The sequence below is a fragment of the Falco cherrug genome, chromosome 3 (assembly GCF_023634085.1).
Source record: "Falco cherrug isolate bFalChe1 chromosome 3, bFalChe1.pri, whole genome shotgun sequence".
Lineage (NCBI taxonomy): Eukaryota > Metazoa > Chordata > Aves > Falconiformes > Falconidae > Falco > Falco cherrug.
This window is the reverse complement of record NC_073699.1, coordinates 109826197-109896187: the sequence shown is the minus strand read 5'-3', so window position 1 is coordinate 109896187 and position 69991 is coordinate 109826197. Positions and strand designations below refer to the sequence as shown.

At 54.5% G+C, this 69991-nt stretch overlaps 1 protein-coding gene across 1 annotated transcript; it reads left to right on the top strand.

Moving 5' to 3' along the window:
• The first annotated feature begins 16188 nt into the window (after nucleotides 1-16188).
• On the top strand, nucleotides 16189-67716 carry EPHA8 (EPH receptor A8). The gene is made up of 17 exons (XM_014278828.3): nucleotides 16189-16355; nucleotides 29211-29275; nucleotides 37868-38531; nucleotides 51697-51852; nucleotides 52700-53035; nucleotides 55743-55867; nucleotides 56046-56208; nucleotides 56686-56782; nucleotides 57428-57495; nucleotides 58027-58152; nucleotides 58999-59184; nucleotides 59808-59869; nucleotides 60254-60463; nucleotides 62837-62986; nucleotides 64203-64393; nucleotides 64790-64945; nucleotides 66331-67716. Exons 1-17 carry the CDS (start codon nucleotides 16271-16273, stop codon nucleotides 66443-66445), a joined length of 2955 nt encoding a protein of 984 aa, XP_014134303.2. The 5' UTR covers nucleotides 16189-16270; the 3' UTR covers nucleotides 66446-67716.
• Nucleotides 67717-69991: the final 2275 nt, after the last annotated feature.

Here is a 69991-nt window from a genome sequence, read left to right as displayed (position 1 = left end):
ACGTGCCCAGAAATGCATGGGAAACCGCTGCGTCCTGGTGTCTCATCACAAAGGATACAGCAGAAAGTGAAATCATGAAAATGATAATGGGTGGAGAACGATTTCCACATGAGAAGAGAGAAGAAAGGATCTATTTAGTTTGAGAGGGGATGAATGAGAGGGAACACGGTGAGATGGAGCTAATAATGAATGGAACAGGGAAGACGCATCTACCAGTCACCCTCGACAAAGCAAGAGGTGCTTGGGGAACTGAAAGGGCTCTTCTTGCAAAAGGATGGAGGAAAGTGCTTTCTTGCAGAGTTCAAGTGATCTGTCCATGGGATCCAGGGCAGCAGGAAGCCGACAGCAAAGTACCAGCTCATTTCTGCTGGAGCCACCTGCATCTGTCTCTATCTCCCTCCACCCTCCCACCAGCGTTGACCAAGATAGGATCTCTGATCTGCTCTGTTTGCGCCCTGAAAGGGCAGGGTTCCCTAGCAGCTCACTGGTGTGGTGCTTCCCTCTGTTCTTGCAGCAAGCAGGTTGTGGCTGTGGGTGCTCATGGGCACAAAGGCCATGGTGATGGCCACGGGGCTCTGACATGTTGCAGATGAGCCGGCCAGGTATGAAATGCCTGGATTCCCTTTGGCAACAGCTCACAGACAGTGTGGGGCATCAAATGCCTTCTGAAATGACTGCGTGCCCAAGACAGTGTGCACACAGCCATGGGGACTGGCATGCCCGCACCCCAGCTGCACAATCCCACCTCACCTATGTCACACCTCAAGGCAGTAAATGCAAGCTGGGGTGGTCCTCTGCTGAATCCTGGCCGCTCAGTGCATGTGTGGCTGGGCGAGGGGCTCTGGAATTGAGAAAATCCTGCCTGAGACACTGTTGGATACTCCAAATTAAAGGTAGCGGGTGATGGGGAGCCTGCTGTGGGGGAGCTGCATTGCAGAGAGGCTCAGAGGAGGGTGCGATGTGGGTCCCCGCAGGATTTAGCAGGAGTCAGAAGGGAGTTAGTTACCCCCCCCAGAGCGAAGGGGGAAGGAAAGCAGTGTTAATACCATCTTTTTGCACATCCCTCCTGCCACCTTTCCCCAGTGTCAGAAAGTAACGTGGCTCCTGGGGCTTCACTGTGGGATGGGGGAATCTCTCTGTCCTGTCCCTGCAGAGAGGGGAGCTGCCAGGTCTCTGTACCCTCTCTCTGGGGTGCTCCTCTGCTGGGCACACTGGTCACACTGGAAGCCAGTATCAGGCTGCTGGAGGAACCAGTGCACAGCCCCGTACCCCTGAGCCTGCGCAGTGACAGTGACAGCAGCAGTGGATGGTGATGCTGTGGATGGTGCTGTGGTGCGTGTGCGATGTGTGCTGCTCTCGCAGAGCTTCATGAGGATCCTTTTGAATTTTCTTTCCTGGGGCTGCTGGCGTGACACTCCAAAAGGCTCTGCAGCCATGGGGAGGTGCTTTGCACAGCATTTCCATCCCCACCGGTGTCCCCTGCTGGGGACCGCCTGCGTCCCAGCCTTGCTGTCCCCTTTTGGGCCAGACAGAGCAGGTGGGGATGGAAAAGACCTGAGGGCTGCTCCTCCTTGCTGCATCCCCACAGCATCCCCTAAGGTTTTCCTAGCCACGCTCCGCTAAACAGCACTGCCTTCTTGTCTCACCTCGCTGCAAAGCATCTTCTCTGCCCGGGCACGGGCAGCAGGGCTGTCGGCAGCGGATGGTGGCAGGGACAGACAGGTCCCTGCCAGCAGCCCAGCAGCACCAAGGAGTGATGCTTGCACAGAGCTCGGAGTGAGCTGTGGGGAAGCCTCACCGGCCGCTGCCTTCAAAGCTGTGTCTCCCCAGGATGAGGTGGGTGAATCAGTGTTCAGCTTTTCCGCCAAGTCTTAAATCAACACCTGGGACCAATCCAGAATAATACGTGTGGGGTTTTTTTTTTTCTTCCCCCCAGCATTTTCCACAAATCAAAAAGTCAGAAAGAAGATGGTTTTGGGGTGAAGCGAGTGATTTTGGGGCTTCAGGATCATTTAAGGCTCAGGGACCACAGGAAAAATGATACACAAGCAGAGAGCTGGGGTTGAATCTTAAAGACCGTGGACTTTGCAGATGCCTTGCCAGGGGGAAGGAGAGCACACACCCAGACACTTTCACGCAGCAGGAGATGTAAGCAGATGTATTTGCTTGCCAGCCACCGCCTGCTGTACATCATCTCATTAACCAAGGAGATCTGCGCTGGTTCTCCTTCTGGTGACTCCCAAGTTCTCTTCTGGACCCACCAGCAGTCTGGGGCTTGGCCAGCACGTGGCTTTGGGGGAGTCTTGCTGGCCTCTCACATGTGTTGATCCGGAGGGCAGGACTCCGCAGTCCGGCGCATCCCTGTACTTTCCAGCCAGGAGTGCCTCCACGTCCCGACACTGACGGGGTAATTGCAATATTGTCATGACATGTAGAAGATCAAAGGCTGGGTGCAGGGGAGGTGGCAGTGGTGGTAAGAATGACATGCAGTTTGCATTTAGAAAGCACTTAAGAAGCAATTATCCAGTGCTGGGAGCCCTGGCCAGAGAGTGTGGCTCATGTATTTTAATGTATATTTCAAAGAGATGAAGATTGGTGCCCAGCGGGAGGCCTGGCAGCCGTGGAGCAGCTGTGTGCAGCTTGCTCCGGGCCAGGCTGCACTGCAGTGGCCTCACGCGAAGCTGCAGGCTGCCTGCACACGGGTGGGCAGCCTGCCCTCGCCCCCTGCCCCTTGCTGCAGCCAGCTGTCTCTCCTTGCATCGAAGTCCTGCCAGGAGAAGGAAGTCTTGGCGTTATCCCGAGCATCACCTCTCCAGGGTAGCTCCTTGTTCCTGAAGAGGGAGGGAGGTGCTGTTTTGGATGGGATGCAGGGCTCTGCTCTGGTTGCAGCAGCCAGCTGCAGCAATGCCAGCTTTGCTGCTCTCTCACGGGGGCTCAGGACCTCCCTGGCATGCTTGCACCAGCTGCAGACCACGTCAGGGCCGGGCCAAGCCAGTCTCGGTCTCTCCTGTTTGCAAATCCCAAAGCAGCTGTGCATCCCCCTGCAATGAAATCTGGTACCTCCCGTGCACCTCTCCGAGGCTGCGCCATCCTGCTGGTGGCTTCCCTGAATCAGCCAGACCCCCCTGCCCCTCCCCCCACCCCATCGCTGGGCTGCGGGAGGGCAGTGGTCCTGCCAGCTCCATTTCTGCTTAGCAGTGGGCATTGCTAATGGAAAAGACTCTTTAGGAAAAGAGACCACCTAGGAGAGGTGGCCTGGTCCTTGTTTCCTAATTAGGAGCAGGCTTATACAGACTAAATGCATTAACCAATAATGAATAAATATGGTTTGTAATTATCTTCTTCGTTACTGGCTGGAGCAGCGACGAGCGTAAGGGATAACCCCCTCACCTGAGCTGGAGACCTCTCCTCTTTGAAGGATCACCCCACGAAGACCTCCCAGCTCCTGGGCTACCCCGGCAACACCCTGGGGCAAATCCATCGGTGGGCTGATGCTGAGCCGTACCTTCAGCATCCACGTGCAAGGAGGGAAGGACAGCAAGAGGGCAGGTGGGTGCAGTTGGAATCGCACCACAGATGGGCTTGGGAGCATCCCTGGTGCCTGAGCACCCCTGGGCAAGGCACCTCGTCCCCTCTGCCAGACCAGATGGAGCTTGTCTTCCAGTGAGTGCAGGAGAGTCAGGATGGGGCTGCCTGCATCACCCCAAGCCCGTGCTACAGCTTGATGGGCTGCTGACAGCCCTGGGCAGGCTTTCCCCAGCCATGGGGCTGCCGAGGGCAGGCTTGCAGCCCCAGCACGCTGCTGGTGCACACCCCGGGAGGGCTGCCCCCCGCATCCACACCAGTGCCTGTCCATCAGGCCAGCCCCGGGAGGCTTCACTGCCCTGACCTGCCGCCGGTGCTGGCCGCCTTTGACAAGTCTCCCCAGTGGAGGTCTGACAGCCCGTTTCAGGGGAAGGGGGCATGGAGGGGGGGCACGGCATCTCACTGTGGTGCTTGAAACACTTGTCCATATCCCATTTGGGCCCCCAACCCCCTGCCTTGCTGAGTCCATGGGGATGCTGTGAGCTGAGCTCAGCACCCACAGCACGACTTGGCGGACCCCGAGCAATCCCTCAGCGAGGCCAGCCCACCTAGTGTGCTGCTTTCTCCTCCCGGCATCACCTTCTCTGCTCACCAGGGACCTCAGGTTTCTGAAACACTTTGCTCTGAGCAGTGGGGGTGCCGCTGTGCTTTCCTGCCAGCTCAGAAAACCTGCGGGATGCCTCCAAAGAGCCCCCCAGCAGCCAATGTCCTTGATCCCCTCCGCCTGTCGGAGCAGGGAATGCCTTTGTGGGAAGGTCAACGGATTTGCACCAAAGTGGGACAAGCTGAAGATAATCCCAGCACTACAGGGATATTCGTACTGATTCCAAATCACCGTTCTGACTCCAATCTAAAGCTGCTTGCTTTCTGTTGCTGTTCCCATGCACAGTGACACCCACGGCAGTGCCCTCGTGCTGCCCTGGGATCATATCGGGGTGGGGGGGGGGATGGGGATGCTGGCACCAGCTCTACTAGAGGGAAGCAGGTGTGATCAGTGGATCCATTAAGCCCATGCAGATCGTTCCTGGCCCAGTCCTTGACCTCAACCATTGATTCCTGAGCCTTTCCCTCGGTGGTGGCTGTGCCTTATCCACATGCACTAAAGGATTTAGAGGAGAAATGTTCCTGCTTAGATTCAGGACCTACCTCCTCAAGTGCGGTCGTTCAGGAGGTTGTCCCCTGAGTGGGAGACCCTGGTGCAAGTCCCCCTGTGCCAGGCTGCAGCCCAGGCTTTAGGACATCTGCCACCTGTGGACACAGGTTGTCCTCAGCTCCTCATTTCTGCTGCATGTAAAGTGCATGCAAAATCTTTGGGAGAGAGATTTTCGAACCCCGTGGGTCAGACCCCACCTGAAAGGTAGGACAAGGGCATTTCATTTAACGGGAATGTGGGACAATTTGAGAGATGGTGGCCCAGCCAGGACATCTGCTTGCCTGGCCTTTAAGGCAAGGTAAGATTTGGGGTAGAAACCTGCAAGCAAAGGAGAGAACAGGGAGCAGGTCTCCATCTGCTGTTCAAAGGCAGTCCTATCCTCTCTGTCCTGTTCCCTCCTCTTCGATGCACTTAGATCTTCAATCACTTTATTTAATAGCTTCTGAAGCAGCAGCATTTTCTTCTGGGTAGAGAAGAAAAATGGTCTGGAAATCCTCAGCCTTGGTCATGTTACAGATGCTCTGCTGTGAAAGACTGAGCTTCCCAAATAAGCAGGGAGATATAATTTTTTACTTGGCTGGTTAGAGCCTATTACAGTTCACTTCAAAGCACCTCAGCCATGTAGGCATCATCTTTAGTGGGATTTTGGCACAACAAAACCAGCCTGGCCTGGTTGGTACAATCCACCTTCCCAGTCCAAGATGCCTGAGATGATGCTGAGACAGACTGGAATCTTCTGGAGCTTGGGAAAGCTGAGAAGCCAAATGTTCCACTCCTCTCTAAGGCTGGGGTGCACCTCTCAGGTATGATCCCAACTCCAGAGCCATCTTCTGAGTCTGGTCTCTGTGCCTGAGCTCTCAGGGACCTCACCAGGATGAAATCTGTCTCTCCAAGCCCTGCAGAAGGCTGATCTGCTGCAAGAGGCTCTGTGTGCAGGGCCCACATCTATGCCTGCCAGCACTGACCGAGGGGTGCCCAGCTGTGCACCCTGGGAGAAACATCTCCTGCCAAAGGTTGGGGCACAATCTGGAGAGGCAAAAAGTGGGCTTTTAACCCCCTTGGGCAGAGGGAGGTGTGGTGCTTCTGTCCCATGCCACGGGTGAGTCTGCTGGTCGTTTGTGCTGCTGTAGAACAGGAGTGTTTCTCCTCTAGCCCTGCTCCTCCAGCTGCGTGGGTGCAGGCTGGTCCGTGGGAGGATGCTAGAGCTCCTCTGGAGCTGGCCGGCCCTGGCACGGTTAAGGAGCTTCAAGCAACTTTTCTTACAGCACTGTAAGCAATAGGTTGCAGTAAAAAGGAAGGTGTCAAGGCAGTAGCCTTATTTTTGACACCGGCTGGTTTTGAAGCATTTGATTTCTCTGGTAGCTTTCAGTTGACTGAGGCTAAGGAAGCTAATTATGGAAGTGCAGCATAGAAATCCGAGGCATGCGGGAACACCATGGAAAAAAAACGGAACATATAAAAGACATGGTTTAATCAGAGAGGACTGAAAGAAAGAGAAATCTCAGAAGAGGTAGTGACTGATCTGTGGCTGGAGAACAGGCAACTGAGAAAGGGACAGAGACCGTGAGAGAGGTCTGGTTGCAGAGCTAACTCCAGGCAGTGCAATTAGAATTTGCCAGGCAGCAAAAGTTACCCTGTCCAGAGTGACAACTTTGAAGGGTGAGTAGCGCGTAGCCTTCATAGACACGGTTGAAAACACTTGACACCACCCGAGTGACCCACGGCAGAGATGAGAGCAGATCTGAAATCAGGAGTGAAGCCAGCACAGCACCTGGATGCTGCGTGTGCTGTGATAAGCGGCGAAAGCAAAGCGCCCTGCGTACGGGGGAGAGGCAGCAAACGCGAGAGTCTGCAAACCCCAGCAGATGCACGGGAAGGATAAAGAAGAAAGTGACCATGCTATTAGCTCAGAGGATTTCTTCAAAGGAGCGAAGGATGCTGCAGCAGAAGGCAAACGGACTCTAAATCTCCAGGTCCAGGCAACTTGCTTTACTTTGAATACGTATATTTGAGAGCAAGCCAGAAAGTACCTCTACAGAAGCAGCCGCCTCTAACAGTGGTGAAGAGACTTCTTCCTGCTACAGGTGGCCATCACCTGCATGTGCCACTGACCAGATAAGAACCGATTTCTGCTAACATCATCACCCAGTCAAGTGTCCCAAGACTGGAGTGCTATAACTGGAGGACCAAAGGAGTGGAAGATACTAGGGCATGTCCTCCTGTGGGGCTGGAGGAGAGGAACAAGGGGCACGGAGTCTCCCACAAAACTTTCAGTGGCTCGATTGGGATGAGAGACCCTCGGGGCATGGCATGGTCAGGATGAGTGCAACTGGAAGCAGAGCAGCCTTGCAAGGGAACCCATTGCCTAAATACTCCCTTAGGGCACCTCAGGACCCTGGGAACATTGATATGAAGGAGGCTGACTAGCTTGTTGAGCAGTATTTCTGAAGATAGCTTGGGAAGAAGATACAGTTCTAGGGGTGGTGCCTTGGTGGGCTGAAATGCCCAAGCAGGAGACAGTGTCTTGCCTTGCAAGCAGACCAAAGTTTTGGATGGTCTCTGCCTGGTGCCCCATGGGACCTCAGCCAACACAACTGGGCTTGTGCAGGGGCTGCTAGCAAGGGGTGAGGAGCTTTGCTGCAGTGTCCTCAGGATGGGGTGCTGGAGAGGAGAACAACCCATGAGGAAGCTGGAGTGATGAAATCAGCTCCGTTTGGGGCTCTTTTTACTTTGCCTTGTGGAGAGACTGCTTCCAAAGACAGAATAGGGAAGACTATGTGTATTTAAAAATTAGGCAGCTTGCTGTCTATCAGAACGAGAGGAAGATGACTGTGGAGTGTCCGTCCTGCCGGCTCCTGGGCACTCGTCTCAGGCCCTGTAATAGCTGGGGTTTGATGAAGCTCCCTTCTGAAGCCGCTTGACTTCAATTTAACCCAAATTCCCCAAACCAGAGGACAAATAGACTTCAGATCTTCAGATGAGCTGGCAGCAGCGTTAACACGTTTTGGTCAAGCCCTTGAAGACTATCTAGGGGCAAAGCCGAGATCCAAACCCAGAGCTGTGAGATGACACAGCAGCATCGTGGCTGGTTTGGCTGTAAGGAGGCTGTGGGTTGGCAGCTGGAGCCGTCCGGCGATGCTGGATGCTGCCAGCCTTGGCTTCTCTAAAGCACAGCAACTGCCAGAGACAGCTCCTTGCTGCTCTGTCTTGCCTTCGCTGACCTTTGGGAGCAGCAAACAGCCTCCTGCTGACCCTGAGTAAGCAAGGCTCTGGAAGACAGATGTGGCTTCTCCTCTGCCTCTGGCCTCAGCATGGTCCTTCCTGCAGTGATGCCTCAGCTGCGCTTCATCTGCATCTGATTCCCACATCTGAGTCCTTCATGTGAAATACATAACATGTTCTCCCTGACCCTTCGCCACCTACCCTTGGAACACAGATATATTCTTGACAATTTCCAAGTGAATCTGTTAATTAGTTCCTGAGACAGTATTAATTAAGTACACGCTCTTTACAAAATTTCAATTTGTTTGTTCATCTTCTGCTGACCCTTGAACTAATGAAGAGCTTTTCACTGACCCCTCACACCCCACAGGGAATTAAATCTCAGCGAAATAAGGTAGAGAGGTGGGTGTTTGAAGAAATTAGGCTGCAATCCTACAAGGTTACCCAAGGTAACCAAGTTATTTATAACTTTGTACAATAGCCAGGGCTGGGTGGGTAGCTCCAGTTTTTCCTAAATAGTCGTGTATTCAGCATCCCCCATGAAGGACTGCGGCTCCTGGGCAGGAGGCAGACTCCAAACGGCGTACACAGAGACTTATGCTGGGTAATAAATAGTCCCAGCTGGTGGCATGGTCCCTGATACAGCTGGACTTCATCATCAGAAAGAGCAAATATTAAACCTGAAATGGCAGCTGGGTATCCTGGGACGTGCAACCGGAGCTGGAAGAGGAGATCTCAGCGTGGCGCTTGTCCTTTGCCATTTGCCAGCCTCACCTTTGCACACTTGGTGGCCTGTTCCCAAATTTCCTAAGGTGAGAAGTGACACAGGCAGAGCCCAGTTCTGTGCAAGCACAGCCCAGGGAAGCTGGACCTGGGTACACTTGTGCCTGACCGGTGTCCCTCTCCGCAAAGGGGACACCCTGGCTGAGCTCTGAAGTGGCTGCAGGTGTTCCCATTTTTTTCCCCTATTCTTTCCCCATCGCTCACCCCACTTTAAATGGAGCTTTGTTTGGTTATTTTTGCAGCGTCAAAATTAATTTTGGAAAGCATCTCATTATAAGCTTTCAAAAGGATTACGTCTGTGTCTGCACAGCTCTATAATTAAGTCTCTCTGAGATTTCCACTTCCAGCAGAAACAATGCGCTTGAAATAAAGCCGACAGTTTAGGCAGCTATCGGTGTGTCTTGTTAGTAGTGCAAAGGAGGGCTGAGATGGGGCTGGAGGTATTTTTTGCCCAATTTGTGCCTATGCCATTAGCACCAGTGGTTTGGGGCCAAGCAGTGATCTTTGCTTGGGATGGAAGGGGCTGGGGATGCCCGAGGGGGTTAACACGTGCTGTAATGTCCTTCCAAGGAAGGCTGCAGGGCTCTGGAGGTGGCTGAAGTGGATTATTCCACTTTACTTTCTATCTCATTGCCAGTGTCCAGAGGCAGGCTTCACGTCTGGTCCAGGAACCTCAAGCAGAAGCAACTATGGAAGTTCCCCCTTTGATCCTATGGAGGATTTGTATCCCATAGTCCAGCTAACGGGGTTTTTTGGTGCCTTGTACAGCACTTGGCTCATCACTGCTGGAGAGACCTGGTGGTACAGGCAGGGTAAAGATGAAGCTGGTATCAGGGAGCAAAGTGGTGACCGGCTGCGCAAACAGAGCAGGCGGTGGTGGGTGGCAGGGAAGGGGGACTGAGGTGCCACCGCCATCTGTCAGACATAAAGCAGTTCATCTGTCCACGTGGGATAAAGCCCCGGAGACGGGAGAGAACAAGCCATGCACAAGAAAGGAAAGAGCAAGGACAGAGGGGAGCGAAGAAAAGGGTGTGGAATAAATTGGGAGGAAAAAAGCACAAGCTGGGTTCAAGAAATGCAAGGGGAGCCCCAGCGCAGGATGGTGCTGGGGTCCCATGCGGTGGAGGGACAGTGAACTGGGCTGCAGGCTCAGCTGTCCTGCAGGGACCCTGTGTTTTCCCAAAGTCTAAGCGTTTCAAACCACCTGCTTAGCCCACAGAGCCATTCCCTCTGGCAGCAGCAGAGCTGCTGTGCTCCGGAGACGGGGGTTAAACACACACAGTGCTGCCTGGGCTGGTGGCAGCCCCTGTTTTATCAGCTCCAGCTGATTTCTGTTTGTTCATGCCAGCCTTTCCCGAGAGAGCATCGGGGCTGTCCCCGTGTCCCTTTCTCTTCCAAATGCATGTGCCCCATGCAACCCCAAAGTGGATGGGGGTTGACTCCTTCCTCCACAGTTGCTGACTCTCACAATACCATGGGCAGCCTTGCCTTATTTTTGGATGCTTTCAAGATCCTGGAGGCACATGGCTATAACAGCAAAGCTTTTGGCCTCTGTGACCGTGCAGAACGGAGGCACAAGCGTGCCAAGGGTAGGAACTGGAAGGCAGAGGAGAGATAGTAAGAGCAGCGAGGTCTATCTGTGGCTCTTGTGCCATTTCAGCGCCTGGTTCATGTGGTTTGTTTCCTGGTGCGTCTTTGAAGTGCCTGGGCTCGGCTGCGTTACATCTCTGCTTCTTCAGCCAGCAAAGCATCGGTGCTGGGGCTGCCTGTGGAGAAACCCAGAGGCTGGCACAGCCTTGTCTGGGTGTCAGAGCTGTGAGTGTGGGCTGGAGCTCCTGCCAGTGTTCAGCTGGCCACACCAGCACTGCTGCCAGTCTCAAGACCCTCTGCAGAGCACCCCAAAGCCCCTGCCCTGGCCCTTGTGTGGCCCCAGCCCTGCTGTTGCTCATGCTGTGGCACGGTATGCTATGATGGCTTTCCTCCAATGCTCCCTATAGCAATGTCCCCATTTGGGAAGCCGAGGGGTAGTCTCTGGGGTCATTACAGCACTGGATGCAGATGGGGACAGAGATGTTCCCCAGAACTCCCTTCAGACAGGGCACAGAAGCATTTTTGTCCATGCCCGGAGATGCCTGGGGATCACCAGGACTTCCTACCATATGGAAGGGGCAGCCCATCCCTCACCATCCCTTGGGATAAGGGCTGCACTATTGCCAGGCCTGCAGGTGATGCTTCCAGCCTGGGCCTGGGGCTATTGAGGTGATTTCACTTGGGCCAAACTTCTTCTGACTGCTCATCCCTGCTTCTTCTCAGGACCAGACTGGCCTGTCAAGGCATGAGCTTATATCTCCTTTGGGGCAGCATGGATGTGGTGGGGCTTGGAGATGCTGGTACCAAAAAAATGGTCTCTGGGAGAATTTTGCTTTGCATTTCTATACAGCCCTGGTCCCTAACAGTTTCATAGCAACTCTGCGCCCACCTCGGGGACCAGAGACTTAGTTCCACTTCAGCAAGACAGAAAATAGGCAAGAAGGCAAGCACAACCCCGGCGCTCTTGGATAAAAGAACATTAATGCCCTTAATATCCAGCAATCAGAATTTCTTAGAGAGAACAGTGCTGCATCCCCTTCCCTCCTGCTCATCCCCTGCTTGTTTAATGAAAATCAGAGACAGCCATTAAAGAGCTGCTTAGCATTTCAATACATTTAATATCCTCACTGATAAGGGAACGATGGATATTACCAAAAGGCCTTTCTTAAACTCTCCCCTTCTGCAGCCGGTGCTCCTGGCTTGTGTTTGTCTCAATTCCTATTCCAAACCATCTCCTTAAATGAGGAAAAATTATGATAAGATTATTTTTTTTTAATATAAAGGATATTAATACACAGCATTACTGATAATGACAAGGAGGAAAGGCATGCCAGGCCTCCCCAGCCCCGACCTGAATTAATCGGGTGCTGATTGCTCAGCTGGCCAAGGGCCTCCCACAGTGGTACCTTGTCACGACTGATGCCAGGGGCTGACCCTCTCCACTGGCGTTAATGGGAGGAGCTGGGCACCTGCCTGTGCTGATGAGGAGGGAAGCAGCATCCTCCGTCTGGCCATGGTGAAAGGCTGGGCAAGACATTCAGCATCTTGTGGCATCTTGTGAAAGATGCTGGCTTGATGGCTGCTTTGCTGGGGAAGAGGGCAGGTGGTGATGGGGATACTGGTGACCCCTGGGGAGTGTTGGGGCAAGCAGGGAAGGCACCACTCCACCTGCTCCTCAGGCTGGGCACCTTGCCGAAAAAGGGAACTGACATTATGGAAAAGAAAAATCCCAGGGCGCTGGAGAGGGAAAAGAGCCCCGTGCAGCCTGCCCAGAAGGCAAGGAGAAGGTGAGATGCTGTCCCTGTGATGCTGAACCTTGCTGCTGAGTGATCTGTCCCAGCCCTGACACAGCTGAGGAATTACAGTGATCCTGATGTAGCACCCGCATTGCTTCAGATGAATTGTTATATCAATGTCGATAACTTGTCAGCGTGTTTATATATTAGATGCCAGTTTGAAGGACTGTCCACATGCGTTTACACTGAAGTTCACTGGGAATTGCTGCTAACAGCCCAGGCTGGGGCACTAAATGAAAGTTTTGCTGGTGGATGCCACAGCCACATGAAAATGCAGAGGGGAGATGTACTACTTGCGTGGGTCCAGCACCCCCATCCTATCTTGCTACCCCAGGGCTTTGCTGGGGGTAGGGGGCAGGGCAGAGGGCTCAGGGCAGGAGGGGGAAGGCTACAATAGCCTGATTTATTCAATTGCAGTTTTACAAGGTCCTTGGATTCAGGGCTGTTGCCTGTGCAAGAGACGGAGGGGGCATTGTGCATGGCTGTTTGTGTGGGGAAAGCCTCCCCAGGACTCTGTCCCCAGACCCACAGGGGAGCACTGCTTTGCCAGGAGGACCCTGGACCTCTGTGCGGTATTGCCTGTACTCAGGGACCCCCTCAGCTCATCCTCCTCCTCCTCCCACCAACACCTTGAGTGGGGCAGGGGTGCACGCTGGGCTTGGGAGAGGGCACCCAGGCTCCATCATCTCTCAGCACTCCTGGGAAAGGGATGTACAGCAGGGGACAGACAGGTGGACAGGCATGGAGGGGAGGGGGGCACAGAGACCTGCAGCGCGGCTCTGCTACCTGCCCTGAGCATCCCTTTCTCTGCAGGGGTCGGAGGGGGTGGCCTGGGTCTGCTGGTGGCCCGACCTGGAGTTGCAAGGGTTCTGGAGATGCAGTCATTCCCTTAAAGACTGTCACCCATGCTGCCTACACCAACCCCGACCCTGAGGCACTTGGCTCTGCAAATGCTACCAGAGAGCAGAAGTGCCTGGTGCTTTCCTGACCGAGGAGGAGCAGGGACACGGGAGGCAGGCAGTGCTGCCCTCCCCGTCATCCCAGGCACGGATTCGCTCTGGCAGGGCTGTGATGGGCAATCCCTGGGTGCAAAGCCGGGTGAAAAAGGCAACAGCCGCTTAGGTGTGATGTGCTGAGTAAGCAAGGAGGCTGCAGTCTCCCTAGTAAATGCACAATGACCTGGGTCGTGCTAAAAGGGGGTATAGCCAGGCTTGGCTCCCCTCCTTCGCTGGTCCTCCCTGTCTGAGCTGTGCTTTCCTCTCTCCGCAGCATCTATAAATATCCTCCCCATCTCCGTGACAGCCAGGTGCGGGACCACGTCTGAGGGACGTGGCGACGGCGAGAGGCTCGCCGAGGAGCGGAGGCAGCAGCACGCAGTGAGGTGGGGGAGGCAGCTGGTGGGCGCGCGTTGTGCCCCATCCAGCTCAGGCCAGGGAGAGACGACTGGGAGCCTGGGGAGGCACACAGGCGGAGAGAAGGGCTGGGGATCCGGCTGTGATGCCCCTCATGTGTCTGCTTCCTTGGATGCCTTGAGGCTGTGCCCACAGCTTCATGTGGATCCTGGTATGGAAAGGGTCAGCATTTCCAGACAGGAGCATCCCAGGCTCTTTCTCAAGTGCTTGCATCCTATACCAGCTCCCACACTCCCACCAGTGCCCAGCATCCAGGCACATGCGCTAATTATGCACACGAGGCACATCCTGACTGCAAAACCAAGTGTCCAGTGAATCCAGGGTGCCTGCCCCTACCCCCACACCCCTTCGGAGCTCAGCATGCACGTGCTGTGTTATGTTACACAGTTTACACGGAGCCAGCACAGTGCTCCACCAAGGCTCAGCACCCTGCTGCATCCACCACTGCATGCAGGCACCCCAGCGCACGTCATCCTCTCTCCCCAAAGCTGACAGTGTATCCGAGGGGACTCCCATTCCCTGTGAGAGATTTGGGGCACGCTAGTCCGGAGTCACTGTGTCCTGGCTCCTGCAAAGCTGCTTTACACTCTGTAACAGAGCCCAACCACTGCAGCTTCTCTGGGATCCTGGGATATGGCAAAGCCAAAAGCTGTGGGAAGCGCAATATCTGGTAGTCCTGGGCACTTCTGCCGGACCTGGAGGACCCACATTTCTGTGACATGTGGGGCTGGGATGGGACCAGGGGACTGGAGAGCCCAGGTGGGTGACTGGGTTGTGTTGGAGTTCTGCAGGGTTAACCCACTGCGTTAGAGCATCACGATGGGAGCAGGCATCACTCAGTAGTGTGCGGCCAAAGCTGGCTTCTGCTCCTCAGAGGTTCATTTTCAGAGCCTGGAACTGAGATGGTGGCAGCGTGGATGGTGTCCCTCTGGCATGCCTGGCCCTGTTTGGGCACTGGGTGACAAAGAGTTGAGGGATCCAGCACTGAGCTGTTACAAGCCCTTTCAGCACAAGGAGATTGCTGGGATGGAGCAGTAATGTCATAGCTGGCAGAAAATCAGCTCTCCCACCAGCTGTGGGGGCTTCCTGGGGTTTGGTGCTATTCGGGAAACCATCAGCCCTGGCGCCTTTGCTCCAAAGTCCGCTGCAAAAACAACTGCTTAGCTGCAAGCCCGGCCTGACAGCACCTCTGCCAGCTGCCTTGGGAACTGCTGGAGTCCTCCCGAGCCACGGCTGAGCCTCTCGGCAGGCCCATCCCATGATACCACTGATGACAGGATCTCTCCAGTGCTGTCTCCAGATGGATTGCTTCCCAGGCAGGCAGAGCAAAAAACCTGGAGGGACCTGATGCCCTGGGCCGTTCCCAGGTCCTGGTGATGAGGGGTGCAGGCACATCCCTGCAGACACAATCCTCATCTGTTCTGAATGGGGAACCATTGCCACCACGTGCTGTGAGACGGGCAGGGAGCTCCTCTCCCCCCAGCATGCAGGACGCTGCTGGCGGTGCCGTGGGGTCCCCCAGCATGGGCTCCAGCATCTCCAAGGGTCACACTGGGATCCAGGGTGGGGTGGAGGGTGTGTGACACTCCCCACCCTGAGACCACTGAGCAAGTCTGGGGTGGCCCGACAGTCAACAGAAAGATTCCAGTCCTCCCTCAGATGCCTTTTCCTGGGGTGAGTTGCTGGGGGCAGCGATCACACATTGGTCCCCTGGTCACCAGCGCATAGAAGAGCGAATAACTCCACCGCACGTGACATAGGTGGGAGTCAGCACCTGTGGTTACCGTGGGCAGGTACAAACGATTGTTCAGCATTTAGATGGGGAAACAGTCGTGGCTGCTGTAGGGGGTCTGTTGACAGATGCCGAGTGTTTAATGCTGAGCAAGGTACTCAGCTGGCTTGGCAATTCTGGAAGCTCCAAGTAAGAGGGGTGCAAAGCCTTCCTCAGGAGGAGAGGATGCTCTGTGCTCCCAAGGCAGCTCAGACCCCTGTCGCACGGCACCCTTGCCCAGTGCCTGCCCTCGCCCACCCTGGGAACACTGCTGCGTCCTCCCAAACCCTGCTTTTGAAATGGCTGGTCCTCTCTCAGGTAGCCAACACGGCTATAAGCAGGCTGGGTGCTGCCAGCCCTGGCCGTGTTGCCCCCTGCTCCCGCTGTCCCAGCTCAAGGGCGAGCGGAGACCTTCTATCCCAGACCGATGAAAAGCGTCGAGACGGGGGGAATTCTGCCCATCTTCCCTGGTCCCAGACACGCAAGGGAGCACGTCCAAGGGGTTTGCCCCTCTGTGCACACCGAGGCTGAAGGGCAACCCCTTCCCCTTCACGCCTGACCCCAGCTGCAAGTTTGGCTTGCGCAGCAGCCGGGCGAGAGCAGCGAAGAGGGATGGGGAACGCGAGGAGCAGCGGGGGCTGCTGGAGCATCACCAGGGAGGGGGGCTGGCTGGCAGCGGGGAGCAGGGGCCCGCCGTCCGGATGCTGGGGCTGGGTACAGCGTGGCGTGTGGTGCGGGAAGGGGGGCTCGCTGCAGAGCCCACCCAGCCCATTGGCTTGCGAGCGGTGACAGACAGGCTGCTCCCTCCCTGCCGAGCCGCTCGCCTGTGTGGATGCGAGCAATGTGCGCAAAGTGCCTTTGCATTAGCCGGCGTGTGCCATAGCTCCGGGCACTCGCTCGCAGAGGTGCTGGGACAACCGAGGTGGCCCTGTCCCGTGCCTGGTGGCCCTGCCGGACCATGGCATGGGCACAGGGGGACCTGACATCCTCACTCTCTATCGTCATCGCTTTGGCTGCCTGCCTCTCTGCCACCACCAGTGAAGGTAGGAACCGGGGTGGCCCTGGAGCGACAGGGCAGGACTGGGGGGGCCCGCAGGATCGCTGCGGCGGTTTGGATGTGTCCGCATGGGCTTGCTCACTCCGATGGGCTCAGCTTCTTCGTGCTCCCAGGGGAGCACAGCTCCTGGTTCCTGCCTGCCTGAGTTTGCTTATCCTGGAGCTTTGCACCAGAGGCTAAACTTCGGAGCTGGGCAGGAGGACTTGATGTCTGCAGCAATGCCTGCCAGCTCTGCCTGGCCTCCCCTGCAAGGGCTCTGCTGCAGCGTGCAGGGGTGGCTGCAGAGGGGACAGGGACACGGGCACCAGCTCAGCCATGGCGATCACCGGAGCTGGCGGCAGCACGGGGCCGTGCTTGCTGGCCAGGTGGTGTGGGCTGCGGTGGAGCGAGTGGGTGGTCACGGGAAGGCGTGCAGAGGGTGTGAGGGGCTGGAAGGGCACTCAGGTGGGAAACTTGTCACCAGGGAAAGGGCTGGAAACTTCTGAAGTGAAAAGCAGGGATGCAGCCAGGGACTCTCTCCTGACATCTCGGTGTAAGCCAGGTCAGGCCTGCTCCCTCTGCCAGGCCACTCTGCCCCGCTGCTGGCTGTGCTCATCCCCGGCCCTTGCTGGCAGCACAGCCCCGCGCCGGCATCTCGGGCTCCCCTCGGGTTCAGCAGCGCTGCTCCCGCTGCCTGCCACCCACCCACTCGCCTGCCTTCCGCACTGGCAGCGGCGTCACGGCTGCTTCCCAGGTCTGCTGATCTTCATCACCCAGAGATCTGCCGTTCCCACTCCTGAGCGTGTCCTTGGCACTGGCAGCAGCATCCTTCCTCCCTTCTGCTATGCCTGGGAGCTGTGGCCAGCACGGAGCAGCCCTCTGCAGCGAGCCTCAGTGCTGGTGTCCCTATCCAGCAGCGGCAGTGGCATCCCTCCCTTCTCCTGCCCCTGCAAGCCTGCCATCCTTCTGGCATGCCGAGGCCCACAGGCTGGCACCACGATGCCTCATGCACTTTGCAGCACCCTGCTGGGCCAGGTCCTTGTGCCTGCTACCGTCTTCCGACACCCACCTGCACCTCCCCTCCCACCAGCCTGTCTTGCCTCACCTGTATTACCCAGTTCCAGCTGTCTGTGGGTCCTAACCCCGTTTTCTGCCAGCTGGCTGCTTCCTAGCACTCCTCCTGCTCCTTTCCCCACTGGCTTTCCTGCCCTTGGGTTCTCACTGCTGGGGATGGGCTGTGTGGGTGCACGATGGGACCCCAAGCACTCCAATGCCCCCATCCCTTGCTTGCCCTCCGCACCACGGTGCGGCAGCTGCCCCATACCCCGTACCCTGGGCAGAGTGCAGTGCAGGATGCTGCCCGCGCTGCCCTGGGCTCTCAGGGCTGCAGCCCTACCTGAACTCAGCTAACGCTGCGCACGGACATGCAAGGCTGGAGCTTCTTTGCTTTCCGCTGTTCAGGAGACTGCTGGCTGCTGGGGTGGGTTTCATGGCATCTGTATGAACAGCCAGGCCCTGGGCTACTGTCTGTCTTCTGCTGGGAAAGACCTGGGTTTCCCACAAGACTTTCTGGGAAGGAAAGCTAGTCCCAGTAACAGCTGTGGTCAGGGGGATGTGTGGGGCTGAGGATGAGCCCGGCTCAGGGGAAGACCAAGCGTGTTGGATCTGGGTTAGACTGGGCAGAAAGTGCTGGGCGTCATGAGGACACAGTGTGGGACCCTGCAGAAAGCTGGTGGGGCTCCGTCCGCTGCCTGCAAGGATGCTCGTGCCTCCGTGGGTAGTGGGGCACTGCTCTGCAGTAGCACGGGGCAGCTCAGTGCCAGCCAGGCCCCGTGGTACGGGCAGTGGAGCTGGGGACGTGGCAGCAGGCTCCTGCCAACACCTGGCATCTCAGGGTGCTGGGACGAGCTGGAGCATCCATGCAGGGGTGGCTGCGGTGCTGGTCTGAGTGCCCTGGTATGGGGATGGGACTAGAAACACAGAGAGATGCTGCCAAGTGTAACATAGCTGTGGTGTCTCCCGCACTCCACTCTTGCCGGCCTTTGCTACCCCGTTTCTACACCGCATGGCACACGCGGGCACGGTGCGAGGGTGTTGTCGTGGTGCACAAAGGTGCCTGGCTGCTGCTGACCGTGACCTCTGCTGGCTGCCACGGTCTACTCCGTGCCGTGCATCTCTGGCCATGCCACCCAGCAAACCCCACGCTTGTTGGAGAGATGCAGGGTAGAAGATTACAGCTGCAAAACAAATTTAAGGCGGGTGCGTTGCTGCACTCTGCATGTGCGTATGGGGAGGCAATCACTATATAAAGATGTGTATTAACCTGATGAAACGGCTTCACTCTGATTTTCTTCCCCTTCCAAGGGTTCCCAGTACCTTTCTCTTCCCTGCAAGATTTGTTCCAAGAAGTTTATTCTTTTCAGTCTTGCATGCAGTGGGTGCTCTGGAAATGGGAGGAAAAAGGAATCGCCGTTTCATGGGAAATCCCATTTCAGTGTGGCAGCCATTGCAAAACACATTGAAAGCCAAAGCTCAGATTTTTTCCTAAATGAGTAAAAATTTGCAGGATGTGGAAGATTTTTGTTTGGAGCACTGATGAAATTTTGTCTTAAATTGCTTTAGAGCAGGGAGGTAGGAAAGTTATTTTCAGTAACATAGATAGACTAAAATATTTACACTATTACACACTGAGTTGCATAGGCAAGAATTACATTAAAGCGGGTATCTTATGTGACGCCGTGGACTGAAGTTAAATAATAAAATATGAAATATCCTTGTTTGATTGAAAGCAAATCAGATGAGCAGAAATTACCGCATTTGGGGCTTGGGCAGGGGGTGACAAAAATGTATTTTCTGCCAGAAAATGACACTTCAAATGCTACTACTGGGATCTGCGCCCTCCCAGGTGATGCCTCTGGCTCAGCTCTGCCCTCCGTCTGTGAGGTGGAGGACCTTCCTCCCCATCACGGCACAGACCCATGAACTTGGGTGGTACCTTGGTGGGGAACATGGTGCCAGAGAGAACGGGGACCTGGAGATGTCTCCCCCAGCATTTCAGGGCACATAGGGACAGCTGAGGCAAACAGCAGGTGACAGGGATAGGGTGATGTAGAGGGACCGTACTGGGGAGGATGCAGAGCCGCTGACACAAGGACGCTCACCTTTTCCCCGTATCACAGGGTTGGTGATGGAGACATTTTTTTTTCCTCCCTGCGACAGGGCTGGGGTGCGGGAGAGCACCGGGGTCCTTGGGAAAACCCAGCAGCTTGCTGCGCTGCCGAAACGGGGCCAGGGAAGGGTCTGTGGCAATCTCCCCCGCTAATCTCTTGATTGTAATCTCATTAATTGCCCTTCTGCTCAAACAGAAAAAGAGGTAAAAACTCATCCGCACATTTTTTTCAGTGCTACTTTTCTAGCCCTTCCGCAACAATGCCGAAGTCGGGGCTGTGGGAGAAGCAAAGCTCTGAAAGGGAGAGGAAACAGCTTTTTCAGTTGTAAAAAGGCTGTGAGGATGCCGTGGTCCTCTGTAAGAATAGGAAACAAGAGGGTTTAGGTACACAGACTTTTGGTTATGGGGGGATGGGGAAGCATTAGTTTAAAAGAGGGAGTGGATTTGGGCTATGTTTGAAAAAAAAAATTACAAGAAAATAATTTTGGGGGTGTGTAATTTTTTGATTGCTCCCAAAATGCTGATATAAAGCGAATCCTTGCATGATTTTAGATGGGCTCATGGGGTTATGTTTTCTGGTCTCACCTTCATTTCTATCCTTCTTGTATTAATAGCTTATAAAACTTCTGGAAAATCAACCCCCTGAATTTGTAGAAAAATAATACAACAGTGCACAAAACCCACCAACTCTGCAAGATTTTTTTTCATTCTCCTTGAATTCTTGTTTCCTGAAATCACGAGGGGTTTATTTACAGTGGAAATAAATGGGCACCCATTTTGGTGACAGTGGAAATAGATCTGATGAGTCTAAATTTGAGTACAGCTGAAAACCCGATGAATAACTACAGGGATGAAGGAATTCCCTTTTTTGATTGTTGAGAAATGATCAGAAATATATTTTACCTAGAAGAAGAAAACAAACAAACAAACAAACAAAAACCAAAACAAACACCAAACGAAAAATAAATGAACTCCAGCTCCCAAAGATGCTCAGCCCAGGGAGGGACGGAGAGCGGCTCGTCCCACGCTTCCCGCTGGGGTGGGTGCACGTGGGTCCCGATGGGCAAGGCTCCGGGATGCGCCGGTTTCATCAAGCCATCCTGACACCTCCGCTCTTTGTTTCGGTCGGGTCCTGTGTTTTGTACGTCCCTGCTCGCCTCGCTGGCAGCCTTCAGTGCTGCCTTTATCTCCAGGGGCAAATCCATTCATATGATAACTCTATTCATACCCTGACAGTTTTTGATAGTTCATTCTCCTAACCCCAGCCGTGTTTGCATGACCAACACTCAAAATTATTCCTCTGTCACAGAGAAACAATTAACCCCTTCGGCCCTGGTAGTTGAAAAGTGAGCGGCGGGATCATGCAGTCGTTATTTCCTTCAAAAAGAAACAAAACAAAAAAACCCCAAACATGTCTCGCCCATGTAGATGTGTGCTACTTGGGGTCATAAATAACCACATAAAGGATGTAACTCCTTCATGGGTCAGGTCCAGCCACACCAATAAAGCTTAATGAGCTGAGTTTGGCCCAGGGATACCGTCCAGAAAGGTATTCAACATTTATCTAAAGACATTGGTGAAGGCAGATCCATCCCTGCCCTTAATAATTTTTTCCAATGCTCATCAGCCTCAGCCTTGAAAAATTGGACCCCTCTTTTTCCGTAATACAAATTTGCCTGGTTTCACCTTCCAGCCATTTGTTCTTGTTAGGCTTTTCTTGCTAGATTAAAGACACCATATTTTTCTGCCGTGAAAGTACGCTGAGTGCAACCGGGTGCCTCGCACCCCTCATGGGCACAAGCAGATTGGGCTCTGCAGGTTCCCCTCACTCATGGTTTTTTTTCTTCCATCCCTGGTATTATGGTGGTGCCTGCGGTATCTTCTGCTCTATCTCCGTTTTCTCGTATTTAAAATGCTTTTACCATGTAAGTGAGCGGCAGCAGCGCTGGCTGCAGCTGGAGAGACCAGCTCCATCCCAGTATCAAGGGCACACACCAGTCACTGCATCCTTCCTTTTGTGCTAGGTACCTCCCATCCAATTTTAAAGGACTCTTGCGATATTTCATTACTGGTGGCATGAGATATTCAGCCTGTCCCCTCAAATGTTTTTAGTATTGGTATTTTTGTCTGGAAAGATGTTCTGTTTCAGAAAGCTATTTTTAAGAGGGCAAAGTAAGGCAAAAGCCTTTATAAGAAATTAACTTGCTTTAAAAATGTCACTGGGGTACAAACTGCTAAGCATGGTTTAGGGTGGCCAACTGGTGTGAGAGGAAAAGCCATCCTCGGAGAAATTAGGGAAAAGGCATCCAACAGCCTGAAAAACTGCATTCCAAAGCCCCTTCCGATAATCCAGATAAGCGAGCACATTTGCAAAGATCCACATTTCCCTAGTGAATCTTCCAGAGAGGATAAAGCTCAATTTTTTTGCCAGGACTACTGGGCTGCAGGGGTCAGTGGGAACGGCAGGGTGTCTTTTTTTGGGGCACTGCAGGGCTCGTCCGGCCGACGGACTCGCAGACTCTGCCACGGGCACAGCTCTCCAGCACCAAACCCACCAGAGTTGCTGTGGGTCGCACGGGGACCAGCTGGGAGCGACAGCGGGGAGTCAGGAGTTTGGGTAGGAAATCTGCAAAAATCCCAAACTGGCAGGAGATAACCGAGCAGGCAGGTGGGTTTAGGTGGGAAGTTGCATGCTCTGGGATAAGGACCTGAGATGGAGTTAGGGACTTCCCTGGTGTAAGCTTTGACTCCCCAAAAATGCAGCAGAAGTCAGAAACCTGGGCAGCTAAAGCTGAAAAAGCATTTGTGTCTATTCACGTTGTGTCCACTTTTGCTATAACCCAACACCCGTGAGAAGAGGAGTCAGGACTGGTGTGAGGACCCCGGCACAAACCCCTCTGGCGAGGGCTCCCATTTCTCTGATCTGTGTTCCGCAGGTTTTTCTTATCACAAGCAGAAAAGGCGTGTTCCGTGTTAGCAAAATCTCCTCTATAATTTTTAAAGACTGTCATGGTCGTGTGTTACTGGTAGCATGAAATATTCAGCCTGTCCCTGAAGCTGGGACTGCAGCTTGGTGGAAAATGGGACGTGTAGGTCCGAGTGCAGGTCCGTTAGGTGTTCTTCAGGCTTCTGGGTTTGGGGACACCGGTCAGGGCTGCAAGAAGTTGTCCTTCGGTGACGTGTGGCCTGAACAGATTAGTTCTCGCAGGGCTTTAGCCAAATGAGATGCCGAGAGGTTGGTGTGTGAGGCACGGGCTCCTCTCTGCTGATGGATGGGTCCATGTCGCCTTCCCATCCCTTAGGCTGGGGACGTTGTGATGGAAAGGACTTGTGTGACCCCCAGATGGCCAGACCTGGGGCCACCAGGTCTGCAAAGCCTTTCTCCAGGGCTGCAGGGACCCTTCAGCTCCCCTCGGTGCGCCCTGGTGCCTGTCCCCTCCCCAGCCTCGCCGCGGTCCTGCTCCTTCTCCTGCTCACACCGGGTATTTCCATGGAATATCTCGCCTCCCTGACCTTTCTCATCCTCCCGTCCCCAGAGCCTTCCCACCTCCTCCTCTGGCTTCTGCCCTGAATTACAACAAGCCCAACCACCCCTCGGGGCCCAAAATAACTCTTTCCCCACTGGCACGAGCCCCTGGACGAGGGGCAGTGGAAATGTGCTCCCCCCTCAGGGCTGGACCCATACAACCTGTCCTCAAGCCCTGGGACATCCCGTGGATTTTTAACATTTCCAGCCGGTTACTTATCTTCTTTTATTTATCGTTTTACTTATCGTTTGCACGGTGCAGGGATGCACCCCGGTACCAGAACACCCTGCCCGGGTGGGTACCGTGTGTGCTTTAATTTGGGTCACCTAAACCTGCAGATTCACTTTGCCCTGGCTGTCCCACCACACACGAGCATCAGGAGTCTCAAACCGAGCAGGAAGCACGAGCATTTTACATCTCTATTTTCTCACCTATATTTCCGAGAGAAAACACTTTTTTTTTGGTTGTTTGGCTCTTGATGTGTGGGTTTTTTGTTTTTGTTTGGTTTTTTTTTTTCCTAGGAAAAAAAAATGCTGCCCTGTAATTTCAAGGGTTTTAGCCTTGGAAATACTTTATTCAGGGTGTTTTGTTTTGTTTTGTTTCATTTTTTACATTATTTCACGACACCTCGGTCTTACCACAGGTTATGCTCTTGCACTGCACATTATCTTACATGATATCATGCAGGGTCTGGAAGGATCAGGTTGATCATTTTATTTTTAAAACCTGAACTGCGGCTTTTTGTTAGCACTGATTGAACAAACAAGCTTTCTTCCTACATCAAAGTATCTTCTGCTCGTGGTACCCTGAAAAGGGGTGACCCTCTGGGCAGTCCTTATGGGCATTGCCGCTCCTGATGCATTACAAAACGATATAAAATTAAATACAGAAAGTTCACAGCGACAATCCAGAGGTCTGAGAAGAAATCCTGAAATGGGAATTAGGGCACATCCAAAAAGCAGCACTGCTTTTCATGGCAATTGTTTGAAAACGGTTCATTTTTTAAATTATTATTTTTTTTTCCCAGCCTGATTCTGGTATTTCCAGAACTGTGGAAATCCCACGTTCCTGCTGGATATGGTGCCATCTTTTACATCCTACCCCCAGTGCTTTCCTCAGTTTCCTCTCTGGGCAGCCGAGGCCAGCGGGTGCTGATGCGAGTGTCACCCCTGCTGTGCCCTTAGTCCCTGCAGCCCCGTGGACAAGCAGCTGCTCGACAAAGCCTGCACGGGTCCCGCTGCGGCTGCGGCAGAATGATGGTGTGCAGCACCCTGCCGTCCTGCCCACCCTGCTGCCACCATGCCCACCCTGCCACCCTGCCCACCCCGCTGCCACCGTGCCCACCCTGCCACCACCGTACCACCTGCCTGCCACCATGCCCACCCCATCACCACCATGCCCACCCTGCCACCACCGTACCACCTCCCTGCCACCATGCCCACCCCACCACCACCGTGCCCACCCCACTGCCACTGTGCCCACACCGCCACCACTGTGCCCACCTCCCTACCACCATGCCCACCCCCCTGCCACCGTGCCCACCTCCCTACCACCATGCCCACCTTGCCACCGTGCCCACCCTGCCACCACCATGCCCACCTCCCTACCACCGTGCCCACCTCCTTGCCACTGTGCCCACCCTGCCACCACCGTGCCCACCCCACCACCACCATGCCCACCAGGCTCGGTGGGGCTCAGCCCCTGCGCACAGCTCCCCCGTGGGCAGAGCTGACCTACCCGCTGGACTTGCTGCTCTGACTGCGAAGCCCCAAGGGCTGGCCGCGTGTGTTGGTGACTACATGACTCTTTTCCTTTCTTTAAAGATAAATATTGTCCCAGGGAGGGGGAAGCTGGAAGTAAAGCATGCCGGCCTGTCCCCCTGCCATGCTCCGAGGCCGGTAAGACACAGCTTTGTTGGTCGGCTTTGCCTCCCGATTCGGAAAGGTCGCAGCTGGCTATTCAGCGTGCCCCTGGATTAAACGGTGGGACACAAATAGCTGACCCACCCTGGCCCCACCTGCCCCTTCAAAGTCCTGTCTGAGCTTATGGGAAATGAATGCTGCTGGCCCTTGTTCCCCTCCTCTCAGGGAGCCTTTCCCTGCCCCTTTCCCATACCCCGACTTTCTCTTCCCGCTGCAGAGAGCCCTCCCCGTGTAGTTCCCCCACCGAGTGGGGCTGGGGCTGTGGGGCCAGTGTGGGGTGTGCAGACCCGCGGGTGGCTGCGGGGGCTGAGCCTGCCAGTCTTTGGGTAGCGGGGAGCAGGAGCGCCTAACCGTGCTGATAAGAGTTTAATTATCGATGCAAAAGGCGTTGTTGCATGGGGGGGAGCCTTGCTGTGAATCTTGGGAGGCCTTTGAAGTTGTGATGGAGAGGAACTGAAGCCCAAGGGAACAGGGCTGCTCCCACTGACCCTTCCTCCCCATGCCTGCGCTACAAAGCCCCTGCCTGGGAGGGAGACGGCAGAGTAATTAGAGTGAGGACTGCAGTGGGTTAACAATTAGCGAGGGTGCTCAGGGCCCTCTTTGGTCCCCCACTGCTCTTCTAGAGGCTGGGGCTCAGTGCATCCCCCATTGTGTCACCCCCAGGCTTGTCCTGCTACCCCACCACGCACCCCTGGGTGGGCAGAGGGTCCCCAGGCTCCCCTGGGCTGGGCAGCTGTGGCTGCCGTGGGACCCTTCCTGAGCCCGGCATGCTTAGATGTGGGACCCCCCAGCGCCTGCGCCTGTTAGGGTTGTAATACAGCCCTGCGGGAGCCGCCGCCACACACGCAAGTGCTGGGAAAGGTTTCTGAGCACTTGCTCCCTATAGGTATAGGTATAAGGCAAGAGATATATGGACCCGGCAAAACACACAGCCTCTGGATGTGAGTCCCTGCCTCGGCTTCCTCACTCATCCCAAATGGCATTTAGAATTTGGTAGATCTGGGTACAGGTATGAGTATGGATAGGGCTACAGATACAGATGTGCATACAAAAATAAAGTGGCAGGTATAAATAAATTATACATCATATACATACATGTATACCTGGTCTTTGACTCCTGCGTAATTTGCACCTATGAGATTGCAATGTGCACTACTCGCGCGACGTTAGACGATGCAACTTTAGAAAGGAGCAAGTAGGTCTGCCTTGCGTGAGACTCTGTCTCAAGACCCCGGTTGGTGCTGGGGAAGCGACCTGCTTGCTCCTAGGTGCTTCCATTTGAACGGGCAATCAGGCTTGACAGCTTTTCCACCAGTGCAAGAATTTCCCCTGACACCTCCTGGTGTTTTGGCTCAATACGCCGAGTCAAGGCCAAGGCACAGAATAGGGAAAATACAAAATGGTGCTCAGGAAAACAAAATGGAGCTCGCTGTTTGAGACTGATACGTGCAGACAGTCCATAACATCAAACAGAATTGCCCAGCTGTAGGAGAGAGGTCTCCCAAACCGGCACATTTTCTGAGAAACGTTTCAGCTGAAAGGGGTCCTTTGTGGCGGCCTCACTCACCCTCTGGCATCAAGGGCGGGCTGTTTCTGAGCATCGCCTCCAGAGATGCAGCTGGAAGATCACCTGCGAGGGGCTGGATGGGGCAGTTGTTGCATGCGATGCGGCGGGTTCCCTTTGGTGTTCATCTGTAGCCTCCCGCTGAAATGGACAGTTTGGGTTTTGGGAGAGCGTGGGTCTCCCCACATCCCAGCACAGCCTGTCATGGTGCTGCTGGGTGGATGCTCATAGCCACAGATGTGCGCTATACCATGAGTTAATGCAGGAGCTCTTGGACATGCAATGCCTCTGTGTTTGTGCAATGCCTGCTGCAGTGGGCTTAATGCATAGGACTCCAATGCACTTGGCTGAAACGCTTGTTAAGGAATCAAAGAAATAACTTAGCTCTTTTCCTTCAAAGAGGTTCAAGCGATCTGCTCCACGGGCGTGTTGCAGGGAATGCAAGCTTGTTTGTGCACCAAAGCACCCGCAAGGAGACGGCTCCATCATCTGTACCAGACTGGGTGACAACCATATGGTCCACGTGGTGGGATGGGGCGTCGCAAGCTGGCTCCAGATCCCACACGCCGCTGTGCAGAGAAGCCTGGGGCACGTCCCACCATGCCTGCTCCGATCTCAGCATCATTCCCCACGGCGTGATGCTGTGGCTGGACCCCAGTCTGTTGCAGGCTCCTCATGCTGCTTGGAGAGCAGCGAGAGGCAGCCACATCCATCGCTGAGCATCTCAGCGTGGGAAAGAGGGTGCACAGACCACGGCGGGGGGGACAGAGGGTCTGCGAAAGCGGTTCCCTCCCCGCAGCCTGCCTGCTGAGGGTCACTGCGACTGTGCTCCTGCACTGTGAGCAGGGAAACTCCCGAGCCCGGGTTCCTGCTGGGCGAATTACCCAGGGAAAATAGGCAGAAAATCTTCAGATTAAGAATAACAAATAAAAATGGATTTGAGATCTCCGAGGTAATTACTCCGTGCTGAGGGCAAGGGGCCTCTTTAGCAGTGGGAGCAGCGCCATGCGGGGAGTGGAGGGGCTCGGCCTGCTGTTGGGCCAATGGAGTCACACAAGAAACCCTGGAAATTCTTTCAAATTGTTCTGCTAACATTAATAAATGCCTCAAAAGCTCCTAATCTGCTCTGTCAGGAGCATGACGTCCGGGTGTTTCACAGCCAGCTCACGTCTCTGCTCTTCTCTCCCCCCCCTTCTCCTTCCCTGCTTGGTAATAGTAAATGAAAGTGGCACCCGTTCCCCCGGCTGCTGGGACCAGCGTCACACTGAGCCCAGCCTCTACCAGGGCTGGGGCTGCTGTCCCAACGTGCCCCATCCCCACCGCGACAAGCGGGTGCCTTGCACCGAGACCACCATCCCCCCAGAGCCCAGGGACCAGCCGTGACCTGGTGCTGCAGCAGGGATGCGGTGCCCAGTTGCCTCGAGGTCCAGTTTGATGCTGCTTGAGGGTGAGGATGGGCAGCCAGCACGGATGAGGCATCCGGAGCAGGATCAACCTTACTGGGTGGCTGCAGGGCAAAGAGCACTGGGCAAAGCTGGAGGCACTGGAGGTCCCTGAGGGAGCCTGGTGCTGATGAGGGGTGACGAGGCATGGGCACCCTGGTGTTGGTGGCACGACGAGGTGAGGGCACCCTGCCAGCACCCTCTCCCAGGCCTCCACCCCCCGGCTCTGTACCCTGGAGCTGGGGCTTGGGCTCCTTCCCCAGGTGCTGAGCAAGTCGGGGGGTTATAAGGGTGGTGGCAAGGCTCTCCTCTGCCTGGTGCTGCAGCGTCCAGCGTGGGGCTGATGGCAGTAGGTGACACCCAGGGGCAGATCACCCTTTGCACGCAGCAATGCTGTGGCATCCCGCTGCCCCCATTCCACTGCTGACACTGCACAGGTTTCTGTGGGAAGCTCCTGAGTACATTCAAAGGTGTCCTCATCTCTCCCCCCACGGAAGCTGCTCCCCTCTCCTCGCAGATTTGCCCGTGTCTCCTCGTTAAGCTGGGCTCCCAGTGGTGGCAGGGCTTCTGAAGGGCTGGCTTTGATGGGTCTCCCCACGCAGCTGGTCCCCTGTGGTCTGGCCTGTCCAGTGGGGTGTCAGCCAGGACCGTGGGGGGTCACTTTGTGCTGGAGCTGGGCACCATGGTGCATAATTACAGTGGCTGCTGGAGTGCGGACTTCAAACTGGTGGTGCTGGGAGGGAAATGAGCCTAAAGGGCTCTGCAAAGCCTCTGGAGCAGAAGTGTCCAGGCAAGAAATGATGCTCCCATTGCATTGGTGTGGGCACAGGGTGGGACTGCCAGACAACCTGATGTTTGGAGTTTGTTTCCCCAGCTCTCCCTTGCTTTGCATCCCTCTGACCTGCTCTGCATCCCCTCTGACCTGCTGTTGGCAGCCCCCTCTCCTCCAAGAGGATGCATTGCTCTAAGCCCTATGGCCAGAACTGATACAGCCCCACCCCAACTCTACCCCAAACCAACAGCTCGGGGGAGCATCATTTGTTGCCATCCCCTTGCTCCGTATCTGCCTCAGCTGCAGCCAGGCAGGTCCCTGGCAGTAGCCCTATGGATCGATGGGTGCATGGGACAATCAAGCGAGCAGGGTACAAGGAAGGGTCATTTGTGGGAGCTCAGTTCCTCACCCCTTGGGGATGGGGAGAAAGCTTTCTAATGCAGCATTTTGCTCCTGTGTTTTACAGTGAACTTGCTAGACACATCAACGATCCCTGGGGACTGGGGCTGGATGACGTATCCCTCACACGGGGTAAGTATGAAGTTGACACATGGGGGACCCCAGTGGGACGGGTCACCATGGATACCTGCGGGGAGGGTGGATGGACATCTCAGCCCCAGGCTGGTGCCTTGGTCAGTGCTGATGGGGCAAGAAGCCCACGTCTGTTGGGAAAATACTAATCTGAAAGGCTAGCAGTGGGAAAGTGGCATTTGGAAATGCCGTTTAACTCTCCATGTCCCCTGGGAGGGACCAAGTTGTCACCAGGTCCCGAGCTTTGAGGGAGCTCAGGAGCTGGGTGGCCCCCACGAGCACTCACAGAGAAGCATCTCATTCCTTGCTGCACCAGGGAAGCATCAGGAGGAACAGCTCAAAATAACGGGGAAGCTCTCAACCACCTGTAATCAGAGGAGCTGGCTGTGGGAACTGGGCAAGAGGGGCAGGGAAGTATCCCTTCTGGCTGGTTCCTTACGGGGAGTGGGGATGCAATGTGACCAGGAGGGGTGTAGGGGAGGTGACCCCCATGTGAGCCTGCCATCTCTACTGGCTACATCCTCCCTTCACTTGCATTTCCATGTCTAGGTTTTCCTACCACAGCAGCTTTCTGGAAATTGTGAGTTTCGGATGGCAGGGGGGACCTGGCTGGAAGGATTTTGCTCATTCCTTTAGTGAACAGAAACAATCCCATAAATACACACAGGGCCAACTGCAGGGCACAGTGGGGCTTGCTGCATGCACAGAACGTGCAAAACTGGGGTGCCTACCTGGCTTCTGCTGCTGGGTTGATTTTTCATGTCCACTCTTTTTCATCCCCTCTCGGAACTAAACGGTCCTAATCTTTTCAATTCTGCCTCCTACAGAAATCTTCCCAGGCCTCTAATCATTTTCATTGATCTGTTGCTTGAGACTTTCAGTCGCCGCGCTGTTTGAGCAGGCGTGATCAGAACCGTGAATTCCTAACAATAACAATGATCGGATTTATAGCAGGCATTATCATATATGTAAATATATTAGAACATTAATTCGGGTCTAATTTTAGCAGTTAACTGTTGCAATGATGACAACTGTGGAAATGTAATGGATTGAGAGGTACAAGGTTGGAGGGGACCACAGAACTGATGTGATGTGATCTGCAAAGATACGGGCCTTCAGACCTGTTAATTCACTCATCTCAGAAAAGCCCATCTTTTAGGGGAAAAAAATAAATTGACTACAAAATTGCCAGTGGTGGCAAACCCTCCAGATCCTGTAGCAACGTCATTAACAGGTCCTTGTTAAAAGCCCATCATTACATGGGTTTGCCCACACATATTAGTGATGTTTATTAAGAATAGTCAATGCTAGATGCCAAAAAAAGAAAAAACAAAGAGACTTGTATGACGCCTAACGCCAAAACCACCTCCTGGACATGCTGCTGTGTCCTACAAGACCTAAGTAAGTCAGGTCACCACTCCTCACTTACCCCGTGCTTTTGCTCTGCTCGTGGCCTTGTTACCCAGAGGATAATCACACAGCTGTGTGAAAACAGTCTTGAACACCTTCAAGGAGGGTGCCTGGGTTTTGATGCGACATTCTTGCACAAACAACTTTGCATATCTTTTTCCAGCTGGAGGTTTTAATGGCTCCTCTGAACACTTGTCTGGACTGTGGTTCTTCCTCCATGGGCCACTGCACCACATCATCCTGAAAGAGCATCTCATTCCTTTACCCTCATGCTGGTTCTGCAGCTCCAGGTGTTTTTGGAGTAGCAAATTTGCACTTGGATCCAGCTGCCAGCAGCAGAAAGGAGATGGGATACGGGGCTGTGGTGTCTCAGCGAAGCTGCTGTGCAGTACTCATTTGCAGCGCCAATGATTTGTAATGATTGCTGCAGCCCCTGCAGCAGGGGTCAGATCCAGGTGGGAGGCATGCTGGCTGCTCCACAGGCTTGGTAGCTGGGCTCCACGTGGCTCCCAGCCTGCTACGATCTCTGCTTTAGGAAAGGGACTGAGTTTGCTGGTCACCACCTCGGGAGTGCTGCTGGTGTTGCTGGAACTGTCCCAGCCCACCAGCATGCCGTGACTCTGACAGCCCTGGGATGGTGTAGGAAGGAGGTGGTGTACTGTGAAGCTAGATTTTATATGAGGTCCCTATTTTTGCTGCCATTTCCTTAATTCAGACACTCCTGCTGGAAAAAAAGGTGGCAGTGCCCCCCCTCCCTGTGCTATCCCCCCAGGCTGCCCTGCCTGAGCCATGGCTGGAGCGCGCACTGGGTGCTGGAGGGTGCAGGATTTCCCCACAGCATCTCTGTTCTGTCCACAGACAGACTGATCCATTGCAGCATCCTCCTGCCAAGGGCCAGTGCTGCTGCCCCTAGCTCCCCAGCTGAAGAGATGTTTGGTTTTGCTTTACCTGCTTCTCCTGTGTGAGCCCAGGGCCACCGCATGGGTGACATCGGGGAGCGGGGTGGCTCTGGCTGTGTCTTTGCATGGCAACAAACACCACTGAGCCCCAGGCCCCAGCCCAAGGAGCTTAAGAAGGAGACTGGTGTCCTCTAGCTCGGTCCCTAGTGCCCTACAGCTTGCTTTTCCAGCACCTGCAGGTCCTGTCCCACCTCCCTGGGGCTCCTGGGAATGCCAGAGCTAGGAGCAGTGTCCTCTTCTGGACTGGGAGATCCCAGAGCTGCCCTCACAGTCAGGGCAATAATCCAAAGAATCAGCAGTGCAAAACTGGAAGGCTACCGCTTGCAAAGGCCTGATGTTTTCATCACACCTGTGGGCAAGGTGAACTTGCCTCACAGGACAGGTTTTTTCCTTCTCTGTGTTCGCTGTGGCCAGCAAGAGCAGGAGCAGGGAGCAATGGGCACAGCACCATCGCCCTGGGGAGTGTCAAGCCATCAGGGAGGCAAGCGTGGCCTGTTTTGACATTTCCTCTTGCTAGACAATTAACTGAGGGGTAATTGGCTGTAATTGCCGCTCAGGGGTTTAATTGCATCCCCCCCTCACCTCCACCCCGGAGACACGTGCAGGAAGCAAAGGGTCACTGGGAGCATTCCTGTCCCGCAGGCTGCGGCTCCTCTCAATTATAACTTCAAAGGGCTCCCAGGAGCTTTGCAGCTCACTGCAGCCCCCGAACAATTCCCTCTGCATTGAAAATTAAACTCTTATCAGTGCCGTCAAAGAGGCTGCCCCTTCCCCTTCTGTGCCTCTGGTTTCCCAGCTTTTCCCAGCAAAATGCCCCAGTGCCCCAGTGCCCTTCCCTCCCCTCTCCTCGCTTGGCAAGTCACCCTCTGGATCAGAGGGAGCCTGATCGGCCCCTTTGCAAATTGCTTTTCTACTGCCTAATTAAAACGCTGATGAGATAAGTCAACATATTATTAATAATTATTGTATCGTCTACTTTGATTTACAAAGTCAAACAGGAAATGATTTTGTTCAGACACAGGGTATCTAAGGAGCTTGAATGCTGCCTTGCAAAAGCTAATTATAAGGGGAGCACCTTGAGTGCTGGAGAAAGGCCCCCTGTGCTGCCCAGGACCACCCTGTCTGCTCCCCCACCAGCATCTCTGTGGTCTGGCCCCACAGCATCCCCCTTGCTGCCCAGGCTGGGGTCAGCCCAGGGGGCTGGTGGGCACCTACCACCCAGGCAGCTGTCCCAATGCCTGGCATGCTCCGTGTTGACTCTGCTGGTGGGAGCAGCAGGAAAGACCTTCCGAGGTGGTTTGCACCTCCCCATCCCTGCCCCTCCGCTCCTGGGAGAGGGACGGATCCTGAGGCCCCTGGGCACGATTAGCCAAGAGTTCTCTTCCCTCGTTCTGCAGCAGCTCAGAGGTAAAACTGGCAGAAAGACACCAGATTTGCTTGAACAACCAGCTGAGAGCACAGACAACACTTTTCTGCCTGTGGGATGGTCCCTCAGCAGTTTGTGCATCAGGGGTGGGGAGTTCATGCTGCTGTGAGGATGCTACAGTAAATGCCCCAGGACCGTACTGTGTGCAGAGCAAAGCTCACGCACTGGGGGACATTTTCTGCCTGGTCCTGCCACCGACAGTCAGTTCACGGCTTGGAGGAGCCCTGACTTACACGCCAGCCCTGTTACAAAGCAGGGTCTCCCTTTGCTCCAAGCCCACCCTGCAAAAACCCTGTCTCCAGTCTGGCTGCGCTGCTTACTTGCCATTTCAGCTCCCCTCAGGGTTGTGTCTTTCTCCTCAGACCACCAAAAGCTATTAGGGCTCTCCCACCTGCTCAGGCTATGTCTCCTGCCCTCCGTCACTTTGATGTCCTTTTGCGGTTTCTTGGGTTTCTTTTCCAATACGGAGCCTCTGCTTGGATCCAGGAATACCAGCAAGTTACAGGGCAAGCTGTGGTGAAATTCATTTTCTTTGGGAAAAAAAAAAAAAAAAAAAAAAAGAAAAAAAAAAGAAGATGAGTTGGAATAGAACATTGGAAAATAAAGATTTAGACTAGTAATTGAGATAAAAGCTCATCTCCCAGTGCTTGTTCAGTAAATGCTGGGTTATTGCTAATTCCCCAGACGCTGGTCACTACCAGGAGTTAATCACCTGCAGTGAAGCTCAGGGTAGTTAACTGCCTGACAAATCCCTCCTTAGCCACAGCAGCGACTGATTTCATGGGGATTATCTCCATTAACACCTCCCATCTAATGATTTATAGCTGCAATAAAGCCCTTCCCTTTTTTTTTTTCTGCCCCCCCCCCCCCCCCCCCCCCCCTCCCAGTGCCAGTGGTGTGAGGGGCCCAGAGGCTCCCAGGGAGGTGCCATAGCCTTGTGCTTGGGAGGGAGGGAGGAAGGAAAGTGCTGGATGTCTCGGCAGCAGGAAAAGCTTTGCCATGCCAGGCAGACCCGGCATCCCTCCTGGAAGCCATCCCAGGACTGGGGTAACCTGTCACTTGGCTCCCTCCATGGGTACCACAAGGGTGGTGGGAGGCTGAGCTTCTGTTCCAGAGGGTGGTCTCTCCTTTTGTGTGCATCCCCTCCACTCCTCCTCCTCCTCCTCCTCCTCCTCCTCCTTCTCCCCACTCTGCTGCACCACACAGGCCCTGGGAGACTTCTAAGACCTTGCTCAGCCGCCCAGATATCTGGTGTTTGCATCTTTCGCCTTTCATAATCTGGCATTATTTTTTTTTATAACTGGTGTTGACTTTAATTTAAACTCTTAGGCAAACCCCTGAATACAGATGCAATCATGTGTGCCCCCCCCCCCCCCATCAATGCGTGCGCTCACCACATTAATTATGATGTCCTCATTTCTGTCTCGCTAGGGGATCTTATCACAATGATGGGGGCCGGGCTGAGCTTTGTTTAATGAAAGCCTCTTCAAACTGTTAGCCAAGAGCAGGGATGCCAGGGGGCTGGGTGCATGCACAGTGCCTGCGCTCTGGAACCGGTGGTACCCAGCGTCAGGGGTTCCTCTCCCTGGCCTTAAATGCCTGTAATGAAGAAAGACCCTTCCAATCATGGGGATTCCTGAAATGGGTTGCTCCAGCCCCGATGCCCAGGAGATCCTGGGACCTGGCAAAGCTTGTGGAAACCTGTGTTGCCTGGTGGGACTCTGGGAAGATGCACTTGTGGCATCTAAGCCACCACTTCAGTTGGCCTGCCTGCCCTCCATGCATTTCCATCCACGGAAGAGTGCTTGCCCCGTTAGGCCAGTGGAACACGTGGTGTTTTGGGCCAGTCTCAGACTGGGATCCCAAGGCACTGCATGCGACCTTGGGAAAGAGCTGGCAGTCCAGTTGCTGTGCAGAAAAGCAGCAAGTTTGAAAGAGTGATGATGCAAATGCAAACCCTCCGAGTCTTCCCCTGTGGTTGATGCTGACCACTGCTGGTGCTTGGAGATGGGTATTTAGCTCTGCTGTCTGCCAGCGGTGAGGATGCTGCCAGCTCTGGCAGCACCACAGTGGCAAGGGGACACTGCTGTTGAGAGCACAGTCACCTCTGCCAGATTTGGGAGAGAAGCGAAAGTCTGGAGGACACTAGCTAGAGGTCAAGGCATTTTGGTGCACACAATAACCTCGTATTTCCCTTGCTGGGCACTCCTAGAGAGCCAGGGATGTTGCAGAGGGGACCTGGCACTGCAGGGAGCATCCCCACTATGCATCCCGCAGCTCTGCCCTCACCTCGCATCTCCTCCCATGCACGGCTCTGCCTCACTTCCCCCCAGGGAACTCAGCAGGGAAAAAGACAGGAAACAGATGTTGTGTTAATTTGTGCTCGATTAATTTCTACAATGACTTCCACCCCCTCTGCAGCACGGGACAAGAGGCAGGAGTGTATCCTGTGTGTCAGCACTTTCTGTGGGCTCACCTCTGTGGTTGGGGAAACTGAGGCATGAGAGGAGTACCACCGCTTGGCCCTCCAGCAAAGCACACAGGTAGCCTGGCCCCTTCCCACGTTGACCACCTGAGTGCTGGGGAGAAGAGCAGGTCTTCAGTGATCCTAGGACAGACATGGACATTTCTAGCATTCAGAAGAACCAGAATTATTTTTCTCTCCTGGCAGTGGCTTGACTTTCACACCCTTCACCAGCGTATTCCCCTCTGAGCTTTCACTGACGTTTGCACCTGGACCTGCTGCCTTTTCCAGGTCGCTTTAAGGTCTTTAGGAGTGAGAAGGAGAGTTTTCTCCTAAGCAGGATTCTGGGGGAGTTTTGAAGATGTATGGCACTGAAATGACTTCTAGCACTAGAAGTACAGCAGCACCTCCTCCGCAGGGCTGCAGGTCGGGGAGGTTAAATGAGGAAGAACTTTCCCATCTGAGAGGGGAGAAGGGAGCGGGCTGTCTTACAGGTATCACTGATAACCTCTTGCCAATATCTCCCTTGTTATCCACTGATAACCCAGAACTTGCCAATGTTCTGGAGGTGTGATGCCCTCCCTTAGCTGTGTCCTGCCCTTGCAGTGCTGGCAGCCCTATAGCAAGGCTGTGGGGTGCCTGTCCCAGGAGATCTGTATCCTCGCCAGCTCCCACAGTCACTGGGGTGAAGTCCTCAGGCTCACCCCCTCCGAGATGAGTATCAGGCTCCTCTCTGGGATGATGTTGGTTTTGTGTCCGTAATGGAACACAGGTCACCACTCGCACAAGAAAACACCATTTTTGTCCTGTCAGAGCAAGCCCAGAGGTTTATTTTAATGCACTTGCAATGCTGCTTAAAAGATTTGTTTTCCTGCTCTGTGCACTGCTGCTGGAGCTTTTCTTGGCTCCCCCAGCCCCCCCAGACAGCACACAGACTGGCAGGGCACATGGGGTGCCATGGTGGGGGGTGCTCCCTGTCAGCTGCCTTTGGGGGTGCGCTGAGGCTGTGTGGGGTGATGGTTTGGTAGGCAGAGCAACAAGTGCCGCAGGGGTGCCAGTACCTTCCCAGCTTCTGCAGGGTTGTGTCTGTAGACTGGGGCATGATGGTGGTGGGACTCAAGCATCTTCAAAGCCTGTTGCTACATCCAGGGAGAAGTCAGAAGATTTGAAGTCCTCTGCATCTCTTCCTCCTCCTCCTTCTCCCATAAGAATAATTCAGGGGTCCCAACCCGTCCATGGGAGATGTGATTGGGGTGCCTGGTTTGGACAGGAATGTGAGCTGAAGAGGTGGTGGGAAGCCTCCAGAGAAGAGAAGGTCTGTGGGTCCTGGTGAGGGGTTGGTGAGGGTGGAGAGGGAGCCATGTGAAGCAAAGGAGAGCCCGCAGAAGTGTCCTGTAGCCCTCAACAGCTCTGCTCAACCTGTCCCTCAGCTATGGAGCTCATTTGTACGCAGAATCTCACTACTCCTCACTTCTCAGCAGTTACACCCGCTAAGCACCCCTCTCCTAGATGACACAAGTGTCCCTGCCCCTCTAAACTCACTCAGACCCCTCCACTGCAATCGTGCTTGCTGCAACCTGCTTTTGTGCAGCATCTGCTCCCCAAGCTCACCCTGCTGCCACTGCTACACTGAATTTTAACCCCAGAGTTGCCAAGCTTTAAGCCCCTGGGGTCCTAGAGCCACCCCCCTCCCCCACTCCAGCCTCTCAGCTCACACTGAGGGCTCACACTGAGGAATCACACTGACACCACCTTGCCTGGGAAGAAGGGGGCTCTGAGCCCCTGTGGATCCCCGTTTCTTGCTGGAAGTCCCGTGTTCACTGCATGCTTCCCCTTCACCCCGCGGCAGGCACCCTGAAACTCCTTCTCCAGCTGGGAAGTGGCCTGTGGAGATGGAATGAGCCAGAAGAGATGTGGGGGAGCAGCAGGCAGGTGCCTTCCTGCTGCTGCTGTGAATGGTGGGTTGAGCACCAAGAGAAGGGATGTGCACGTGTGGTCTGGAGGGTTTGGAGCCTTCCCAAACACCCACTGCCCCCAGCTTCTGCCATCAGATCAGAGTTGTGCAAGCAATCCCATCCACAGACAGGGGTGGGCTTCACCCAGCTCTGCATCAGGGTGGGCTGTGAGAATTACTGCCCAAATTAGTGCTGGGTAAAGTCTATTCATCCTCATTTTGCTTTGGCCAGTAGCAGCAGCAATCTCTCATCCAGATGCAGCTGCTGGAGCAGAGGGAGTTGATCACGGGGTGGGTGATAGCCCAGACTCCTGCATGTCTTGCCCTTGCCAGGCTTTCGGGGACATCTGGAATGACCTGTTCTCTCTCTGTCCCGCAGTGGGATTCAATCAATGAAATGGATGAGTTTTTCAGCCCCATCCACACCTATCAGGTCTGTAATGTCATGACCCCCAACCAGAACAACTGGCTACGGACCAACTGGGTTCAACGGGATGGCGCGCGGCGGGTCTATGCAGAGATTAAATTCACACTGCGGGACTGTAACAGCATGCCGGGCGTGCTGGGCACCTGCAAAGAGACTTTCAACCTCTACTACCTGGAGTCCGACCGGGACCTGGGCACCAGCACCCGGGAGAGCCAGTTTATGAAGATCGACACCATCGCAGCTGATGAGAGCTTCACCAACGTGGACCTGGGGGTGAGGCGCCTGAAGCTGAACACGGAGGTGCGGGGCGTGGGACCACTGAGCAAGAGGGGTTTCTACTTGGCCTTCCAGGACATAGGCGCTTGCATCGCCATCGTTTCCGTGCGGGTCTACTACAAGAAGTGCCCGGCGATGGTGAGGAATTTAGCATCCTTCTCCGAGGCTGTGACTGGGGCAGACTCATCCTCCTTGGTGGAAGTGCGGGGAGAGTGCGTGGGCCATTCGGAGGAGAGGGACACCCCCAAAATGTACTGCAGTGCCGAGGGAGAATGGCTGGTGCCCATTGGGAAGTGCGTGTGCAGTGCTGGCTATGAAGAGCAGCGGGATTCCTGCATGGGTGAGTCCCTGCTTCTTACTGGCGGTGCCTGCAAGGGGCTCTCGCCTCTTTGGGGAAGGGCTGAGGACAGAAACCTGCTCACAAGACAGAAGCCTGGCCTCTGTGGAGGCCAAGGGCTGCCCAAACCTTTGCTGGATGGCTTCATGCTTCCAAAATGTGCCACTGGTACCACCAGCAAGCCCTTTGGGCACTCCTGTGAGCATGGTTGTGACAGGTCTTGGTGCACAGGGCATGGCTTTGCGATGGGGGCTGGCACGGGGACAAGTACTGCCCTGGCTCCATCTTCCCCTACCGTGGAGTGCGTGGCCCAGAGGTCCCAGACCAGTGCCCCCAGCAGCTCTGGCTCATGCTGAGTCCCAAACCAGTGCCCCCAGCAGCTCTGGCTGGTGCTGAGATCCCTGCTGGTGCACTCCAGCAAAGCACAGCTCAGCCTCTCCAACATGCCCCGCCGCTCGCTTCCCTTTGGCAGGGGATTTTGAAAGCCAGGAAAGCAAAAAGAAAAAACACCGAGCTTTTACAAAACAAGGTTATTGTGTCCATCCATCACCCCTCCCTGGGGCTGCTGCAGAGCACTGTCATCTGGGGGTCCAGAGAGCCTTCCTGGGGGTCCTCTGTGCCACTGGGCAGGCTTCAAGCTGCTGACTGTACAAACTGTGATAAGGAAGCGGGGTGACCAGCAGCAGCCACGCACCAGGTACAGGGATGTGTGTGTACAGAGCACAGCGCTCGGGGCTCCCCGTGAGAGCCCTCCAGGCAGATTTGTTTGCTCTTGGTTTCTTTATGGGACGTGTTTAGGGGAGCAGCACAAATAAGAGTGCGGGGCCTTTGTTTGAGTTTGTCTCTCTCAAGTGGAGCATTTGTCTTAGGGAGACTTAACGCAAGGTTAGGACGTCCAACGCCAGACTGGAACGGATCCAGGTGCTGCTGGGACCAGCACTGGCCCCAGCGGGTCCCCAGCTACACAGAGTGGGAAGGACGGGCAGAATAAATGCTTCTATCCGCAACTCCTTCTGTCTGTGCCCATTGATTTGAAAGTCAACCTGGGATGGATCTGATAATTTAGAAAGGGTTGTCTTCTCCCACGCTAAAGAGTGGCTGCAAAGCGTGCATGGGGCCAGCCATGTGCTGCCGTGGGAGGGGGCACTAGTATGGGTCCCAGCCCCATGACTGCAGGGAGGTTTGGTTCAAAAGGGCCAAACACCCCCTCCCCATATTCCCCTCCTGCAGTCCCATGCAGCAGACTCTGCCCCAGGGCATCACCACCCTAAAGCTTGAAGGCTGAGGGAAGCCCTGGCATCGGCGTTGTGCTCAGCCTGCCTCATTTTCCTGTGCTCCCTTGGACGTGTGTCTCTCTCCTGGGAACAAAGCTGTGGAAAAGCTCCTTCTCTGCCCTCCTGCCCTTTCCTGGTGGGATTTCCCCTGTCCATAGGCCGGGCATAGGAGGAAGCACGGTCCAGCCTGCCTCCCCAGCTGGGGGACACACAGGCAGAAGCTGGACCTTCTGCATGCAGCTGCACTCAGGTCCACGCTGCTCAACCAGCGATGCTCCTGGTGAAGCTCTCGGGGGCTTGTGTCATCACAGGACAGAAATGTCACCGGCCTTTCATGGACCTCAGAGTCATCTTGCCCTCCTGCCTCCCCCATCCCATTTCTCCAGCTCCTAGCACAGGGAGTTCGATAGCCCCACGTCAAGTGAGCAGGGGCATCACCTCCTGCCTCCTGTCTCCTTTGGCAGGTGGGTGTGGAGCAGGAGTACATATATTTACAGACGAAAGCAAACAGATGCAAATCTCTGATCTAAGCTTCTTGTGCCTGATTGGGGCAGAGTTCATTTTTCACAGTGAAAAGTGCCTTTCCAGAATGATTTATAACCCCAGTGGATCTGTCGGAGTTGGAAATTAGCTGTTTTAATTGTCAGGTGGACAAAAGCAGGATTCCAGTGGCTGTTGCCCCAGCAATTTTTCATTCTCCTTCACAGGGATGAGATGATATAAATCACTCCTTGTGGCCCTAATAATCTTTCTATAAATATCAGGGAAATTCATTTTTTGCTTGGGGGAAAAAATTAGAGAAAAGATACTTTGCTTCTATGGCAGTGTTTAAAATGTGATTCCAAATTAATTTCCTTCTGCCTTTCACAGCCAGACGCCTTATTTGTCAAAGCTAAAGATGTTTGAACAGTGGAGGTTTCTCCCCCTCCTCTTTAATGTTCATTTTTCTAAGGACCTGCCAGAGTGATGGAAGACAGTTCAGGAAACCAGATCATGGCCAGAGCTGTTCCCAGCTCTTCAGAGGAGAAGTAAGGTTGTGCCACAGAGCTGGGAAGGACAGGGTGAGGTGGGACATGGTGGAGGATGCGTAGAAACGTGGGGAACTTCTCTGCCTTTTGTCCCCTTGACTTTCAGCCACCAGCTTGGATGCCCCTTTTTTTTGGGGGGGTGGGGGTGGGGGGGGTGGCTGGGATCGCTGACTCCTTGCACTTGCCCCAGTGGGATCCACATGTTTCATCTTGTTGTGGTGTCCTGGTGTTTGCCATAAAGATGTGAGGGGCAGTTCTCATGGGATCAGGGGACCAGATCGAGGCACTAAGGTCAGGACCATGCTAAGGATGCCAGCTAGCCTGGCATCAGCTGTGTCACAGCCCCGCACTGCCCAAGACATTTGTCCCCCGTATCTGTGCCTCAGGCATCTGCCTGATCTTCAGAGACACAGGACCCCCTTTTCCAGCTGTGGCTGGGCACAGGTGCTGCAGTGCCTTCCTGGGCAGAACCCGGGTTTGAGCATGAATTGCCACAGCTGCTGATGGGGTCCTGGGGTCTTCCAGCTCCTAAAATTCCCAGCTTCTAGTCCCACGGCATCTTCTGCCACAACCACCCCAAGGATGAAACCCCGGGGGGAGGATGTCTCTTCCAGGGCAGCACAGCCCTGCTGCCCCACTTGCTTTTCCCCTCCGTTTTCAAGGCTCTGAAGGACTTTGCTTCTCTCACCCCCATCATCCACAGCCAGCCTTGGATGCGCTGCTCTTTCCTCCTTGAAATGCATCAGTCCGCAGCAAGACACGTTAGTATCTCTTACACACAGCAAATAGCAACTGCTCTGCCTAAATAGCAGAATAAGCAACAGCATAAGTGAAAAGGAACTGTCCCAGCAATTTATCAGATAAGAAAACAATCAGCATAATTCACCTTATTTATATGCAGCTGCTGCACAGGACAAATAGAGACCCATTTCAATAAGGTCAGTGCAATTAGAGAAATGAGAAAGGGGAGCACTTTAACCCTGGCTCTGCTTCTGTGGGAAGGGAAGAAACCCATAAGCCGCCTCCTCAAACAGCCAAGAGGCTGAGAGCTGGGACACGCGGATGGATGGGGAGGTGGACAGGGTGGCTCACGCAGGTGAGGACAGTGGCTTTCCACCCCCCCACCTCCTACCAGCCCCAGCCAGACCCTCTTTGGGGTGGGCTGCCCGGCTCCTGAGCCACCAAGGTTTTGAGCCCATGGTCCTTGCACCAGGGTCAGCCTTTTGGGCTGGATCTGGATTAGTCCTTGGGCTGCATCTGTCACCAGCTATCAGTGAGCAAAACTGGAAAGCTGGGCTAAAATCTGTTTAGCTGATGATGAGTTTTGCGTGCACAGAGCTGGTTTGGAGTATCAGCAGCACTGCTATGGCTATGGATCATGGTGCTGCTCTCTGGGAGCTGACACAAACCCACCCACCCACCCAGCCACCAGTCACAGAGACCTCCAGGAGTGCAGAATCTCCCAGGAAGGATGTTTTCTTTAACATACAAATGAAAAAGGGTCAAACAGAAGGAACAGGCCCACTTCCCTGTTGTCAGAGCAGGTGGATGAGCCTTCAGCAGAAATGCCATTAAAAAGAGTGCCTTTGAGGTATATCCATGGGTTTCTGGAGCAGTTCAGAATTTTTCTCTAAAGTTTGGGACTGGGCATCTTAGCCTCAAGATTGCTCTGGGTGCTTTCCTTCTGCTGTGCTCGGTGGCTTCAGCTTGGCTCTTGCCTTTGCCTGGAAAACAGTGATGAGGGAGCAACAATTAAGCAATTGCTGCTCTATCAGCCTGTTTGCACAGGAGGATGGGTGTTTGTAGCCTGCCAGGGCTGAGCCAGAACAGCTACCAAACAAGGGTCTGATGTGTGCGGCTGAATGAGGATCTGACCCTGGGGTAGACTTTATCCAGCTGTGCTTAAGCCAAAAAAAAAAAAATAATGGCCTGTGTCCTCTGGACAAGGAGAAGAGAGGGAGGCTGTCAATGCCTAGACCCTTTCCTCTCCATCTCCCAAACTGGAGGAGAGATGGGAATAGGAGAAGGGCTGCTGGCCCCTGATGGACAGACCCCTCTGCTGCTGGGCTGTCCCACCCCTCCTGTGTGTGGCACATGGCTGGTGGAAATAGATCTGGAGAGTCTGGTTAGCAATCTGGAAGCTGGTTAATTTTTTCCAGTTGGTGGGATTCACGCTGATGAACCAATCAGCACATTTAATGTACCTTAAACCTTCCTCGTGGGCAACTTTAATCGAGCAATTAAAGCGCTACAGCATTGCTAATTAAGAGGAGAAAATACCCGGCTTGGTAATTATGTGCCTGTGAATACAGTTTTGCATCCACGGACCTTTATGAAGCAAGTCAGTGGGGACTGACTTTCCAGCTGGTGGGGCAAGGGGGGAGCAGTGCTATAGGGCACGAGAGGAGGGGAACCCCTATTCCAGCTGCACCCCATCACACATGTACCCTGCTGGTGGGCACAACCCTGGCCACCCAGGAGGAGGGTAAGCCCTCCAAATGCCAGGGAACACAATGGCACGGGTGAAGCCGTTGGCAGGGGAAGCCAGGTCAGAGATGTGGGCTCCAGCTGTGCTCTGCTGGGCAATGACCTGTGGCCACAGCAGCAAACCTTTGCAGCTGTGTGAACAGATGTGGTCCAGCTGCTGATGCTGAAAGGGGAGGAAAGGTGGAGGCATGCGACCTGCCCTCTTTGAGATTGGGTGCAAGGGGACAGACCCCTCTGCCCAGTGCACTGCACATGGGGATGCTGCTTGCCCCTGGGTACTAACCCAGGGAGACCACGGCCCGTGCTCCTTTCTTTCAGTGCAGCAGGGGTGGAGAAGCACACAGAGAGGAGGAAAGAGATGCTAGTGAGTTAAGGGAGCCCACCAGATCCCTGCTCCATTCCCTACTCTTCCCAAACTCCTTCTCCCTTCCTAAGTCAGAGATGGTCTGAGAAGCCCTGGGCTTCTCTCGCTCCCATTTTTCTGGCAACAGTGATTTTTTCTCCTACCTGTGTACAAACATCGCAGGGCAACCATGAGCTCCTTGTGTTGTGTCTTCACGTGGAACAGCCGATAGAGGCTGGTCAGTTGGCAATGGGACACTGCTCTTGCTGGGCTGACTCCAAGCAAAACCCCTTTTTCCTGGTTCTGGGCTACACAGGGGCCCCCAAAATGCACCTGGGGGTCACACATGCCTCTCAGTCAGCAAACCTGGGATTTCAGCTTCCAGGCTGCGCTCCACCTCCCTTAGGTCCTGCCTATGCATATATACCATGTGTCAAGGGGACAGATAAATGTATGTCAAAATACCCTGTCACTGCAGCTCTGGACAAACACGCTGGAATATGTTTCACATTTCTTTGCAAATTGGTGTGGATTTCAAGGAGATTTTCAATGCAAGTCCCAGCGCACACTTGCCAGCTCCGAACCGCAGGCTTGGTGCCTGTGTTGCACTCAGTGATGCCTGCTCAGAGCCTCCGGTGCCTGCTGGCAGGGTACCAGGTGGTCATACCCAGAGTTAGACTGCACCAGTGCCCTGGCTGCCCACCACGTAGGGTTTCTGCCATGACTGTACCAAAATAAACCTTTCAAGGGCAGGAGCAGTGATAGTTTCAAAGACGCGCTAGGGGAGTTATGCAAACGGCCTTTCCGTGACGCCAGGCAAGAAAATCAAAGGAACTTAGTGGCTCACAAGATTTTCATTATTGGTTTGCAAGCCAGTCAGCTGCTTTGTAAAATGCAGGCAATACTGGATGTTAAGATTATATCACCTTCTGCTTATCCCATGCAAAGCCCTGTATCCTATAAAAAAAAAAAAAAAGAAAATAATTTGTTTTCCAAATCATATAATCTCGGACTATTCAGGACCCAGGTATCAGACTTCAGATGGGAGCAGACTGCAAAGACAATGTCTCAGGAACACAACCCGCTTGCCAGGTTCGGGATGGACGTTAGGAAAAACTTCTTCCCCTGGAGGATTATCCAGCCTTGGGATGGGATCCTTGGACTCACACTTGATTTGTACCAGGACTTCCAGGTTATAGTTCCAGATCTGGCTGCTAATCAGCCTGTATGGATCCCAGATCTTCTGGGCTGCCCATGCATGGCTAATTCAGCTCAACAAGCACGCTGGAGAAGGCAGGGCACAGGGTGAGGTGATCTCAGCATGTCCAGCATCTTCATCCCTTCCTCTAACACTCCAGCAAGTGGCCAATTGCATTTTCTAGGAAAACAAAAAAAAGCAGCCCCCCCCCCCCACACACACACCTAAAACGATATTTTTTTTCTGGTTAGGAACAGAGAAAAAGGGCAGAGATGACTGCAGAGCTGCCTTTCCCCCACCAACAGAACAGTGTTTTGTGTCCCTGGCTGAATATTTTATTGTTTGTCACTTTTCCTCTGAGTTTGGTGTGTTTAGCCGCTGACGTGGATGAAGGGTGAGAATGATGCTAGACTGGAGTTCAGGGTATTGATGGGGATGAAACAAATTTCATTTGTGCTTGGTAGGTCTCTGTAGTCCCTGTAAGAAGTGCTGAAGAGCAGCGGGACTGTGATGGATGGATCTGGCAACTCTCAAAGACCTTTACTAGCTTTGGAATGTGGGGTTTTTTTGGTTTGCAATCTTTTTCTCCACAGAATTTGCCCAGGTGCAGGTCGTGGGCACAGGTTGTTGCTCTGGATGTGAGGTACCACTGTTCAGGTGCCTGGGAAGCTGTTGTTGGGGAATTTAGAAATAGGCAGCTTGTGGGAAAACCCCGGCATTTTGTACCAGCACTGACACTGGGGATGGTGTAACGCAATGGGAGGCTGGGGAGCCTAAATTCGCTACTGGCATATTTGGAGGTTGGGTGTGATTGCCTTGCGTGGGGAAGATGCTTTTCATCCCACGGAGCAGTAGGACCGTGCCAAAAATTTGTTCTGTACTCGACATGAGATCCAGATCCCACTCGTGTCACCACTTCTTGTGTGACAACTTCTTCCCCTTCCTGAAAACAAGATGCTGCCTCTGACACTTCCCCATGAAGGAGAAAGGGATCCAGAAGCTGGTGGTGCTCAGCTGTGCGGGGGTGAGGGCTGTGCTGTTCCCTGTGATGCTCTTCATTCTGCTTCTGCTGGAGTGCTGGGCACCCTTGATTTTAAAGCTCAGCCCCTGTATGCATCCATAGCCGTCTGCATGTGTGCATCCCCTCCAAAGCTGCATACCAGTTCCTGCAGGGGTTGGGATTAAATCCTTGGTATTTTGCATGTCCTTTCCTCATTTAAGGATATTTGCTCCCTGAAGCCTTGCAGCAGGGATGCAGGGTTGCCTCCAGCACTGCCATCTGCACCAGTGGCTCCCATTTGGCCCCGCTCCCTCCTGAACGCCGCGTTTTCTGGGTTTGTTTTTCATCCGGTGAAAACTGTGGGGTTTTTTTTTCAGAAGCCTTGGATAGTTCTGTCTAAAATTCCACTACAAAACTGAGTTTTGGAAACAGCTTTTTTCTAATTCTAGCATTAAGCCACCTGTTTCCATCCAACTCCTGCAAGCTGTAGCGTTTCTCCAGATAAGTTTTATATAAAAGCCTTCACTCTGAGAGCGTGCCAGGCTGCCTCACCTACGTCAGTCTGCACAGCACCACCCCGGCTCCGCTCCCACAGAAGGGTTCAGATGTTTCCTGTTTTGTTGGGTTTTGGTTTTTTTTTTTAAAAGATGTAGGGAAGAAGAGCAGGAGTGCTTTCCAAAGTACTGTATTCCAAGCAAGAGGCAAGACCTGCTGATCTTTCTGTGGCAGCACCATGCAGATACCCAGTTTGGGATGCAGCCAGTCTGGAACACCATGGTTCCAGTTTACCCAGCACTACAAGTGGAATTACTCTAGTTGGAAGAGCAGGGTCCTTCTTACACAACATGTCCTGGTGGCTGTGAAATCTGGGTGTTGGGCAAGAAGCTGTGCAGGATGCCCTTTGCTGCATGTGCCGTTTGCTTGCAGCCTGATATGGAGGGTTTTGCCAGCTTTGCAAAATCTTCATGGGTGAAAACTCCCCTCTGTCCCCCTCTCTGCAACATGCCGGGTGCAAAGGAGTGCTGGATGTGTTGAATGATGGGGGAAGGACCAAGGAGTGGGGAGGTGATGTGAGGTGGAGTCTGGGGTGATATGAGGCAAATTCAGGTTTGTATAGTGGTGTGATGAGTTGTAAGGTAATATTGGGGGTGGAAAGCGTTGTGAGCTGTGCAAAGGGGCTGCAGGGTGGGAACTGGGCTGTTCCCACTCAGGGGCTAGGGGTAAGGCAGTGGTCTGGGGTGTGAGAGAGTGCAGGGGCAAGCAGCACACAAAGGGTGCACTGAGCATCAGGAGGGCTGCAGAGCAATGTGTGATCTACAGACCAAGAATTTACCTGAGAAAGCCACCCCAGCCAGCCCCCCAGACCCCCTCCAGACTACTGACCAACCTGGGGACGCAGCCTGGGATTGCAGGGAAAGGGGACACAGCCTTGCAGAACCACAAGGTCTGGGGCAAGGAGGTGGATGCCTCTTTTTAAGACATGACTGTGAGTAACATGCTTCTGTTTCAGTGTCTGTGTCATGTAGGAGCTGAGGTTGGAGGCATCATGCCTAAACTGGATTGAAAGGAGCTGGGATTTTCTGTGCCAGCTTCTCCCGCAGCCTGGAGGGCTCTGGGACCAGTGCCTGTCTCTGGCTGTCACAGTGGCTCTGACACCCTCATTTCCATCTCTTATCTCCTCCCAGCACTGCCAAAGGGAGAAACGTTGCTGCTCTTCTGCTGCTTGCTGATGCTCAGCTTTGTTGCAGGGTCGGGGAGGTGGGCAATCGGTGGCACCAGTGCTGCTAAGCTGCCCCATGGCACCCTCTCAGCCATGCCCTCACCCTGGCCAAACCTCCTGGGCTGAATATGGAGCCGAGAGGGAGCGACACGGGGTTGATGCTCGCATTTGCAGCAGCACTGAAGTCACCCTTAGTGGTCCCACCAGGGCCACCTGCAGAGCGCTAGTCCCAGATGGCAACTTCAGCCTGAGAAGAGTGGCTCATTCTCAGCTAGCATCTCCCCGACAGGTTCATCTATCATCTCCTGAGCTCTGCCAGCTTATTAGCAGATGTTGTCCTGTCCCCAGAGGATGGAGAGGGAGGGAAACAAATGGACCGAACTACAGATGGCTGGCAGAGCCCTACCCATGCTCACTGTTTCTGAGACAAACCTGCTGCTCTGGGGCCCCTTGGGCAAGCGATGTGTGAGAGAGTGGGGCTGATGGGCTGGGAAAAAACAGGCACGATGTGCTGTGCAGGGTGGGGGGCTCAGTGGATGCCCCGTGGTATTGACCCCAAACAGGTTGGGATGGCAGTTGGGGACCCACCTAGGTGACAGAGGGCTGGGGATGCACTGTGCCAAGCACAGGTTTAGTGTTGGTTTCTGTAGGCTCTGCTTGTGACACTGGCCCAGCCAAGTGTCTGGGCTGTAAGCACAGTGTAGATGTGCAAGTCTTGAGCTGGGCTGCAGGTGAAGGTCTGCTGCTGTCCCACGTGCACTGTGAAACCACCCTGTGAGATGAAACTGCAAGGACAGTCAGCCTTGGCTGGGTTTTACAGGAGGAATGGCACTGGGGCCAGAAGGACACCGATAGCAGGACTTCTGGTGGTCCACAGAGGGGACCAGAGATCCTCAGACACAGAGGAAGGTTATCAGTTGCATGCAATAATTTAAAATACAAACATCCCTATCTTCTGCAGGGCTCCTGGGGGGGCACTTGTGGCAGACAGCAGTAGCTGGTTGCTGTGAAGACAGCAGGACAACCATTCTGCACCTCCCTGGTGGGCAGCTTCAGATTTTGGTGGCTTCAGTGTGTGCTTACAGCCATGGCTCTGGAGCCCTGTAAATTTTAGACCTGGTGCATTTCACTGAATTTTTCTTGCTGGCCACTTCTCTTCTGCTTTGCTTTTACCACAGCTAACCCAGGAGGTCCTGGTCTTCCACGTGTCACTGGCCTGGCACGAGAGAGCTCAATCCAGAGCAGGACATGCCTGTCATTCTCTACTGCAGGGATTTCATCTCTTGTGCAGGTTCCAGGCTGGTGCCCTCTCCCATGCCTGCTTTGCACGTGTGTCCTTCTTCCATCCAAAGCAAGCACTGAGACACACAGAGGTGTCTGACCCCATCCAGAGCGGTGCCTGCCCCAGCCCCAGTTGCTCTCCCACCTCCTCACATGCTCAGCTGTCCAGGTGCCAGGAGGTAGTTCCCAACAGCTCTGACCTGGTGCACATATTCACCTATAGCTTGTCATTTAGGATGATTTTCCCCCTGAATGCATCTAAAATAATTGTGAATCATTGCTACAGGTAATTAATGATGTTTGGGGTTTTTTTACAGCATTAAATGCTAAGTGATAACAGTTGCTGGGTGCAAATCTGCTGCGCTTCGTGTTCTCATCCTTCCTGCTGGCCTGTCTCTTCATACCTGATGTAGCACTGATTTCTCTGCCCTTGATTAAATATTAGGAGAGGGGGGGGAACCACTCCAGGTGTCTTTTGAATCAGGAGTCCCTGGTTGCCGCAGGGATAGAGATGATGGGGGTTTGCAGGTCCGAGGGGCATTGGCAGAGGTTGAAGGCAGCAGATCCTGACATGCACGCTGCCCAGCACGGACCGTGGGGCTTTCTCATTGCTTGCTTCCCATCTGGTAGACTGTGCTCATGCTGCATTTTCATCCTTTTCCACAGGGAAAAGCTGGGAACTTTTCTTTCTTAAAGATTTGCTGGTTCCGCCCACCCCCCCCCCCCCCCCCCCCAGCTAGCTACCTCCCAGATTTGTCCCCACCTGAGAACAGGGTGTGCCAGCACTCATCTCAGCCTTACACCCCAAACCAAGGGGTGGAACACTGGAGGGTGTTGCAGTGTTAGGCAGAGGGCACCTGGTAACGGCAGAGCATCCCTGCTTCTCTTGACGTGTGGCATCATGAGGACCAGTCAGCACCAGGGTTTAGCAAATGTCCCAGGCTGTCCTTGGTGCAGCTGGCTGGGGACAGCACACCCCCTCTCCCAGCTCTGTCTTTCCTCTGTTCTTTCCTCTTCTGCTGCCTCTGAGGAGGTGAAAGGAGTCGAGAGAGCTGGGGAGCAAAGCCAGCCCCAGGCCGCTGCAATTTCCTTGTGAGTCCCATCTGCCTTCCCTCGCATCCCCATGTCTGGGCATTTCTGCTCCTTGCTCTGATGCCCTTTGGGAAGTGGAGAAGCAGGAATTTAGGAACAAACTCTGGAACTTCTGGAGGAACAAACTCTGGAACTGCTGGCCTTTGCTTTTTCCAGCCTGCTGTACCAAAATGTGAGACCAGTCCACGATACCAGCATCTCTGGCACATGCAGCACGCGTACATCCCTCTGCTGGTATTGCTTCCCTGACTTTAAAGTAGCCTTTGGTGCAAAACTGCCCCAGAAACTGGTGACAGGGTCTGAAGAGGGACTAGCAAGCCATCAGGGATGTGTGTGGCTGGAGCACTGCCTTCAGCTGCCATTGCTGGTCAGCAGCTTAGTTATAAAGAGGCTGTTGTATCACTGTGTACGTTGGTAGCAGTCAGTCTGGGGAGATCAGTGGCAAGGAAAGGGAGTGTTATTAATAAGAAAACAAATCAGCACCTAGAAGCAGAACAGACAGCACAGAGGGACCCAGACCACCAGGGATACTGGATCACAAACAAAACTCTTCTACATGTTTGGAAGAAAAATTGAGGCTGTATGTAGAGCTGGCCACTGGGGGTAAAGACAGGAAAATGAAGGTATTACTACCTCAGCAGGGAAAAACAGAAATGAGTCAGAGCCAGAAATAATGCTTGAATCACTGGAACTGGTCCTAGAAGTAGTTGATGAATACGGGGACCCAGACAGAGCCTGTTTTTCCTTACTTGGAATCAAAATCTGCAAAAGAGGACAGATCCTTCCACCCCCAGACAGATACCTGACATGCCACATGTCACTCTTGAGCTAATCGATTTGCCTAACGCGAGATGAGTTGTTTGTGTGACAAATGAATCACCCGCGGGGCTGCTGGGAGAAGTGGGGGTAGGATGGAGCAGACTGATGCAAGCCCTGGCGTGGGATGAGCGGCTGCTCCTGCCACACAGCCCCCAGCACCAGGAGGAGGGGAAGAAACTGAAGGCGGGTTGTGTTGGTTGTGTTGGTTGTGTTGCTGGAAAAAAAACTCAGGCTGGCTGGTTTGGTCTTGCTGTCCCTCCACCGAGAGCAAACAGCACGCATTTTCCTTTGGTTTGTGCAAGGAAATGTGTTGCTTTGTGCAGCAGCAGCACACCGAGGGGGGTTGCAGGGGGACCTGCACCATGTCCCAAGTGTTTTAATTCTTCAAGTTGCCCATGTGGGTGCCCTTGGGTGTCTGGGCGCACCCAGCATGTGTAGCATGGTGACCACTGTGAGGTGAGGACTGTGCTGTAAATTTGCCCAGTAAATGATGGTTCTTAGAAGAGTTTACAAGGTGATTTCCAGTGCTGCCTGGTTTGAGCTTCCAAGCGTTCTCTGCCCTGGGCCAGAGGGGTGGCTGCAGGAGGGAGAGCTCTGGGCACCGATCAAGGAAAGCACCTCAAGCTTTGCAGCCAGCTCACAAAAAGCAGAAACAACCAAGTCTGCTTGTGAAACAGTGGAGAACAGGTACCAGCATGGCAAGAAGTACAGCCTGGGGGAGAGACAAAAGCAGTTTTCACAGAGCCCGGTTTCCAGCTGGACAGCTGGAGGGGGGCTCACCCAGCACTGGGGGGAGGGCTGGCTCCCATGCTCTGGGATGGGGGTGAGAGCGGGGTGCAGCTTTGTGCTGGCGGGGTCTGCCAGGCCATGGCATGCACCTCATCCAGGCGCATCCCTCTGACCTCTGCCCCTTCCCTCCTCTGCAGCCTGCCAGCTGGGATTCTACAAGTCAGCCCCTGGGGACCAGCTCTGTGCAAAGTGCCCCTTGCACAGCCACTCGGAGAGCCGGGCAGCCCGCGTGTGCCGCTGCGACAGCAGCTTCTACAGGGCGGTGCAGGACCCCCCCTCAGCCGCCTGCACGCGTGAGTACCCCCGCTGCCCAGGTCTGTGCTGTGGTGGGGCAGGCATCATGTTCTGACCCAGCAGATGCTCCCTGGCAGAGAGCAGCATGCACCATTGCCTCTGTGCACACTGCCCCGTGCACTGCAGCAGCCTTTCAACCCCAGGACACCCTTTGGCACATGGGATGGGACCCTCTTAGCTGCACTCCCCCACTGCCCTCTGTCTCATCCTCAGGTGTTGCTGTGCTCTCTGTTGCTGTGGGGGAACAGTGGCACCAGGGTTTGTCATATGGGTTCTGCTCAGCCCTCTGCAATATGCTGCTCTGAGGGGCATCCCCAGAGGAGTCCTCTCTGTACTGGGTCCAGCAGGGCAGAAAGGTGTGGGGCTGCTAGCTGAAACCAGGGTGAAAGACAGGTCAGCAACATCTGACTTGTGTTTCCCTAGGGGATATCCACCCCGGATTGCTAATCTCCCCAGGAGATGCGGGTTTACCCTTCCCTTCAGATGAGCAGGTCCTGTCCTCCACTGTCCAGCCCATCATACACCTTGGCTCTTCCCCCAAAATCTTCATGCATCGCCATCGCTTCCTGCTTCCCCCAGACAAACACCAGCTCTTGCCTGCCTGGCATTTGGCATCCTGATCCAGAGCATCTTACCTCCATGACATTTCACCCTGAGACCCGTCTGTGTCTTTGCTGTCTTCTCTTTGGAGCATTTTCCCCTCTGGGCAGCCCTGTGCTCCCTGTAGCATCATACATACGCGCAGGTACATGCTGCCCAAGATGCATCTCCCCATGGGTCCTCACCCTACCAGTCCTGATACCTTCAGCAGCCCCCGCTCTGCCTGACCCTCTGCTTCTTTTCCAGGCCCCCCCTCTGCTCCCGTCAACCTGATCTCCAGTGTAAACGGCACCTCGGTGACACTGGAGTGGGGCCCACCCCTGGACAAGGGGGGACGCGCTGATATCGTGTACAACGTGGTCTGCAGGCGCTGTGCGGGGGACGCTGGCCAGTGCGAGGCGTGTGGCAGTGGGATCCGCTTTTTGCCCCAGCAGATGAGCCTGGTGCAGGGAGCACTGACGGTCACCAACCTCCTGGCCCACACCAACTACTCCTTTTGGGTGGAGGCTGTCAACGGTGTCTCTGACCTCAGCCTGGAGTCCCGGAGAGCTGCAGTTGCCAACATCACGACAAACCAGGCAGGTAGGAGGAGCAGACACCCCCCCTCAGGCTTTGCCTGCACGGGTGTTGCTGATGTAGCTCCGACATTGCCCCAGCCAGTATCTGCAGGAGCCACAACCTGCCCTAGCAGCCAAGGGCTGGTTTGGTGATGGGCATGAGACACCCACGAGGGCTGACCCCTGTCCTCTCTGCTGATGAAGGTAGGTTCAGGGAGCTGGGTTGGGTTGGAGACAAGCTACTGCCCAAGGCAACCCTTACCCTTCTCTGGTTCACCGTTGCTCGTCATCCTTTTCTTCCACTTCAGCCTGTAACTGCTGGCGGAGGCTCCTTTTCTGTAGGAGACGGGGGACACAGAGAACACTTGTTTATTGACAGGAACACTAAACAGAACACGAATCTTTCAGGCTCTTCCTTCAGCCTTCTGTCCCTTTCCAAGGGGCCAAGCCATAGTTCATCCTCTGCTCTTAACTTGTAGAGGAATTATAGGGGAATGAAGGCAGGTTAATTAACATTGATAATATACAGCTGTGGGCTGGCTTCAGGGGCGGTGGGTTGGCTGACGTGGATAAGGTGCTGCTGTGGCTGGTTCCTGCTAAGTAGTTAAATAGCTCTGAAGGGCATGGAGGAGGACCTCTGGATGGAGAGAGGCCTGGAGGAAGCAGCGGGAGGAGAGTGAGAGCCAGCCCTGGGTGGAGGAGAGACAAGGAGAAGGATGCAGCAGAGGCAAGAAGCAGGGTGGACTGGCCTGAAGAGGATGAAGAAACAGCACGAGCAGTAGATGACCTTGTGAAACCTTGTGGGGCATTGGTGGCTGTGCTAGGGCAAGGTGTGCTAACTAGTTATTGAAGTTAACCTGGGATGTGATGGTAAAAGCCTTGTTGCAGCCTACTAGTTTGCTAGTGCTGCGACATTAACTCACCCTGATGCCAGGCCCTGGCAAGTGACAGCAATTTTTGCTGGGAAAAGTCTCTCCTGTGCACATCTCATCTTTGCAAATCCCTTGCTGTGAAATGCTCTCTCCTAGGAGGTACCTCTGAGCAATGCTCTAGCCCAGCTGGGCTAGGACCTCGCTCCAGGGTCATCTGGGCATCTCCCCATTGCAGAGCCCAGCCAAGCCCCTTTCCATGGAGCGTGCTGCGTGGGCAGAGGGGACAGGGCAGGGCCTGACCCTCCTTGTTAATCCTCCCCATTGGAAATGAGCCCACAGGAGCCCCTTGTGATGCTGAGCCCCTTCTGCTCTCATAGCAGTGGTGCCAGCAGGAGAAACCTGGGAGCCTCGCTGGGTTAGCTCATGGCTGGCAGGAGAACAAGGCCCTTTTGTTCCTAGTGCCTGCCCATAGTGCTCCTTCAGCCCTCTCCAAACAGCTCAGTCCCACTGGCTTCCCTCCTGCATGAGTCCTCCTAGCGCTGACAAGCAGCATCAGCCTGGTGCCTTGAAGGGGGATGCTCTCGGGAAGGGCTGAATATTCTCATTTCAACCTCTCTGGTGGAAAGTGGATGCTGGGCAGTGAAACCAGCGGGGCTGGGAAGTTAGTAGTGACTGAAGTTCAGATGCTGTGCCTGCATGGTGCTCCAGCTGCTGCCCACCACAGAGTATCGCTGCCCACCAGAAGGGGCTGAGGGAGACCAACAGTACTGCACAGGGTGGCTTGCCCATGCTGGGTGCTGGTTGCTATTGTGTGTCCCCCCCAGCCCCAGGTGGCTGAGCGGGGCAGGAGTGGCCGAAGCAGAGATGCCCTGGGGCTGTTTGGAGAGGTGGGGTTGCATGTGCCCATGGGGTTTTGCTGATTCCCACCATCCCACCCTGACCCAGCTCTCTGACGTCCTGTGTCCCAACAGTGATTTCTGCTTCTCAGAGGAGCCAGCCCAAAGATGAACAGAGCTGAAAGTGCTACCTTTCAGTCCTGGGTGCCCTGCTGCTGCTGCAGCCTCTGTGCTACTCCGATGACACCCCTGAGCTGCAGCCACGGCAGATGGCAGCTCCGTCTTCCCCAAAGCTGCCACATACCCTTTTTCACCCAGCAGTTAGGGTCACAGGTGGTGCCTGAACCCTCTCCATGAGTTCATGGTTATGGAGATGGGTCTCCATGAGGACCCAGTGGCTGTGCCTGGCCATTGCAGCATCCACCACACATCCTAGGGTCCTTCCAGGAGGGATTTTTCCAGCAGGAAAAAAGGCCATTGAGCTGGCTCCCCCAGCTGCAACAGCTCCAGTTCAGGAATGGCAGGTAAAGACTGATTCACAGGCTCCCAACTCAGGCCCAGGTAGATGACAAGTATCTCAGGGCAGGAGACCACCCCCAGGGCACCTTTAGACTGATGCTCAGTCCCTGATCACCCCTCTGGGCAATTACCCTCTCTCCCCCTTACCCAGGTGGTGCAGGGGGGTCAGGGTCTTTCTGGGGTCTCTACAGCCTCCTTTCTGGCTCTGGATCAAAGCCTGTCCCCTCCTGCCTATGCTGGGACAGTGCCCTCCTCTTTAATCTCCTCAGTGCCTGCTCGCTCCATGGGAAAGAGATTGAGGCAACTGAAGCGAATAAAATCTGTTTGCAAGCCCCTTTACAGCACTCATCTCCACATGGCTTTAATTAAAACAGAAACATGGTCTAAACCAGGGGTCCTGCCTGGGGCTCCAGCTCCTCCCTTCCCTGCTGCTGTGTCCTGCTGCTCCCACCCATGCAGGACCCCCGCCAGCAGGCACCTAACACTCTGCTGTCTGCATCCCCAGCCCCGTCCCAGGTGGTGGTGGTCCACCAGGAGAGCACGGGCCAGAACAGCGTCACCTTGCTGTGGCAAGAGCCAGACCAGCCCAATGGCATCATCCTGGAGTATGAGATCAAGTACTATGAGAAGGTAACGCTGAGCTGAGTGCCGCAGAGCGGTCCCAGCGTGGCAGATTTAGATGGGGGCATGATGGTTTAAATCCTGCTGGTACAATTGCTGCTATCAGCCAGCACAAAGGACCATTTTGGAAGACTGTGGTTGCTGTGCTGATGCAGCAAGGTTTTTTTGGTGGTGTTTTTTTCCTCAGGACAAGGAAATGCAGAGCTATTCGACACTGAAATCCAAGGGCACCACTGCCACCATCTCTGGGCTCAAGCCTGCAACCCGCTACATTTTCCAGGTTCGGGCTCGCACTTCTGCTGGCTGCGGGAGGTTCAGTCAGACTGTGGAGGTGGAAACGGGGAAGCCAGGTGAGTGTGTGCAGCTGTGGGATGTGGGAAGTGTGGGGTAGGGAGCATGGGGGTGGTGATGCCCTTCTCCCTGGCCGTTGTTCTTCTGCCACACAGGGAGTGAGGCTGGAGGCATGTCTCCTGCAGTTTCAGCCTGCAGGGCTTGCTTGGCCTTGCCCTCCTGAGATGTGCTAATACATTAGAAAGAAGAGGGAGGAAGGACATAGCAGTTAGGGCAGAAAAGACTGAAGAAGAGGTCCTGAGGCTCCAGGCTCCTCTGTGCACTGGTTTGCTGTATCACCATGGCTTTCCCAGATCTGTGCTTGGTTTCCCTGTGTGTAAACGGTCCCTGTACACTAGGAGAGCCCAAAAGCTAGGCTGGATGGGGGATGGCACTTTATCTTTGAAGACCATGACCCCACCAGGGTAGGGAAGTTCCTGAGCTCAGCAAAGTGCTCCCTACTCCAGCTCTCCTCGTTCCTATCCTGCTTCTTCCAGTCTCTCTCCGGTACGACACAATGACAATCGTCTGGATCTGCCTGACACTCATCACTGGCCTTGTTGCGTTGTTGGTGGTCCTGATCTGCAAGAAGAGGTAAGTGTTTTCTGGAGGTCAGGGCAGCTTGTCACCAAGTGGGGCAGGAGGGATGGGAGAGCTTGGGTGCAACTTTTCTCCTCTCAGTTTGCCCAGAGTATCCGTAGGTCAGGGGTTAAGAAGCAACCAAGAGACTTTGTTTAGGGGTCACCCTGCCTCCACTTTCCCTGAGGCAAAGCCAATCTCCAGACCTTCCCTTAATGCCACCAGGCTGAATAGCAGTAGTGACACCAACAGTGATAGCCATAGCAATACCAGTACCAGCACAAGGGCTGACTGGATGGGCTAGGGGGAGTGGAGACAGCTCTTCTCCATCAAAAAGAGCCAAGAGGGACTGTGTGTGCTACATCTCAGCATGGCTGAGCCAGGCATGTGGAGCACACATGCCATTGCCCAGAGCAGACCGAAGGGCTGCAGCTTTTAGAGCTGCCAAGCCTTGGAGAGCACCTGGAAAGTATCTTGCTCCAGGCCAAAGTGTCTGTCCAGCAAGATGCGGGGATGCAGCTGGTGGAGGACCAGGTGTTAGCTCCAGCTCCTCCTGGGCTGCCTACAGCCCTGCATGCACCGCCTTCCACCCTGCTTTTGGGTTGCTTGTGAGAGTGAGGGATGGGCACACCTCTTCTGACCCTTGTGTCCCCATGGCAGGCACTGTGGGTACAGCAAAGCTTTCCAGGACTCCGATGAGGAGAAGATGCATTATCAGAATGGGCAAGGTAGGAACCCCCCTGCTGCTGCTCCTGGGGTGTGAGGGATCTCAGCCCTGTGGATGGACAGGGACCTCCTGGCACTGCTGTGGTTTCCAGAGGTGAGGGGCTTGACCACTGCCTGCTTCTGGGGATGCGTCTAGGAGAGCTGAGCAGGAGCTCTGATCCCAGGGGCAGCCTGGTAATGGGGTTGAAGGGTTGTACAGCGTGAGATAAGACTGTGGCAGGTTCCTCCCAGACACCAGCAGGCCTGAAGAGTAGAAAATTCATCACAGGTGAGGGGTGGGAGCAGGGGGGTGATGCTGAGGGACAATCACATGGAGGAGACCTGGGTAGCCATGTCCTGGCCTGCTCTGAGGACACTACTATGCCAAAGAGCACCTTAGATTTCCTTGGAGCTGCAGCCTCTGTGGCTCCTCAGCATGTCAACCCAAGAAGTCCTGCCCCTGCCCATCCTCTGCCCAGCTGCTGGGTGCCCCTACTTGTCAGCAAGGCTGCTTGAAAGAGCTTACCTCCTCTCTCCCTTTTGAAACCCGGCAGTGAAATTCCCCGAGTCCAAGTTCTATGTGGATCCCCACACATACGAGGACCCCTGCCAAGCCGTGCATGAGTTCACCCGTGAAATCGAGGCCTCCCGGATCAAGATTGAGAAGGTCATTGGGTCTGGTGAGTCCCTGGGCCAGGCTGCCTCTTTGCATCTGCTCAGGGCAATTCATGGCCTGAGGTTGTGCCGTCCTCGTGGCTCACTGGGACCGTAGCAGGCTGTGCAGCACTGGCACAGCGTTCCACCAGGGCTTCAGCTGCTCCTTATCCTTCTGAGTCAAACTCATGGAGACACTGGGATTTTTTTAGGTTTTTGGATTGTTTTTTTTTTTGGTGCATGAAATAAACTCTTTGGAGGCAGCCTGGTGCAGAGGGTTGCTGTCAGCCAGCGTGGCACTGACAGCTCAGGCTGACACAGCAGATGGCTCAGCCTGTCCTGCATGGGTGCTCCAACGTGGCCACCCTGCTTGGAAAGCTCAGAGCAAGTGGCTGGGGTGACAAGATGCAAATGGAATTCTAAGGAAAAATGGTAAATTTTCAGAACAAAAGGGATTTTTGCATAGGAGCAGGGACTTGCAGGGAAGCACAGGGCAGAGACAGAGCAGGAACTTCACCAGCAGCACCCCAAGGGCTTACCCCTGAGCAGCATTAGGAAGCGTGGCTGAGAGACATCCCTGCTGCTTTAAGAGACTCCCAAATTTGTTCATTAAAAGTGGTAAAGCGAGGGCCACTGTAATCACCACTCTAGGCCCACCGCCTTCAGTAAAAGGCAGCAGAGAACTGGTTTCTGCTATTTCTGCCCAGTTCCCAGACGTGGCACGAGTACTTTCTGTACTCGGAGAGCCCAGGAATCCTGAGGGGCTGGAGCATGCTGTGAGCATCCCAGCAGACTGGGTGATCCCTGGTGCTGGTGAGTCAGCGCAAGAAGCTGAGGAGCTCCCCATGCCCTCATCTTCCCTTGCCTTGCAGGGGAGTCGGGAGAGGTGTGCTACGGCCGCCTGAAGCTGCCGGGGAAGAGGGAGATTCCCGTAGCCATCAAGGCACTGAAAGCAGGCTACACGGAGAAGCAGAGACGGGACTTCCTGAGCGAAGCCAGCATCATGGCACAGTTCGACCATCCCAACGTCATCCACCTGGAGGGGGTGGTGACCAGGAGTATGTGGCTGGCAGGGATGGGATGCTACGGTGGGGCAGAACTGGGCAGCATCTCCCTGTGGGCACCCTGGGAGACGGGGGTCAGGGCTCACTTTGGGTGCGCTCCATCCTTCAGCTGCCCTGGTTGCTGGGTCATCAGATGTCCATTTAGCCAGGGTCACCTCCATCCCACCCCCTCGCCTTCTCTTACAGGACAAACTTTCCACGTGGCAGTTCCCCACCTTGCTCCGCATTGTGCCCCAGGTCAGGTTCATCAGTTTAGGAGATGTCCTACCCATTAGCATTTATTTTAAAGGCTGTCTGTATTAAATCATTACTTGAAGTCTTCCTCCAAAAAGGCACATTCTGATGCAAAGCGGTATGCTAATGGCATGCAGATTTCAGCAGGATAATGAAGCTGACCTAGCCACATCAATAGCACTTGGAGGGAGGGGTAAGCTTCAGGTTTATTGCCACATCCCCACTGTTGTCCCTGTCCTGCGTGGTGCAGGGGTGAGACGGCTCTGCAGGGCTGCGGGAGATCCACAGGCCTGGATTCATGTCTCTCCAAGCAAAAGCCTGGCACTGGGCTTCCCGGAGGAAGGTGACTTCTCTGCTAACTTGACCTCCCTTGTCTTCTGCAGGCAAATTGGTAATGATTGTTACTGAATACATGGAGAACGGCTCGCTAGACACCTTCCTCAGGGTAAGGAGCTCTTTTGTGTTTTTATTCATTGCACATCCCCCTGGGCTATGTGGCTGGAGGAGAGGCTGGTTCCTGCTTCTCAGCCTCACGGCCACTGCAACCCCTGTACCGGAGTGTGTGCTCAGGGCTGTCACCTCTCCAGCATCCAGGGCATCTCAGCCAGCTCCCCAGCGTGGCACTGCAAAGGCAGGGACACCTGCCTGAGTGACATGTCCGAGGCACTGGGAGGGCTGGAAGGGGGCTGGGGAGGCAGAAGAGTGGGGCTGTGGTTAGAGGAGGTACTAAGCCAAAGACGAGAGGTACCAGGGCGTTAGTTTAACAAAGGCAGCATTTCTAGGATGCTGGTGGAAACCACAAATGAACTCTGGGTTATTTTCTTTCTAGAAACGTGATGGGCAGTTTACCATCATCCAGCTGGTGGGCATGTTGCGTGGCATCGGAGCGGGTATGAGGTACCTGTCTGACCTGGGCTATGTGCACCGGGACCTGGCTGCCCGCAACATCCTGGTGAACAGCAACCTGGTCTGCAAAGTGTCTGATTTTGGCCTCTCACGCATCCTGGAGGATGACCCCGATGCCGCGTACACCACCACGGTGCGTGGCTCCTAGCATTGCAGTCTTGGTGACCCTTACTGATAGTGACTGTGGTGGGAGAGTCGGACACTGTCAAGCTAGGCAGGGCAGGAATGGAGCTAGTCACCTTGCTGTTGATACCTGAACCAAGAGCATGAACACAAAGAGCTTCTGAGCCTTCATGCATTGTCCTTCATGCAAGGACATCCCAACGCTGAAGTGTGAAGTAAAAATAAGAGAAGCAGGGCAGGAGAGCAGGGAGCTCATCAAACCTCCCCAGCCAACAGCTCCCGTGGGCACGCATGGCCCACTGCACAGGGATGCTCCCACGTCCCCGTTGGAGCCCTTCCCTAGACTGTGTAGCTCCATCCATGTCTTCAGTTGTCCTAGGGCCGTTGGGCAGTAGGTGGGTGTTACAATACGCTCCCCAGTGGTGTGGCCACACACTAGTTTTTCCATATGACTTTTCCTCATTCAGAGGTGTGGAAAGGGCAGCAATTGGCTTTGCAACGTAAGCAATTTTGGTTTAATGTAGAATACTTTCATCTGTGAAGCCATTTTAAGATTTTTCTGGATAACCTGGCAGCCTTAGAGCTTGGTGTGCTCATCCACTGGAGGTCCTCAGAGGCAAAATGAGGGAATGTTCTCTTTTTGCTCCTCTCTGGCCATGAAAGGCATTAGTGTGCTCCACAGGCACACCTCTGGCTGGGAAAATGTGGTGGATAGATGATTCCTGATGCAGGCCAGTTTGAAGCTGCAGCTGAGGAGTCTGAGCATCATTTTTCAGAAGGACCGAGGCTAGAGAAGCAGAAAGAGCTTCAGGTTGCTTTGCAGTAGCTGATGGCAATGCAGAGCATGGCCCAAAGTGGTTGCAGCTCTGAGGGATGAGTGCACAGTGGCCCATCCTGAAGAACATGGCCTTCAGCTCTTGGCTTGACTTCAGCAAAGTGGAAAGTGAGCCAAAAAGAGTCCTGTGTGTCTTTGCATTCAGCTGCTCCCTTTGGTATCTCAAGAAATCACTTGATATTCCAGATCCTTTAATTTTGGGGAAGGTTCCTGCTGCTTGGTTCAAGTACAGCATCTTCCACATCTTGGCTTTGGGACTCCCAGAGGAATGGTAAGAAGGGGCCCAAGGTCAGCTAGGGCTTGCTGATGTCGAAGCAGCCTATCTCCCTGTCTGTGGCCTACAGACACACACATAGTCTGCCCTTTGTCCCACCGAGCCAGCCTCTGAGCTTTCCCTAATCTGAGTTTTTTCCCACTCTTTGTGCACAAGTTTCCAGGGACAGTATGTCGGTGGCCACACTGGGTCAGGAAGGTGACCTGAGTGACCAGAGCTCATGTATTAACCTACCTGCTGACCCTTTTCAATCCTGCCCAGTTTCCAGGGATGCTGTCTCATGTCCCCCCTATGAGGGCAAGCAGGAAGGTCACTAGAGGATGGAGCAGCCACCAGGAATGTCACAAACAGAGTCTTTGAGACATCTTGGCACAGTGAAACCCACCAGAGCTGGTTGCTTGGAGGAAGACTAGGTGCAGTGTGGACAGAGCTGAAGCTCAAGGGTGCAGCGACAGGATCAAGAGCATGAGATCTCTGGTGAGGTCTCAGGGTATCCTGAAAATGAGGGTACTTTCTTGTTCAGAAACTTGTGATAAGATGGTATCCTGTGTTCCGCCTCTGTTGTCCTCGACCTGCTCAGGGTATTACTTCCCCACAGGACACATCATTCATCTTCAGTCCCCATCAAAGGAGTGTGCCAGAGCAGGCAGGACTCGGGGGGAGGCAACTTTCCCTAGACAGGAATACCTGAAAGCTCTTCCCAGGCACATCGTGCTTACCCTAGCTGGTCTGGGAAACACACCCTACACCACAACTTCCCTCTTCAGAGGGCTGGCAACTACATTTCCAGCTTAAACGTATCCATAGCCTATATATTTCTGGTTTTTGTCAGCATGGTCCTTTAATTGAACAAGTCCTCCTGTTCAGTGCTTGCCTGCCAGAGTGGTAATGGACAGGGAGCACATGCCATCACTCTCCTTGTCTGCTCAAGTCAGGCTCTCTGCTTGTGCTCTGTGCTGTTGCAGTCTAGTAGCCCTCGGTCCCACTTCATCACTTTGAATTCCTCTCTCTTCAACACCGAGGGCCAGAGGCGTGCATGAAGATGACCTTGCAAAACAGCACAGCTTTCTCCTTGCTTTACTGGAATCACCTTGAAGTCATCCTTCAGGTACACCTCTAGGCATATCTTGTGCAAACTGCCTCCTCAGTCCTTTCCAGAAGATGCCATCCCAGTGTATCACTTGTCCAACATGCTGTCCCAGCTGCAGAGAGGTAGGGGTGCCCGAGCCCTGCATGCTCTGAGCCTCCACTGTCGCTCACTTTTTTTTTTTTAGGGGGGGAAGATCCCCATTCGTTGGACGGCTCCGGAGGCCATCGCGTACCGCAAGTTCTCCTCGGCCAGCGATGTGTGGAGCTACGGCATCGTCATGTGGGAGGTGCTGGCTTACGGCGAGCGCCCATACTGGAACATGACCAACCGCGACGTGAGTGGATGCGGGGCAGCATGGTGGCAAGCCTGCCTCTCCTCCTGCCCGCCCCCAGGCCAGCCTAGCGGGGGGGTGGGTGGGAAAAAGGGACCCCGAGAGCAGCCCTTGCCTCTCCTCACATCCCCGCAGCGCTGTGCACGGTGTGCTTGTCCCCTCCGTGGGGACATCAGTGCCCATCACCTCGCTGCGCAGCCTTTCCCCTTGCAGCGCTGCGGCTCCTCCTGGCTGTAGGCACTGTGGATCTCCCCATCCCTGCCTGCTGCTCGGTACAAGCCTTTCTGCTGGCTGGAGAGCTTCAGCACTTGGTGTGTCACCTTTCTCCTTCCCTGGAAGGGGTCAGGGCTGCCCTGGGATCACAGCAGGCTGGCTGCATTAGCCTGCCAGTCCCTTCTGCACCCAGTGCTGCCGGTCCATCCCTCCCACTGCCCAGGGGAGGCTGCTGAGACCTCCAGGCTTCACCACCCAGCAGCAGGCTTTGGGCTTGTCAGAGTTATGTGGAGTCACCTCAAGAGTAGCATAAAAGCTGCAGGAAAATGTAGGTTATATTCCTGGCTACAATGGGAGCAAAATTTCCAAAAGGAGGCAATAAAATTAGTATTTTGACTCTGCAGAACCACAGGGCTCCCTCTTTTTTTTTTTTTTTTCTTTTTTTTTCTCTTTTTTTTTTTTCCTGCCTACAGGGACTATAAGTCTGTCTGCCTTCTCCCTGCTCTGGGAGTCCAGAGAGTCCCTTCTCTCCCTAGTGTTTTTATGATTTTAGAAAGTGGCTTTTGTGACAGCAGGGCAGGGACGCAGTGGCTTACACCGCCTCCTCTGCATGGTCCCTTCGAGCAGGGCTCCCTCCAGCCTTGCTGGTGACAAGCCCTGGCTGTAGAACAACCGAAGGCGAGTGCAGCTCTCGTGGCTTGTCTGTTGGAGGAAAGCTCAGTATTTTAGACCTGTTGGACCACTCACTAATAAATCTGCTGCCATAGCAGTGATTTCTTGTATGTGCGTGGTATCCAGTCTGCTTCTGGCTCTGCACAGAGACTGCTCAAAGCTCGCTGGCAGTTCACATGTCATTTAGCATGAATCTTGTGTACGACCCCCCGTGCTTCCCCATCTGATGGCCCCAGCAGCTCATGCACCAGGAATCTGCCCTGTGTGCCACCGTCTGGGGTGCTGGGAGCCGGGTGAGGGTGCAGCTCCACTTCGGTGTGTGGCTTCCTTCCAGGTCATTAATTCGGTGGAGGAAGGCTACCGCCTGCCTGCCCCCATGGGCTGCCCCACGACGCTGCACCAGCTCATGCTGGATTGCTGGCAGAAGGACCGCAGTGAGAGGCCACGCTTCTCCCAGATTGTCGGCATCCTGGATAAGCTGATCCGCAACCCAGACAACTTGAAGTGCACAGCCACTGTGAACCGGTAAGGGCTGCCTGAGCTGCCACAATGAGCAGGGGTTGACAGCTGGTGCTGGGCACAGCGCGTGGGCTGCAGCAAACGTGGATATTCTTATCCAGCTCTAGCAGCAGTGGCTTCCCCTGCGACCATGGACATGCGTAGGGCCCATGGGTGCAGGTCATCGGGGGCATTGGGACTCATTCTGCACTTTCCTGCCTTGCTCCCACTGTGGCATCCCCACGCCAGGGTCTGGTCAATACGTGCAGCAGTGCCCACGCAGTGATGTGCCTGCCTTCACCAGCCTGCCAGGGCTCTGTCCTGCCCTCAGCTGCAGGCCCACAGGCTCTTGGAGGTGGGCTTCCCAACCTGGCCACCTAGGACTGATACCTCCTGGTCTAACCCCTTCTGTCCTGCTCCCAGGTTTACCCAAACACGCCTTGAGAGGGGTCTCCTTGACCTGGCCAGCTGTCTGACGGTGGAGGACTGGCTGGACTCCATCCGGCTGGGGCACTACCGGGAAAACTTTGCCATGGCAGGGTACTCCTCCCTGGGCATGGTGATGCGCATGGACATCGAGTGAGTACCAGAGAACACACAGCATCGGTTGGGTTGCCCTGCACCGCCCCACTAGCCCCAAAGAGTGACCGTCCTGCCTTGGCTTGCTCGATCTAGTTGGTCCCTGAAGCCAGAGACACAGCCCTTAACAAATGATGTTGAGACCTGGGATGATGTCCAAGGCTGTGCTGACCTCTGGGAGAAAGTGGAGTTGTACTGAGAGGGTGTGAGTACCAAGTCACCTTTGGTGCTCTGTGGTGGCTCTCCAATGTCATCATAGGTTCCTAGGTAATTCAGGTTGCAAGATGCTTCAGGAGGCTGTGTAATCCAACCTCCAGATCAAAGCAAGGTCAGATATGAGGTTGCCATCTCCTTGCACTTCTCACCTTTGTGTCCCCTGAAAAAGGCATGCCTGGACCAGAGCGTGGCTGCGCCATACGGGGCAGCTTCTCTGGGATCACTGGGAAACTACCAGAGCTGGGGGCACCTCAGAGTTTCTTCAAACCCAGTGTGCTGGACTGGCTCCCTGCTCAGTGCAGCTGGGCAGGGAGGCTCCGTCCAGGGCTGTGGTGTGAGTAGAAGGTCACAGCCAAGTGACTAAGGCTGGGTTAAGTAAGGAGAGCTGGGGAAGACATGTCCCATGACCCCTCCTGCTCTGCCACCTGTCTAGGGCATCACCAAAGTGGCTGATGCTTCAAGTGGTACCAGAAAAGATGGCAACTGTACCTGCTCTTACTCTGGGCTTACATTCCCCATCCCTTGGTGTTAGCATCAGTGCCAGGGCTGGCACCAACCTTTTCTACCTATGAGGAGACTTGTTCCCTGTGAAAAGGCATGGAGCTGCTGGACAGTTCCAGTGACGGTGTGTGCCTTGGCTGAGGTGCAGCAGGTAGAGAAGGAGCCTGTGAAAGAGAAGATGGAGAGATGTAGGCTGTCATGTGCATTGATCGGGTGCTGTACTTGGGGCCGTTGCTGTGGGATTGAGCTGATCTTGATCCTTGTTTCTCATGCACATCAGGGAAGCTTTTGAGTGGGGAAGGCTCATCATCCATCCGTCTTTCTGACTGGGTTATCTGAGGACATCTCGCTAAAACTGAATCCAATTTCAGAGAATCGATCTTGTCACCTACTAGCCTGTCAGTGATCCTCCCCCTGCTCCCCCCAGGGCTATCACAGCAGCTGTGTCAGGAGGATGTGCCCAAGGGAATGGCAGCCTCTCTGTCCCTGGCAGGATGCTCCTGGACCTCAGCAGCAGCAGCCTTGTGCTGATGGGCAAGCGGAGAGGAGCCAGGCATGAGGTCCTGGGCTGGTCCATGGGGTGCGCACACAACGGGAGCAGCAGTGTCCCTCCGGGACCCGGCACAGGTACGGTCTGTGGGGTGTCTGACAGTGTCTTTGTTCTCCAGGGACGTTCGGAGTCTGGGCATCACTATGATGGGCCACCAGAAGAAGATCTTGAGCAGCATCCAGGCCATGAGATCTCAGCTGCTGAACACAAATGGCCCCAGGAGGCATCTCTGATCATCAGCTTCGAGGACCCGCATCGGGCATTCCTTAACACTTACCCTGGCAAAGGGGCAGCAGGGTGGTGAGCAGGAAAAGGGGCACCAGACCAGGACCTGGAGCCCTGCCAGCATCTCTTTGATTTCAGTAACAGTGGAAACACAGCTTTCGAGATACCTCGATGGTCCTGCTGCCTCCTTCCCCCATCTGAAGGGGGGAGCAGCTTTCCAAGTGGTCTAGGGACAGGTCATGCCTCTCTCCATCCTCTACCATGTCCCTGTGGGACTGGGGGTCCCCACACAACTATGCAGGACAGGTGGTAACCCCTTCAGCCAGCAGGATGGCCCCAGCTGCACCTGCAGGTGGAGGGGTATCAGATGCAACAGCAATACCAGGAGCAGTGGGAGTGGGTTTGCCATGGCACACAGCTCCTTTGGATCTGACAGCTGGGCAGTTTGTTGGATCTCTGAACTGAGGAGGGCTCCACAGGCTGCCACACAGCAGAGACAGCCCTGCTCCCAGTGCCTCCCAGTTCCAGTGTACTCCAGCCTGGACCTCCTGAACTGCACCAGCCTGCAAGTGACTTCATGGTCCACCTCTACCAAGCCCAGGAAGGCAGGGGACAGAGTACAAGGTGGCAGTGCCAGGAACAGCTGGCTCTGCATGCAGAGGAGACTTCCCCAGCATGGAGGCGAGTTGGCCAGTGTCTGCTATCTGGAGCCTCCAGAAGCCCCAGGGTGCTGCAGGAGGCTATCCACCTCCTGAAGCCACCAGCACCGCTCCTCTTGGATCCACCACCGCATCCCAGGGCAGCTCAGGCATGGCCACAAGCTCGGGTTTCTCCCCCAGCAGAGCAACCATCCTGGCATCTCCCAAAGCTGTACCAGAGCAGAGGGGAGTGGGAGAGTCTGCTTCCATCTCACGTGATGGAGGGACAGAGAGACTTCTGCCCAACTCTGTGTTCTTATATTGCCCTAGAGAAACCCAAGAGCTGTCCCATTACCACGCTATCTGCCTATGCCCAGGGCTGCCATGTCATCTGTAGAGGGGTCCTGAGCAGCATTTCCAGCTGCAGTCACACAGCTCTATGTCTGGGACGGGGGCTCTAGGTAAAGAGGATCTTCAGCACTACCCAGCTGGTGAGCCTCGTGACTGGGAGGTTGGCCTTTCCTCCAAAGCTCTCCTCTCCTCCATAGGAGCATCTTTTTTTGGTAGCCTGGTGCAGAGCAGTGGCCTCCAAAGCCTTGTGGAGCTGGTCTGAGAGGCTGAGCTGGCTGCAGAGATGCAGATGTGCCGGGAGGGGGGGGGGGGGGGGGGGCAGGCTGTGGGCTGGGAAGGTTTCTTTTGGGTGTAAATACAGTTTTCTATGGGTTTGGGAACTGTTTGACTGAAATATGATATTAAGTACACAAAAAAGGTCTCAAAGCACAGAAGCCTCAGCTGTGGGGCTGAACTCACTGCAAAAAAAAAAAATCTGCTGGGAGCGTGGCTGAGGGGGGACGCTGCTGGAGAAGAAGTGCCGGAGGTGAGCCACGCTGACTGCCAGGGACCAGCCTGGCCCACAGCATCCTGTACTTAGCACTGGCACAGTAAATCCAGCATCACTCAAATGCAGGTACTGGTAGGATCTGGCCTGAGGTCTGTTCCTCCCAGTGTTGTTTGGGCACGAGGGGTGGGGTGGGGGGAGGGTTAAAGCCATTTCTCAGCTGCAATAATCCAGGCTAAACTGGCCTTTCCGGGGCTGGCTTAGCTTTCCTTTCAGGGTGCTTATGTCCTGATGGATTCTTTGACTGTGGCGGGCACTTTACTTCTTCCTATGGAAGCTTTTTGTAACGGGGGACAGATGCAATGTGTTGTTTAATTTGTATTGCACCCTGCGTCCTGCACACAGACCCGTTACACCCCCCCTGCAGCCAGCATCATGATGGAGCTCAGCCCAAGCCCTTCAGCACAGGATGGTGGGTGCTGGCCATGGCCTCTCTTCCAGCATTTGGGACTCTCCGGAGGGTGAGTCCATCATGGACGTGGGGAGAGCAGAGGTCAGGCTAGTGTCCACAAAGTCCTTGGGGTTTGCTGGGCAACCCTGGTAACACAGGCTGCAGGGTCCGTGGTCGGGAGCTGCCCGATGGCCACTTGCCACGTGGTTCATGAGTCAGATCCTGCAGCTGGGGGGTCCTTGGGCTGCTCTCAGCTGCAGGGATGGTGGGGCAGAGTTTGCCTTTTATGTTCAGAGTGTGCACCTCCTCCTGGACAATAAAACTCCTTCTTCCCATGGGCCATCTCCTTGCCTGTTACTGTCGCTGTGCTGCGCAGAGCTGCTTTGCCACATGCAGAGGGCATGGGGGCCTCCACGGCTGCTTCAGAGGCACAGGGGGGCTAGCAGTGGGGTGCCCAGCTAGCCACCACTTTCCTCCACTCCAGAAAGCCTCCCACATGTGAAGGATGATCCACATGGGGAGCAGGAGTGTGTGCGATGGGTCCACAGGTGCAGGGAAGGGCTTGCAGGGTCCCTGGGAGGGGGAGGTTGCTGTGCTGCAGGCTGGGAGAAGCCTCTCCAAAACCACCAAGTCATGGCTGTGTAGGAGCACCTCAAGCAGGAGATCATGCAAGCACAAGGTATTTTGCTTGCAGAGGCTCCTCTGAACCTTGGGGGTCTCCTGCAGGTTTTCCCAGACCCAATCTTACCCTCTCCTGGAAACTCAGGAATCTTTTTTTAAAAAAGAAAAATACCCAAGTGAAACCTCAGTCCTCATGCCCTGAAGTCTGAGCTGAAGTATCTTGTAGGTGAGTTTGCAAAACCCTTCTTGTGGGCATTGAGCTGTGGCTCCAGCTGCCTTCCAGTGAAGGAATAACCAGCCTCTGAATCGCAGGGACAAAGACAACACTAGCACTTGCAGGGAAGAAGCGTATTTTTCTTGCCATAGGAAACTAAAAGGGCATCACAGCACAGGGTAGGGTTGGCTCTATCCGTCTCACTGCCTCCTCACCTGTCCCCAGCCTTTGCAGCGGCATCAGGGATGGAGGTGGCCGTCCCCAGGCAATGCAGCCACACTCCACGTCCCCGCTGTGGAGAAAGGCCAGCCTGGCCCATCCAGGGTGCTGTGCAGCCCTGTCCTCCCAGTCCCTCCAGTCCTCCTTGTGCCAGCTGCCTACGTGCTATCCAGTTATCCTGCCAGAGCATCCTTCCTCCCAGTCCCCCCTTTTGCCGTTCTCCCCAGTGACCCATTGCCCACAGCACAGGCCCCCAGACTGGGCAAGCTGCTGCTGGGCAGTCTCCCCAGCACTGAGGACTGAGCTCACAAGCCTTGATCTCCACATTCCCCCTTACATTTCCTAGCCTGCTATTTACCTTTCCTGTCACTGCCACCAGTACCATGGCCGCAGGATGCCTGTGGCTTCTCCTGTTGCTCCTGAGGTGTCCTGTCATAGACCCTTCTCCTTTGCCCATCACCCACCCAAACACATCCTTAGGATCGTGGTCCAGCTTTCTAGTTTGCTGGAGCCTTTATCTGCCAGAGATTTCACAAAATATGGTTGGAAGGGACCTCTAAAGGTCACCTCACT

Bases quoted from the DNA above. Each gene is read 5' to 3' on its own strand.
- EPHA8 (XM_014278828.3), top strand. From the start codon at position 16,271: ATGGCATGGGCACAGGGGGACCTGACATCCTCACTCTCTATCGTCATC. The intron at 59,870-60,253 runs GTAAGGAGCTCT...TTTTCTTTCTAG, and splicing joins CGCTAGACACCTTCCTCAGG to AAACGTGATGGGCAGTTTAC. The intron at 64,946-66,330 runs GTGAGTACCAGA...TTTGTTCTCCAG, and splicing joins GTGATGCGCATGGACATCGA to GGACGTTCGGAGTCTGGGCA.